This window comes from Xiphophorus maculatus, chromosome 13, assembly GCF_002775205.1.
Source record: "Xiphophorus maculatus strain JP 163 A chromosome 13, X_maculatus-5.0-male, whole genome shotgun sequence".
NCBI classification, from domain to species: domain Eukaryota; kingdom Metazoa; phylum Chordata; class Actinopteri; order Cyprinodontiformes; family Poeciliidae; genus Xiphophorus; species Xiphophorus maculatus.
This window is the reverse complement of record NC_036455.1, coordinates 16,792,557-16,864,645: the sequence shown is the minus strand read 5'-3', so window position 1 is coordinate 16,864,645 and position 72,089 is coordinate 16,792,557. Positions and strand designations below refer to the sequence as shown.

The 72,089-nt window shown below is 41.3% G+C and overlaps 1 protein-coding gene across 1 annotated transcript; it reads right to left on the bottom strand.

The window, feature by feature from the left end:
• Nucleotides 1-38,667: 38,667 nt before the first annotated feature.
• LOC102221674 (transcription factor SOX-4-like) lies at nt 38,668-43,448 on the bottom strand. Its single transcript, XM_005809102.2, has one exon. The coding sequence runs from the start codon at nt 42,947-42,949 to the stop codon at nt 41,849-41,851; it is 1,101 nt and encodes a 366-aa protein (XP_005809159.1). The 5' UTR covers nt 42,950-43,448; the 3' UTR covers nt 38,668-41,848.
• Between the last annotated feature and the right edge of the window lie 28,641 nt (nt 43,449-72,089).

The window sequence follows — 72,089 nt, the reverse complement described above, 5'->3', positions numbered from 1 at the left end:
TTACTAACTTACTTGATTACTGAAGTTTGAAGGATAAGATCCAACAACACTGTACTTGAATCTCTCACTGGTGGCTCCAGTACGTAAGGGGATATGTTTCTTCTTTAATATATTCAAAAGTTCAATAAAGAAACCGATGGGAGAAAAAGATCCAACAGCAAACATCCTCCTAAAATATTATAAAAATAATCAAAATCTCTGATCGTCCTGACAGAATCCCACATTTTAGGACTTTTTCGGCCTCATTTTAACTATAAATTCCCAGTTTGTGGTTCATGGCTTGTTGATAAACTGTTAAGAATTCCAACTCGTATATTTTACAAAGTAGACCACAACACCACAGGCAAAACAACAGTCAGTTACTGTATACAGCTTCATAAATCCAACGCAAGCTAGTTAGCAGTAAACATGCTAGCAGTGTAGCTCCTGGCAGTCCATTGAGAGTCTCATTTTCAGTTGTATGGTAAACTAAAAACAAACACTTGCTGGTTGTAGCTTCATATTTTATAGATAGAGGAGGAGAAGCATCAATATTGTAATCCAATATGCATTTTTACATAAAGATAGACTAGTTGATCATAAGCTAAGTATGTTTTTTTTCTAAATAAGTGTAATTAAACCAGGCTTGTGTTTAGTATAATCTGGCCCGCATTGGCATGATTCAGTCCCACCTGGCTAAAAACATTCATTTCAAGTCATACTTTCTTTCCACCTCATCCGTTTTCTCTCAAGAATTCCTCTCAAAGAGCAAAAAAAAAAAGAAAAAAAGAAAACTCAGACCACTAAACCAAAACAGCCCCGATAGAGGATCAGTCCTATCCAGATGAAATAATAATCCCAGCGTTTTCAAGTCAGCGGAGAGCATCCGCACTGGTAGAACTCAAACCCAGAGAAGGCCTGTTGTTGTTATTCTTTGATCAGACCAGCAGGAATAACAATCTATAATTCATAATGCTCAGTCTAGTCTGGGAACAGTAGGCACTCTACCTTTAATTATTGATCAAACAGAAGAGATTTAATGTCAATCACTGAAGCATAAGCAGAAGTGAGCAACGTATGAGAAATGGGAATCTCACAGGCTCCGCTATTGAGCTCTCTAATGAAAACAAAAAAAAAAGAAAAAAGAAACACTGCATGCACAACGCTGAGGTGGTTCTGGTCTGTAAACAGGATCTCGGGGCAAGCTTGGACAGAGAGAACTGTGATACTGATGGGATCTAAAACTGCAGCACTCCGCACTTCTATGAATGGGTCTACATTATTCAGCTTTCTGTGTAAATATGATTCCACGCACGATTGAAAAAGTTTTAAGTGCGCCCAGGGATTCGCAGTTAGCTCGAGCTAGCTTCTAAGGAAAACAAGTACAACTGACTAAGCATGCCATCCATCAAGCCTGGTGCAGAGTTAAAACCGGGTCTTTCTCTGTCTACTGGCAAAGCCCCAGGTCTGACGCCTGAAAGCTAGTTCTGGATCCCTGTTGGCCTTTTGCAGGGGCCAGAAAAAAAACAGTACTTTCATCAGGAGTTAGAGGCAAACTTGTGGATACCACCAGCCAACTGAAATGTTCGTAGTGTTTTGTTCAAAAGTTTTTAGTTTTGTCTACAAGTTGAACAAGTTCACCACAAAGGTAAAACATGGAGATTTAGAATCTCCTTCTTCTAAGATAAGGATAAGATACCTGACATTTGTGATTTAGTTCAAACTAAAAAAAACTTTATAGATCAAAAATGACAGTCAGTATAGCAAAATGTATTCAGAGACACAAAATATTGACTAAACTTGCATTTTTCAATAAGATTTGTGATATATCTGTTCACTGTTATGCTGAAAGTTATTGATCCATCTGGCAGGTTTAAGTTTTAATTGATCTTTTAATTTTAACAAATTGCTTCCAACTAGAAATAATGTTGACATTTTGGAGTGGCCTAACAAGTCCAGACTTTTAAGTCAAGTAAACCCTGAGTTAAAGATGAGGGTGATGGCAAGGAAACCTGCCATCCTCAAACACCTGCAGCCTCACCATCGAAGATGAACCATCAAAATATCAATGGAAGTGAACAAAAATACGGTCAAAAATTTCAAGAAATCTTAAGGAGTAACCACAATACAACTTTTTCCACTAGTTAATGAGAGGGGTACAACTCATTTTTAAATACCTGTTTTTGAATAAAATGTTTAAAAAAATTTTTTTCAATATCCATTTTACATTCATGATTTTTCCAGACACAGTATGACAAACTCCATAGTCAAATGAAAATTTGAAATCCTAATCTGTAGTGTTTTTAGAAAACCAGCTGTAATTTTGCCTATCTAAAAATATGCTTTTATGAAGGCCTAAAACTTAAGGGAATAATGTACATTTTGAAAAAAAGATCACTCACCTCTATGAGGCCTGTCAGTTGTGAATCGCTTGTGTGTTTTGGGATGAAAGGTGTAATAATGTGTCAACATGTCGTAAATTATATTTATGTAGACCATCTGGGGATGAACCTCAGACCTCTATACGCATACTTTCCGATAATGGTAATGCTTCTATTCCGAATCTTCAGAGTAAATCCCCATTTATGCAGAATGCATTATAGCAGGACACGGACTAAAATTAGCAATCAGTCGAGGTGGCATCTGCGAAGCATTGACCTTCACCCTGCTGCAGTTCAGCCAAGTTCGGATTTTTCAATATGTTTGTAGCAACTTGGCTAAGCTAAAGATCCAATCGGCCAAGTGTAGAGAGGCAATGTTGCAGCAGTATTATTATGCATCACTGGAAAACACTGAAACTGTATACAGTGAAGTGACAGAGGAATCCCTGATCTAATACCAGAAACATTTCATGGAAAACCCCAAGTTGTGAGATAGTGCAGCTGTATGGTGGTGGAGTGAAGACTCAAATGCAGAAACTGAGGCAGTAAAAAAGTGCCAATGAGCTTTTTTTTTTAAATATATGCTGTTAAAAAGCATTGGCAGCCACAGCAGATGCATCATAGGAGTTACTATCTTAAGCTCTTAACCGTCTTTTCATTTTGCATCCATGTTAAAGAATTTGCTCTTTGAGGTTTGGCGTTAACATCAATAGCACATGTGTCTGTCAAGTAAACACACACATTAACAGGTACAGGTCTGAGGCAACGTCGCTGATCATTAATACTTCAGATTAACAGCTACCTCCAACACATTAGGTCTTTTTCACACAACACTCAAGTAATGCTGATACACCTTTGCTGTTTTCTAGCGTCAGGTGTGAAATTACAAAGACAGAGCAGGGAGTTCAGAGCGACCTACTTCTGACAGACCTCCGAGGAGGTAGTCACAGTGTCAAACTGGCACGTATGTGTGAAAACTGGAGGTAGAACACCTTTGTAACAAATGTCGCTGTTGTCACTCAGCCCGTTCTGTGATGCCAGCTAAACAGAAGCAGATAGACAAGAAGGACTTCCCTTGTTCAGTCAACACATGAACAAGACTTCAGTAGTGCAAGAAGTTGAAACGGCTGGACATAGTTTACGCGATAGGATAGAAAAATGAGCTCAGTCACCTAGAGTGGCCTCAGAGCTTGTTGGGAGGATTGTATTTTCCTTCAGACCTTGGAAAGTTAAAGATTCCCAAAGGATGAGCTGAGGAATGTCACTGGGGAAAGGGATGTCTGTGCTTCCCCCATAGACTCCATGCCTGTTCCCTTCATGACCCCCGATTACGAGTTGAAGACTGTAATGTGTTTGAGCCGCCTCTCCATGGGAAAGAATGATGTTGATTGTTAAATCAAATATCATAAGAAAGAATTTGTGCTGAACACCTTAAAATAAGGAAAGTTCAGGTCACAGAACAAACTGCTGTCCACCAAAAGATAGACCAAAGGTTCCACTCAACTAACGACGTCTTTTAGAGGTTTTGGCGCTCCTTCTCCAGCCGACTCACTTAGCTGTCCCAAGTGACATTCTGAAAATAACACTTTCTATCTCTACACTTAAAGTCTAAATGTATAGTGCTTTGAAAAAGTAACCAAACCCCTTGAATTTCTAACAGCAAAAATTCCATTGTATTTTATTGGGACATTTTGGGATAGACCAAGAGAAATTAGCCCAAAATTGTGAAGTAGAATTTTGGGCTAACCTCTGGCTCACGACTTTGTAGTGTCACATTTTCCTGCAATTCTAGCTACAATTCTTTTGGTGTTAAGTCCGTCCACCTTTGTACCTCTAAAGTTGGAAACATTTGCCCATTCTCATGTGCCTATACTCCATAAACCTTGACCTCACTCAAGTTAGATTGGGAACATCTGTGGGCATCAATTGTCAAAGCCTTGCCCCGAGTTTAGAAATGTGAACATCTGGACTTTGTTAAAGCCATTCTTAAATATAGATATGCTTTGATCCAAACACTTAAACTGTGCCTACCTCTGGCCATGTTTAGGTTTGCTGTCCTGCTGGAAGATAAACCTCTGACCCAGTCCTGAGTCCAACAGGTTTCCTCCCAGTAGTCAACTCCAGTTAGTTCCAGGCATGTGTCTTCAGTGACCGTTTCACCTCTGCAATGGTTACTTCAGGGAGATGTGCTAGTATTAGACCACATACCAGAGTTTGACATTTAGGTCTGTTTTGACCAGCCGTGTGATATCCCCTACATGACTTCAGGCAAACAGCAAACGGGACTAATGGCTCTCTTTAACATAGCACCTTTTTTTTTTATACTTGCCATTCTTCCATAAAGGTCAGATTTGTGAAGGGCATCACTAAGAGTTGTCTTTAACACCTTGGACCATCTCTTGGATGCTTTTCTGATTATTTTACCTGTATTGTCAGATTAGACGGCCATGTCATAGTACGTTATGCCATTCCCATCCAATGTTAGGATAATACAGTCATATTCAATGAATTAGAATATTATTAAACAATCCATTTATTTCAGTAACTCCAGAAGTACTAGTTAGCATTAGCAATATTTGTTGTGATACTCATTGCACAATGATAAATCTTTCTCCCAGTTACAGAGGAAAGAAGTAATATCTGTTTTTTCCCATAATACATATTAATAGGAAACTACATTGAAGCAACAATAGTTGTCATGGCGTCGTTTGCAACTGTAGCCCAAAGAGTTGAGGTGGTATATATCTGAGATCGTACTAATGGTTCTGACACACAAAGTTGCAGCTGTATCAGAACTACTCGGAGATCCAAAACAGAAGTAGTGGATTAACGCCACACAAACTGCCGTTATTTCTGTTAATTAGCATTTTCTGCTTCTAGACAATGAAAAAAAAAACACAAAAACATTTAAGATTAGAATATAATGTCAGAAAATAAAAACTTTTAAGAAGGGCTTAATAAAAAGTATGTTTATTACCACATTCTAATTAATTGAATATGACTGTGGGTGCACCAGTTGTCAGTAAGATACAGTTGTTGAGCTTAAATCTGCTTTCAACCTTCTACCTGAACCGTCTGCTCTGTTCCTTGGTCTTCATGTTACCACTTAAGTTGAATTTCTTTTTTTTTTTTTAACCATTGCTTTCCATTAAACCTCTGAGGCCTCCACAGGACAGCTGGATTTGTACTGAGACTCAATATCCACCACTTCTGTTGTTATGGAAATCTGAGCAGTTCTTATACAGACACAACTTTGTGTTAGTAATGATCTCAAATATACAACCTCAACTATCCTGACTGCAGTTACAAATGTTACCAAGACAACTATTGTTGCCCCTATGCAGTTTTCTATTAATATGTATATATAAAAAAAACAGATATTACTTCTTTCTTTATTTACTGGATCAAGGTTTATCATTGTACGATAAGTATTACAGCAAATATGCTAATGCTAACCAGTACCCCTGTATCTGGAACGCCATCATACTGATTGTCTTTGCAAAAACTTCAAGTCCATTTTTTTGTGACACCGAGAACTTAAATGGGATTTTTATGGGTTGCTACGTTAAGTATTCAATTGTCCCTCTGTCAAAATTCATCTCATCTAAGCGTATTAATGATTCCTGCTTGTAACTTTGCAGTAAGACATCAGTCAGGAGCCTAACAAGGCAAAAAGGGATTCAGTCCGCCGAGTGAGAGAAATGTGCAGCTGGAACTCCCTGATTGCTCTGGGCCTGTAAGAGGCGTGCAGCTGCTCAAGCAATTGAAGGCAAACTCATGCACGCACATTAACCCACACGGTGCGAAGCCCCCACATGTTTGCAGCTTCCTGAACTTTCCTAACTATTGTTGTCTATAGAGGGAACGGCGAATCGCTTGCAGTTCCAATTAAGAAATAGTAATTTTCTCACACTCACGCCAAGTCTGACCCGCGTAAACCCTCTGGAGTTCCTGCAGTGTGAAGGGGGGCCCTTTTGGCCTTCCACTTAGTAAAGGAATGCAAAGAGGGAAAGAGAGAGAGCTGAAGAAAGCAAGTGGGACTTTCCCCAGGACTCCAGAGAAAGGGGGGAGAGAGGAAGCAGACAGTGGGAGCGACGGAATACAGGAACAAATACAGGAGGAGGGAAAATGGATGGGTTGTCTTGTGCATGGGTTTGCTTCTCTTTCCCACACTGGAAATGACCTAGTTATTACTGAACACTCTCTGAAGGTATGGAGGACCAAAAGTGGCGACATTTAAAAAAAATAAATAAATAAAAGCAGAAATATATATTATATTTTTCCTTATACATGCGTTTCTGTGAAGAGATGTTTTTTGTTTTTCTTTTTCATCAAGAAATTATATTTTTTGTTTTCCTTTTCCTTGTGCATTTGTTTTCGTCAAGAAATGTAAATATTTAGTTTTTTCCGTTTCATTATTCACGTGTTTGTCAAGAAATTTATGTATTTTGTTTTTATTTTCCACATACAGTGAACCCTCGTTTTTCGCGAGGGTTGCGTTCCAAAAAGAACCCGTGATAGGCGAAATCCGTGAAGGAGTTACCTTTATTTTTTTTACAATTATTATACAGCATAATTAAATACTCTACATTGAAACCAAAGAACAAAACCTGTTTTCAGGCCCAAGCATTTTTTTTTTTAACAAATAGAACGCTTTCTTACAAATCACTACAGTAAAATAATCATTTTAATCATCAATACGAAGAACAGTAGGACAAATTATGACTGTTCCTCTGACTGTGACGCTGCGGCCTGACTCCGCTCTCTAGTGGCTTTTTCTTCTGAAGCCTGTGGTGCAGGTGTGTTTTTTCGAGAGAAGAACATAGTTATTATCAGTAGTTGTTGTTGCTCTTTTTCTCTTCTGGGGAAAAACATTTACCAAAATTTGCCAAGCTGTTTTATGTATATTTAAATACCGTAACGTTATTGGCACCCAGGTAGAGAAGAAGCGCGGAGACTGTTTAGCCCAGGGTTGCCCAGAGTCAGTCCTGGAGGGCCGGCATCCTGCATGTTTTAGTTCTCTCCCTCTTTTAACGCACCTGGATCAAATAATGGCTCGTTAGAAGGCCTAAGAAGAACTTTGACATGCTGTTGTTGGTACCACCAGGGAGAGAACTAAAAAGTGCAGGATGCCGGCCCTCGAGGACCGACTTTGGGCACCCCTGGTTTAGCCAATCAGGACGCAGAACACAATGCACTGTGAAAAAAAACTGCACAAAAAAATCCACAAAGCAGCGAGTCCGTGAAAGGTGAACCGCGTTGTAGCGAGGATTCACTGTACATATGAAAAAGGAAATATAAATGCCTATGTACTTTGGAATTAATTTTTTTGCACTTATTAAAGGGGCACTACTGTGTGTTTTCTAGGCACATAGTGTTATTTTGTAGCATAATTAAGTATCTATGTTACCTCCAGTGGCTATAGAAATGCTTTATATATCAAATATGATTTTAAAAAGTTATTGAATGTCTTGAAATTGGGCCTTGTCTGTGTGTATAAGGAAAAGGAAAAAGAAAAGATATACATATCTTGATGAAAACACATGTAAGAAGGAAAAGGCAAAGCAATATATGTATAAATCTGCTTTTATTTAAAATTTTGGCAGCTTTGGTCCTCCATATGAAGGAGGCCTTACTTCATAAAGAAGGTAAACATAAAAAATCCCTGGGTGTGCTGTGGCGTAGGGTTAGCGCGACCCACGTTTGGAGTCCTTGAGTCCTCGACGGGGCCGTCGCAGGTTCGATTCCCGGACCCGGTGACATTTACCGCATGTCTTCCCTCCTCTCCTTCCTTCTTTCCTGTCAGCCTACTTTCATATAAGGGACACTAGAGCCCACAAAAAAAAACCCTGGAGGGGGAAAAAATAAATAAAAATTCCACAAGAAAATTTACCAAGGCTTCGTCCCATCAGTTTTTATAGAAAAAGTGAAGAATCTTCAACACGCTTTAAAAGATCAGACGCGTCTCCAGAGCCGACTGCAGTCACCGCTGGTGTTCCCACTGATCCCGCACACATTTCCCAATACTGCATCCCACATGCCTGGAAGTGGACTCGTGCGATAGGGATCGGCACAGTCTTGACTGTGACTCAGTTTTGTTGCATGTGCGTAAAATGCACAAGGGAAGTGTGTGTGGTCTCACTCGTGAGCCAGCTGTGGGTATTCAGGGCTCTCGAGTGTGTGTGCGTGTGTGTAATTGTAGACAGCAACCTCTCTGACATCCACAAACCTGCCGTGTCTTCTCAATCACACTCACTGTGATAAAAGTGGAGGGGAGGCAGAGGAGGGAAAAGAAACTCATTCACCGTATTAGAAGCACGCGTTTATGCTAGTTTCCAGAAACGAGTTCACCACTAAATATGTGTTTGCCTGCATAGTTCTGCGGCAGGTGTGTCTGCAGGTCGTTTTGGATGTGGCTTCGCACGCAGGTATGTTTGTGCGCCGATGTGCGCCTGCCAACACGCCTGTATCTAGTCTTGAGTCTGCAGCAAGGGTGGTCCGCACCTGTGGATTGAAATGCTAATAGACACAAAGTAGGAAGTTCTTGCCTGTTTGAAGTCATTTCTGTTAAATGAAAATTAAAGAATTTGTCTGCCATTAAAAAAACATAAATAGCAAAGAAAATGTTTGCAAGAAAAGGGAATTATAAAGGCCTGATTACTTTAGAATGTCATTTTTTGCACTTATTGAAGTACCATTATGTTTACCAGGCACATGGTGCCGTTTATAGCACAATCAAGCTAGCATTTGTAATGAAAAGGCTGTATATATGAAACATGATTTGAAAGAAATTTTAGATTTGGTTTGTAAGAATGGGGGAACTTTTGAAATGGCAAATTAAAACGATTTAAGACAGTTTTGATTTTTAGAAAATTCCTTCAAAGATTAAACGCACGAGCTGTTAACATACAGACATATCAATCATTTAACACGTCAACTTTAATCCGTTCTACTTTTTGTTCTAGCTGGTGTTCTGCATAAAGTAAATGTTAGCCAATCAATCTTTTTAAAATGGCCAATTTTGTCTTGATTTGTTCTTAGCACAAACAGTTAAACCTGGCATTTCCTCCCTAGTTTGACCGGACAGAAAGGTCCATTGTGCTGAAACGCTGTCCACTAGACACTATTGTCAGAGTGAATGAGCGGGCCACAGTCATAATCAGATTTCCAGAATTTATTTTCAGCACCTAAGCCACGTACCATGTATTTATTAGATAATGTGAAGTAGCTGTTCAGGATGCAACATGAGAAAACGAAAGCCGTGTGTAACAATGTTTTCCCCACTTAAGTGAATGACTCAGTGCTCTCTCTAGTACTCAGGCTCCATGTTGTGCCTGCTGCGACACATGCTCATTAGTTTTGTTGCCTTGCCCCGGCGCCTCGTCTCAGGACTGCGATGATGTCAGAAACAGAGATTTGACAAATATTACATTTCTACGGTTAGCCGTTTCCACAAGACTGCTACAAATTGGCCCCAGCGCTCATTACACCATATCCAGTTTCCTAAATGTTCATGACTCTCTGTCAAATTACTATCTCTTCCCTTTCTCTAAACAAGCTCCTGCTCCGGTCCCCAAAGCTTGACAAACATTTGGAAAGGGTATTCTTTAATTACCTCCGTCATACATTACTTACAGTGATGCCTGCTTGCTGGTTTTCTTCCCGATTTCTAATTTTTGGGAATTATCTTAATTGACTTTAAATCACCGAGGCACGTGTCAGCACTTCAAAAGTTGCTGATCAACTTTTTATGCAAAACATAGTAAAAAGCAAAAGCTTAAACTTTACCAGTTTTAGAATTATGATACCTAAATGGTTAAGTTTTACCAAATTTAAATAGAAATCCAAGCTAATCTCACATGTACAAAACTGCGTTATGGATTCCGGTAAACATTTCTTAGACAGAAATGAAGATTGCTGGAAAAGATTGTGAAGTTAGGTATACCCCTTAAAATAAGTATCCCAACATCTGTCGTTAAATTAGATTTTATTTACAATAATAAAAATGTGCAAGCAGTTTCTTCTTGGGATCAGCTTTCTGAGCAGACTCTGTGAAAATTAAAGAAAGATGCATTCATCTCTCTTTCCCTTTCCTTCTGTTCATCTGAGAAACCCTTTGAAATACTTGCTACCCCACCTCACCTGTAGTGGCGCTGTACATAGAGCCACTGAACAAAGTGACATTAAACTTCTGAAGAAGACATGAGCTCAACTTCCTTCTTCACAAAATGCAAACAAAAATGGAGTGGCATCAGACTTTAGCAGTTGTAGGATTTCGCCTTCATCTTTGGCTAAAGACCACAAGCTATTTCTCTCACTTGTGTTAAAGTCTCACATTGGTTTACCCAGAATGCAGTGAGTTATAGTTCACTTCCTGCTTTTGGAGGATTACGCATTCCAACCGCACCAGAGTTCACTTCAACTGAACCAATGTTTGGGTCTGTAGGAAGACCAGAGATTGCTGTTTTTGTCCGCATTAGGCATAGGGTTACCCAGCTGAAAAGGTTTCCCAGGAAGTCCTCTCCTTTTTCAGGAGACTCAGACGTTGGCAAACTTGATCCCTCAAAGATGTAACTGTTGAGGATTGGGGTATGTCCGTTTACCGAGAATTGTCATACCCACAGGGCCATGCAGAGGGGAAAACTATAAGCTGGAAACGGGAATCATTAATGTTACAGACAATGGAAACTCCAGTAGTGGGTGAAGTTGATATGAACTCAGTGATTCTCTTTTCAGGGCCTGAAAAAGTGAGGGGCCACAGTGTCCGCAATCCAATACTCAATGGTGGTGAAAACAGTCCAGGTTGGCAACAGAGCAGGCAGAGCCGATCCAGAATCCAATAAGCAATGACCAGGGGTCAGGTACAGTACATAAGGCGAGGTTCAGAGCCAAAGTCAAAATTACTCTCAGAGCAGACGAGGGGCAGGCAAAGGCAACAGTCAGGAGGCAGAAAATGGGTCAGAAACACCATCAGACAGGAGGGTGTGAGACAGAACATTGAAAGGCTGTGAAAAGGTTGACGACAGACGATCTCACACTGAGTGCAGAACAAGGGTTTATATAGGCAGCAGAACAGGTGGGAGCAATCACCAGCCAGCAGGAGCAGGAGGTGCTGAGCAGGGCAGCAGCATGAGACACTCCAGGAACAAGGAAATCTGAATGGCAGCTGCTACACTGCTCAGGAAGAAGACAGACTCCGTTTTCCTGAAGATGAATATGTCTTGGTGAAAAATGCGAATACCAACCGCAGAACAAAAGCTACTAGCAATGGTTACATTTTCCCAATGAGGAATTCTCCAGTGGGATGTAGAAAATGATTCAATTTCTTAACATGCCGTATTGGAACATGACACCATAGGGAGTGGGAAGTCAAACCTAACATTACTGGCGGGTAGCGTCTGGCTATAAGTGTAGTGAGTAACGGTGTTATAAACTTTATAAACTGGTTCCTTTAACAGCGAAAATGTGAAACCAAAAATAAAACGTACTGGCCTCCAGAAGACCACATCAGGTCAGCCTCAGCTGGCGCATGAGAGAGAGCAAGCGTGACACTGCAACCCACATCCCAGGCTGCCAAAAATCACATTTCCCCTCCACAGTATAGTTGCTTTACATTAAGTCTCGCGCAAGCGAGGTCGAGGTCCACCCACTTCACATTTCGTTACCATCAAAAGCACAAACTCCACACCAGCCGCACCAATAAAGCTGTATTCTCTTGTGTGCGCCTACTCTTCACATAAAAAAACAACTGTAAAAGTGGGTTCAATGCTTGGGTGAGGCTACAGGTGAAATGGACGACAAATAAAGTCATCTGAAGCGACTGCTTGCCTCAGAAACAGTAGGACCTGTGGTCAAAGATGCCAGCACCATGTATGATCTTGATGATTCTTTAGAGGCAACAAGTGAGAACGTTTTGTAAATATTATATACTAAGAACCACTAATGAATCAATCACTGGCCAATGAGTGTAATGTACAGTATTTTTCTTAGTCATTTCTTGGTACGTCTATTAGTGGAAAAACAGATTTTCATTAAACGAACCAAAACTTCAACTGGATTCAAAACTGCAAAACGTCATCAATGAACCTGAAGGTTTAAACCAAAGTTGTTGAATTAAAGCAAAGTTAACACTAACACTCATTCACTGGCAAATTTATCAATTGATTGTTTACACAAATGATGAAATATCGAATGACATGGCAGCTACATATTGAATTTAGGCATTTTGGCACCAGGCTTTCTGGTACAGACCATACTGCTGATCTTTTGGGATTTTCAACCATAATTCTGGTTTACAATGGTCTGAAAACAAAGAAGTACCCAGTGAGCAGCAGTTGTTTTGATGAAAATACTTAGTTGATGTCAGGGGTAAACATATCAGCCTGGCTTAGGTTGACAGGATGGCAACAGAACTCAAATAAACTTGCTATGACCAAAGTAGAAGATGGGCTACAGTAGCAGAAGACCGCACGAAATGTTACTCTTGAAAGTGAAGAACAGGAAACTGAGGCTCCAATTTTCAAAGGTTCACTAACATTGGAGAATAACAGATTGGAAAAATGTTGCCTTAACCCAGGGGTCGGCAACCCGCAGCTCTAGAGTCGCACGCGACTCTTTAGCGCTGCCCTACTGGCTCTCTAGAATTTTCTCAAAAATGTTTGAAAATGGAAAAAGATGGGGGTGGGAAATATATTTTTTGTTTTAACATGGTTTTTGTAGGAGGACAAACATGATACAATCATTCTTAATGTTTTCCAATGCTATAAAAATGTATAGAATAAATATTAAATTTCACCGGGCTATAAGCCGCATGGTTCAAAGAGTGGGGAGAAAGTAACGTCTTATAGTCTGAAAAATACGGTAATGTGGAAAGACATTTCCAGGGAAGGTGTTACATTAGCTGCCGCATCAAGATTAAAGTTACATCTTACAAGCTCGATGTTGAGACGCTGTCCAGTGATGTCTGTAAACAGAAGTTACATTACACACGTAAGAACACAATCCTGTCTTAGGCACATATATTTAGTAACAAAGTGGTTGTTTTTATAAATTGATTAGTGATTTTTGTTAGTATATATTTAGAATGACACCTAGCGATAGTATTGTGTTTTAGCGATATTATTGTGTTTTGTTGCTCAGGTCAGAGGATGGCTGCATGTCAAAAGAGAAGATGCTGCTGCTATTGTCTTACCATTGCACTGACTTGCTTGGCATTTGCAGAGAAATCAAACTTAAAGTGTATTAATTTTATTTTATATACTTTACCTTTTCAAAAGGCTACTGCTTTATATTATACCTGCAGGTTCCGTTTTGTTGTGTGTTCGATCCCACACTTAACGTGATCATTTACAAAGAGCGATCATCGTTATGCAAACTGCACATGGGAGCAGATTTTCCCGAGTTCCAAAATGAAAAAATGACCCTTTTCCTGTCGAATCTTCATAATAAAAATTACATCAAAAATCTGATTTCTTTATTGTATTTCTTTAATTTTATCAATGCAACGAAACATAAAACATTAATATTGTAACAGAAGGTGAACTTAAAGCATCATTGTACAACAGAGTCATGTGGTGCGTCATTCAGGACGCACTGCAGGGAAAATAAACATTTAATCATGAATGGTAATTATGTATACACTTAGTCGTTTTGATAATAGGCTAATATAAACACTTAAAGCCTGTTTTGCCTGTTTTATAAGCCTTATATAAGGCTTTAATTTTTTTGCGGCTCCAGACAGATTTGTTTTTCGTTTTGCTCCAATATGGCTCTTTCAACATTTTGGGCTGCCGACCCCTGGCTTAACCAAATGTGGTTTGGTCTGACTCAGAACGTAGACCAAACCAGAGAAGAAGTGTCAAATTATTTACTGATTGACGATATATAGTGGAATTATTTTATCTGATCCAGCAAAACAATCCAAAATCCAGAAGACTGGGTTGGTTAAAAAGGCTAGATTGAAAGGAAGGCGGTCAGAAAAACTCACAAAACCAGGAGCAGCAAGGAGAAGATAAAGGTCCAAAGACAGAAAAGCTTCAGGCAATGATGACGGAAAGATTAATCTGGACAGGAAGACTAGACTGCTGAGCTACAATGTCGATCTGGTCCTGGAATGAGGAGAGCATGAGCTTTATGATGTTTTCACACTTTATAGTCCAGTAGACTTCATTCAACTAGGGACCAAAATTGTCACATTTTTGTTGCATTTTGAGATGGTGCAGTTCGCTTTCACACTGCACTTTGTCAAACGGACCAATCTTTTCACCTACCTGTTCCAGTCCTTGACCTGGGTGGTGCGGCACCAAGAACCACTGAAGAAAACATAAAAATCTCTGAAGATACTGAACGTAGCTTCTTTCTTCATGAAATGCAAACAAAATGGATTGGTGTCAGATATTGGCGACTGCAGGATTCCTCTTATGTCTTTGGTAAAAGCCCACAAGCCATTTCTCCTGCTAGCACTAGAGTCTTGCATTTGTTTAGATTGTATTTACCCAGAATGCCCTGCACTATACCCCCCTTCCTGCTTTTGAGCAGACTGGAAGAGAACAGGTCAGACCAAATAAGATGATTCATGACATGAGGATATTGAGTCATGGTACCAACTGGCCCTCATTTTAAAATCCACAGACTGTTATTACTGACCATGTCAAACTTTTTCCATGGACCAAGGTGTACCATCTTCTGATGGGATGGCTAATTTCAGGAAAATAATGAAACTAATTTATGAAACATGGCAGGGCCACTGCTGTACACTAATGTCCTCCATCATCATCAGACTCCAATCCAAAAGAGCGTCCAGAGCACCTTCGTTAAGCAGTGGAAAGGGAGGTTTGCTTCATATGAGGCTGGAAAATCTGCAGCAGCTGACTGATGCTACTTTGGCAAAATGGACCAAAATCTCTCAGAAACTTTTCTGACACTTTGTTGAACTTATGTCATGAAGATTTGAGGCAATTCCAAAGTTAAAAACATGGCCGAACCCAGTGTACCCATTAAAGTTAGCTGTGATTCTGGTGTTCCAGTGTTTTTGAGTGATAACAGGAATACCAAGAAAGAGTTCAAATAAATTCTAATTTCACCATGTGTTCTGGTTTTTGACACTGATTTTCCCCGACTTTAAACATTTCCACTTCCAATACCCAAAGTCACGCGATACCCAAACGTCAGCGCAATAACGTGACTAAGTGGAATTGATCGGCGGTCTGGCTGTTTAAAACTAGGATTGCCTTTTCCCACCATGGAGCGTGAACAAATTTCTATACAACTTCAGTGTCGGCTATGGGTTCCTTTAAAAACGTTTGACTTCAGCTAATCAGAAACACTACTGCTGCACTGTAAGCAATACCTTGCAGTTTTGTTTTTTTAAAATATACACAACTTAATACCATAGCTATATTTCAAACTCCATTAAGACTGTGACATTTCTGTCTCTTTTTCTTTTCTTTTGCAGCCCATATGGATCAGTTTAAATACACTTTGGGTTGGCCCACTTTCAGAATGTCACAGGACATTTATCTTTATTCCCTTCTTCCTATCCTTACCTAACAGAGAAATGGCTTTGACAGATGTGCTCCATGCACACTCATCTACCTTCTGCACTTTACTGACATGGTTTTCTGGCTCGTGCATCGCTCTCTGCCTGCGCCTTACTGAGCTCTCCATCTGGAAAATATATCCTTTTGCGATGCAAAATGTATGGTTTTTGTTCTTCTTTTGTTTTCAACTCGTCTTCCACCAATTGGAATCGCAAGAGAAATGTGAGGCGGTTAGAGTCGACTGGCTCGTGTGTCGATGCCCAGTAGTGATAACTTAACGACCTGTGTTGGATACGGCGCAAGAGCTTGAAGGGAGATAAAGAAACATACAATATTCTCCATAAATACAAGTCTATTTCTGCTCCAGTCTCTGCTGGCAAGTAGTGACTCAACCAGCAGAAAGTTGTTGAAAGCTTTTTGTTGACACCACCTCTGGCTCACAGTTTGTTTTCTGCACCCAGCAGAAGCATGCATTTCTTGAAAGTACCTTCAGATACTCAAAGACATCAATGGAAAACCCAGAAATAGGAGGTTCGGTTTGTGTGATGATCAGATAATAGCACACAGTAAAAGGTACGGAAGCACAGAGGTGTTCTTTTTTTCTTTTTTTAAAAAAAAAAAATTAATTCCCAACTGTGATATTGTTTGTTTGTTTTTGGTACACACAAGTACAAAACTTCAAAAGTCTACATGCAGAATATATAGAAATCTATTTCTCTTTAATACTTGTACAACTCAGAAGATAAGCCAAGTTACAAAAATATCAAACAAAAAATACTAGCGGTATTTTCGCTGATGGAAAAAGTAATGTATATCTGGAACTGAAAGTCACCGTAAGACAACTTAGCTTGAAGTTGTTTCACAATTTGGATGCATTTTGTCACATTACAATGAGAAAAGTTTTTTTTTTTTTTATATTTTATGAGAAGTGTGTCGGTAGCTGCGTTTCCATTGACCATATAATTAATTGCATGTTGCAAAAAAAATTTGCTCAATGGAAACGGCAATAAAACGCTAAAATGTTTTGGCACTCATATGAGGTGGGGTTTTGTTGTTTTGTTTATTGACCCCATCAAAACTGGTTTATTTCGCAAAACTGCAATGGAAATGCTTTTTCGCACCACACAAGTCACGTGATCAACAACCGTTGTCGCCACTTCGCGAAGAAGACGACGACAGGAAGTAGTTGGAGTCTCAAGGCGTGGCGTGTTTTTAAAAAAATTTTTTATGACAACGCGTGAACAAACGTATTCACGTGTGATTTCAATTGCGTTTCTTATTTAATGGGAACGCCGCAATTATGAAATTGTGTTTTGTCGATCCATTATGCCTGATTGGATCGTTCTAACACATGAATTTGCTTTGGTCAATGCTACTGTAGCTCTTGTTGTATTTTTAGAGAGGTAAACATAAGAAAAGTCTCATGTTTTCTGGCCTCTACCAGGTTTTATTCCAGGTCCAACTTGCAGAAGTTCAAAGGGCGTACGTAATTATTTTTTGAGGACATGTAAACAAATAGCAGTTAGCTAGCATCTAAATGGATCTGCAGCAGCTCTACAGACTGCTGCATGCGAGTTATGTGGTTTGCTGGAGTCCCGGACTTTCCAGACTCATCTGTTGATGAATTTCTGCCGCTTTTCAAACGTGAGATCGAAGATTTGGATTTAGATTTCAATTAGACTTTAATAGCTGTCTTATATCTTGTATTTAGAATATATTTAATTTACGCAATGCTAAGTGTTTGATGTACTGATCTCTTAGAGGTGTTTGTTGTTTACCTTTCCGTTGATGTCCTGTAAAGCACTTTGGTTTGCCTTGTGCATTATGGATCTAGAAAACCCACTCATCACTCATTTCAGTCTAAAGAAATCAAGTGTTTCCACCTGTAACCTTGACATATCCCATAAAAATTTAAAATGTATATATATATATTTTTTAAATTCTTTGGACTTAAACGTCTGTAACAACCATCCAAGGCAGGCATGTCCAAAGTCCGGCCCGAGGGCCAATTACGGCCCGCGGTCAGATTTCATACGGCCCGCAGCTTCGGTCTTATAATGTATTATTTATGGCCCGCCTCCACTGTCAAACAGAATAAATAAATCATAAAACTTGAAACTGTAATTCCTCCTTTCACCAAATGGTGGCAGCACCACTTTAATACTATCAGTCTCTGCCTCCGTGCAGCGAACCGCTCTCCACTCATTTCTGCCATGGCCACTGCAAAGAAAACAAGTTTACAGTGAGGGCCGCCGCTTTCAAGAGAGATGGGAATTATAATACTTCTTCACTGAAAATCAAGCCAATTGTGCTTGTCTAATTTGTGAGACGGTTGCCTTGTTTAAGGATTTCAACGTAAAGAGACACTACCAGACTAAACATGCTAACACATACAACAAGCTAACAGGAAGTGACCGTGCTGAAAAACTAAAGCAGCTCCAAGCTGCACTGGCATCACAACAGCGATTCTTCACGCGGACCTGTGAGTCAAAAGAAAATACCCCCAAAGCAAGCTACGAAGTTAATGTTAATAGCTAAACATGGCAAACCTTTTACTGGAGGTACATTTATCAAAGACTGTGTTATGAAAATGGTGGAGAACATTTTGCCCTGAGAAGAAGCAAGAATTTGCGAATGTTTGCCTGGCATGTAACAGTGTGGCACTGAGAGTTGAGGACATGAAATTGAGTATTTTGAACGGCAACGTCTGTCACTATCAGCAGTGAAGAGCCAATCGAACATTTATGCACCTGGATTTATGGCACTTATTTTTATTAAACTCTTGAGTAAGATTTGGTTATTACTGTTGATGTTATGAACCTGTAGATGTGACAAACTATTACTTTCTGAAAGATATTGTAAATGACAAGAGCAAAATTCATTTGTTTTAAGATTTAATAATAATAGACAACTTTGCATTACTTATAACGCCTGTTTAAAATGTTCTTGAGGCAAAGATATTTTTAAACTCATGTAAATTTAAGGTATTTCATACAGTTTGTTCAATGTTATCTGACTCTCCAGATATGAATGAAAGGCAGAATTTGGGTTTTTAGAGTTGTTCTCATCTGCCTGAGTGGCTTATATTTGGTTATTTTGTCATTTGAAAAATAAAGATAATTGTGACAATGAAAATTGTTTTATAACGGTGTGTATTTGCATGAAACTTTTGTAGTTAAAAAATGTCCGAACAAACTATTGGCCCCCGGGCATCTTCACTTTATCAAATCTGGCCCTCTTTGCAAAAAGTTTGGACACCCCTGATCCAAGGTCTTTTGAGCATTAACAGACTCCTCCACGCTGGATTTTATTTTCCAGCTTTCCAGTACATATTAAACGGTACAGCTTCGAGAGCAGATGGAAAGCTTATGAAACAATTTAAAAGAAAAAAAAAAACAGTTTTAGAAACACGCTTTACAGCTGCCAACTAAACGCCTCATTGTGATATTTCTGCTCCGCAGGTTATACACTCCAGACGTTTTCTTCTTTTTTTTCCTTTAGCAGCTACATCCTTTTTGCAGCTCCGGCTTCCGCGAGAAATCACAAAACTCTGAAGAGTATCTGGGTCGAGTATCCAAAGTTTGCCGATGTTTGACCTCGACCGGCGTCTAGACGAGCGCGGAGACGGAGAACAGCAACCCGAGTTCACCATATATCAGACGCAGCGACCCCGCCTGCCTCCACTCCACTTATATAAGGATTACACAAGGATTTTTTTTATTTAAAGAAGAAAAAAAAACAGAGGAAAAGACAAATATAGCTCAAATATGTCTCTGAGTGTTTGATAAAGAGTTTGAAATACAGTACGTGGAAACAGATGGTTTGAAAGAAAGGCAGAAAGCAGTAAAAAAAGAATGGAGGAAGAAGGAGGGAGAGGAGTTTTGTTCAGGGAGGGGGGGGGGGACAATTAATCACCTCGCCGCAGCTTTAAGGTGCGAACTGTTTGGGCTGCTGCACATTTCCATTTTACACAAGTGCTCTGGCAGCGGCGCATCTGATGAAAGCCGCAGCCGTCAAGTTAATGCGGTGAATTATTTTAGTGCGAGAACAGAGAGAGGGAGTCGGGAGGCAGAGCAGACAGGGAGATGAAGAGGAGGAGGAGGAGGAGGAGGTGTGGGTTTGACTAAAACAGCAGAAGGACTGCTGGAGCTGCTTCCACACTTCAAGGGCTTCAGTGACAGGGAAGCTGCTCCACTCAGCACCGTCAGCAGTTTTCTGCTCATGCATGCAGCGCGCGTGCGTAGTGTGTTTGTGTGGGGGTGCGCGTGCGTGTGTATCCGTGGGGAATGAAAACTCCCCGTGTTGTTGTTCCATAAAGCAAGGACACTTTGCAACATTAGGTGCAAAGGACAAGCGCACATATGCTCTACACGCCGCGCACCTGCACGCGCAGGTGATTACGGCAGTGATTAAACTCGGAGCTTGTGGCGCTGGATTCGTCTCGAATCTCTCGCTTCTCCTTTAGCACCCTCAAATTTGGTGAAATATTTATGTTTGATTGCTTAATAATTCATGTCATTTCTGTAGAAAGGAGTGTGTTAATATTCATGACTTGCACTATCTGTTTTTAGGTTTCCTGAAAAAGCAATTTTGGGGCATGTCATTTATTGAAGAACTGCACGTCGGTGCGTCACGCGCGGCTTTACGCATTTCACCTGTTGCATCGCCGTATTGCTTTAAAACAAAGTACTAAAAAAATTTTTTAAAAACGGCTCCAAGTAAACATTTTGTCTGAAGAGGCAGGCTGGCTTAGATGAGTTAGCAAGTTTGTCCTTCAGAGTGACGACCTACTCATTTCAGAATCACACAATCAAGGAACTGAACTTCAGCTCCACTTTGCTCTCAAAATATTAAAACCTAACCATTTTTGTTCAAAATATACATTCACGTTTTTTTTTCTCAAGTTAAATCAGCAAAATTTCCTAAAACTTTAATTGTTTTAGGTCAATTAAAGTAAAAAGAAAATTGCTCCTCTTTGTAAATGCCACAATAATGACAGAAAGAATTACGTCACAGATTTATTTATCAATGTCTTAAATTGATAAATCAGCTGAAGCCGCGACGACAGTCGCTGTGCTTCCACTGACCACATAATTGTGCAATTTGACATTTCAAAATAAATGTACTTAATGGAAACAGTAATTAAAAAATAAAAAATTCTCGTTTTCGATAAAAGATTTTGCCACTGGAACGAGGCGGGGTTTTTTTTAACAGTATCAAAACTGGTTTAATGGAAACACAAGTCACATGATCAACACTGGCTCAAATCACGAGAACATATGGAATATGTGGGAATATTGAAGCAAGACCTAAAGACATCGGCCATCGCTTCCGTCAGACTGCCTCAGGGCAGCTGGAGCTACTATGTAGCTTTACCACTAACAGCGTGTCAAAGTGTGATTGAATGGCTGAATGACTGACTGTAGCGTGAAGTGCTTTGGACTCTCTGGACTTGATAAAGCTCTACACAAGTACAGGCCTTTCGCATCAGACAGGAAGCTAAAGCTTGGGCGCAGATTGGTCTTCAAAATGGACAGCAACCTTAATTATACAGCTAACGTTTTCACAAAGTGGCTTAAGGACAACAAAGCCAATGTTTTGGTCTCAATAGAGAATTTGTGAGAAGTGTGTTTTTACCTTGTCTGGGTCTCTGTTAAATCCCATAAAGTCACTGTGCAGAAAACCATAATTTCAGTGACGTTTGGGTCAGTGGGAAATAGAGAGAACTTGCCTACAGGGGACTGTTGAGGTTGATTTCTTGAATATTTTGCTTGTTCTCCCACTCTTCTTTTTCAGATCGTCTAATTTTAAAGACAGCTGTCCTGAGTGATGATTTATAACATTAAAGGGGGATAAAAGGTATCAGAATTGGAGGATTTTTGAACATGACTGGCCTGTAAGGTCTTGCCACAGCGCCTGATATGAAATGAAGATCGGACTTCGTCTAGGCTTTAAACTATTACAGCAGAGACCTAAAGCCAATTAAACGGGTAGCATCGTGTAAAAATCGCTTTTAGAGATTTACATCGTGTGGTAATTTTATTCTCTCATCATGCCTTCATTCTGTCATGCATGTCTGAGAAATCCTTTAATATCCCATGGCAACCATTCAGCCGTGTAAAACGCCTGGGTGGACCAAGCCCCACCTTTCTAGGTGCAGCTCCTCCTCACAGCTGCGGAAAGCCGCAATGAAACTGGGGAGTTTGTATTTTTATATTTGAGACATTCTGACCATTTCTAGATTTAAAAAAAAAATCACAACACCACCGTCCTCCATGACTCCCTCACTCAGCTCCTTCAGACTAGCCAGCAGCAATTAGCAAACACCTGATAGAGCTGCACATCAGTTAAGCTCACTATAGAAGCTACTAACGTTGTTAGAGGGTTAAAGGAGGAGCCATGTTGAGTTGACGTTCTGTAGGCGGAATTTCAGAAAGAGCACAAGTTTTTAAAGAGACAGAGGCCCAATTTTTAAGCCGTTAACTGACAAAGTCAAATTTCTTTCAAGTCATATTTGACATATGCAGCATTTTTATAACTGCAGTTAGCAGTTACTTAATCATGCCATAAAATGGCAATATGTGCCTGGAAAATACATAACAGTGCCCATTTAAAATTTTTATGAGTAAGAAAATAAATCAATTGGACTCGCACCTCTTTCTCCGCACCATAATTATCAAACAGAGCATCACTGGAATGTGCTCAAATTAAAAAGTATCACAGAAAACGCACTCATTAAATAAAAGTGTGTGTGTGAAGTGCAAACATTTGACGATTTGGAATGCTCATGTAGACACAAACACACCAGGAGGAGCTCCACAAAATGTCAAACTCGTCCTGACTGGAGCTAAACAACAGCAAAGGCACCATGAAAGAGCGTTTGTCTCATCCAGGAGGCGACGAGGACTGAAGAAAATAAAGATAAAGGAGAGACAGAACAAGTTGGAGTTATGGTGGCACCCTGCAGTAAAGAGCAGCCATCCCTGGCTGCCACATAGGACACCCATTCACTCTGAGACAGGGTGTCACGCCACATGATTTATGACGGGTAATTATGGTTATGGAGGTGACATCATATCCTCTCCTCTGGTTCCCGCGTGTTGCCGCGCTGCGTGTGTGTGCGCCCGCGCGCTCGCATGTGCGCTCCTGACTAATTAGTTCTGCTGTCTGGATCCAGCGGCGGCCGTCTTTGTTTTTTCTACAGAACGGAAGACAAGGCATGTCACAACAACGCATCTCGCAGTTCCTCCAGACGTGCCATTATGCACAGGAGCACGCGTTCACTCATGTGGACCCACAGGAGTTTGTCTCTCTTCGCACCAAACTGTACCAGTTTGCCCCAATACGATCCAAACTAATTTCAAGATTGTTCTCTTTTTTTTTTTTGTCAAACCAGATTTCAGCCAAAAGCAGAACGAAGAAAAAACACGAAACAGGAAACAGCAATCGTTGATGTTGCTTGACAGAGTTAACCATCAGTTTACCACGCTCTGAAATTGGCAGCACACAATTAGAAATCATTACTCTGCACCTAACAGCTGCTGACAGCCATGGGCACGACAAATGGGAAAATGAAAAGATTATAACACAATCTACCGCTCCTGCACACATGCTAATTCCCTCGCCAGCTCTAAATAAATCCTTTTTTTTCTGTATCTATATATCTACATGTCAATCTGTCAATTGATTATTGTTTTTTTTTAATCAAATTAATCACCCTATAGCAATGTGATTAATTACTATGCTTAACTTTATAATCATTGTAGAAGATTTTTAAACAAAATATCTCAGATTTCCAGGTTTTAATATTCAGGAAGGTTTAACAGAAGTCATTTTGTTTCACACATAATTCAGAAATGTTAACAATAAACTGGTTTTACTCCAGTGGAATGATAATTCAGCGCTACAAGTACATATTGACATTTACATACACCACCACTGTGGTTGATTAATTTAAACACTTGATCTGCTGATGATCTCTCAGAGTTGGTGCGCAAGTCGCTTTTTTTTTTTTTTTTTAAATCTGAACACCAAATTCTACAGCAAATCTACATGTTACGATTGTCAAAGTCAAGCTAGCATAACTGACCTGATTCCCTTTCCCTCACTATTTGTTTTTAACTAAAACCTTTTCCTGACCATGTTATCTAGCTGCGGTGTTGACAATTAGCATTGAAGCACTGCGTCCCTTTTTCTTTCATATATCACACATACATTTCAGATTTAGCGAGCTACGTTGACAGCTTGACAGCTAAAACCAACGGCAGTTATCATCGGCAAGTAGCTTTTGTGGCGTAACACTACAAGGTGTCCCTATATGTGTGTGTGTATATATACACACACCTACACAGACACACGTTAATGCGCATTTTCAACTATTTTCTTACAACCACCAACACTGCAGCACTTCCATGGTGTTTTGGGCTGCTTGGGATGTGCACAGGTCGCTCACTGCAGCTAATGTGCAGTGGTCCGGTGGGGCTCAGGAGAGTGCCCTTAATGAGCCAATTCAGAGGAAACAAAATAATCAAAACTGAAGGGGAAGCATATTAGACTGGCTGAGTCAGTTGCCATAATGAGTACAATTCTTTCTTTGTTTATTCTTTTTTTTTTCCCCTCCCCCGCCACTGAGTAGACCCATTTCTTTATTTACTCAAATGTACAGCCATATAGCTACAGGGGCTCAGTTTAGGTACGGGCTTCAAAAGTCCACAGCTGAACTCTAATCTGTGGTTAAAATCCAGCTGCAGGAATTGCACATCAGTTTTAAAGGGTGACTGTTTGTAGGTTTCATTACCTTTGGCCTGAGCATGAAATCTTAAAAAAATAAAAAAAATAAAAAAATCTTACTAGGGCCAGATTTATGCAGTGTCTTGCCAAAGGTATTCACATTCCTTTGAATTATTTACATCCAGACACAAACAGCAATGGATTTTTATTGGGATATTTTAAGACAAACTTACATAAATTAATGAATAATCGCAAGTGGGGGAAAAGCGACATTTTCAATTCTAAAAACCTTTTTTTGCTGCTAAATAGTTGAAATAGACATGTGAGCTCATCAACAAAGGTATTTATTGGTTTCAATCTGTTATTTCAGTTATGAAGCCATCAGATTGGTGAAAAGTTTATTATACCAATTCAGCTTTGAAGTGTTAAAGGAATCCCTGATCATTCATTGAGCTTCTTTCGACATGTGGATGCTGACATTAGCATCGAGGTGTTATTTTAGGTTTGAATAGCTTCACTGCTAGGCTAACTCCTTTTAGCACAACTTTCACACAATAGTCATTACCAGCGTAGCAACACCGCTACTTAGATCGTTTTTTGAAGCAAAAACTTTAAGCCCGGTGGGCCAAAAGAAGCGACTCCATCGTCCATTGCTGTGTCCTGCGGATGTCGCGTGTACGTCAGATCTAAGAGTCTACTGGAAACGCATGAATACAAAGGTTCTGGACAGAAAATTGAATATGTAAAAAAAAAAAAAAGGAAAATGGTTGTGTTAACAATCTTAACAGATTAAAATCTATGTAACTAATTAACCAAAATTAAAGTGTTAAAGTTCCAGCCCTAATTATTGCATCAAGCATGATTGTGAAGTGGGGGAAGAGGGGATGTTGGTTTTCAAAAATGGTTGGCAAACAAACGAAGTCTAAAACTCAGGCCCGTATTCGATGCTTTGAATAACTACCTGTTGCTCCAGTTACTGCAGGTTTGTTTGATTTCACAGCTAAAAGTGAGAGACGCAGAGGAACCCCTTCTGAACAGGAGAGAGGCTAAAACTTTTAGTTGAGTAAGATCAGCGTTACTTGAAAATGTGATTAGAAAAAAAGCGATCATGGGAGAAATCAACTCTTGCTAGAACATTTGATTTAAATACCTTAAATCAATGTAAAAGATTAGAAGTAACTTGTTATCACCCACATCTGCACTCCTCTAGAGTTACCATGAGCCTCTTGACTTTTTTTCTGCTAATGGTATCTTAGCCTGGTCCGTCAGTTTAGGTGGACAGCCATGTTGATTTGATTTTCGGACAATGTTACTGTTTTCTAACCTTTAAAACATTAGAAACTCCTCCATAACTTTCTACTTGACCTGTCTGCTATGTTCCCCAGCTTTCAGGATGCTGTTTGTTCCTTAATGTTACGAGTCTAAATTGTACATTCACTAATAAGGTGACCATTTCAAAGTTATGCACAACTTTATGTTGGTCTGGCGCATAACATTTGCATAAATACAATATAGTACCTTGCAGTTTGTAGATGTAACCTGTTGAGATTCTGCTATTTTTCAATAAATTGCTTGCAAATCTATTTAAAAATATGCCAAAATGATGAGCTTCAGAGAGTTTGTCGATTTTTAACTTATTTCCGCGTTCAGAGGAACACCAGAATGCTGACTACAGACAGAAACCGCACACACATAATCCCTCACAGATGGACAGCTAAACAGTGATCTTACTTGATTCTGCTCTGAAAGTCCACCATCATCCCCCAGACAGCGAGAGGACATCTCTTTTAAGCCCAGCAGAGGATTTTCATCCTGAAGAGTTTGCAGGTAGCTCAGAGCTTCAAAAGCAATTGTTAAGTTTAACAGTCAGGAGCATCTTCCCATTCTTCATTCCCGTCCGCCTTCTCACCCAGCTCGGCTGCGTTGCTGCCCAGCAGGGTGCCTGCTGGAAGGAAAGGATGAAGACATACTGTCATCAAATCTTCTGTGGTTGTGTGTTCATGAAAAAAATAAATAAATCTGAGACGGCACTGGTCCACTGAGAATAAACCAGAACATCTGTCCAGGAGTTGCAGCTGACTTCTAAGACTCCATCTGGTACAGCTACACCAAACACCACAGACCCCCGTGGAGCCGTCATCCCACCGCTGCACATCATTTTAGCATGTCCCAGCAAGAATGATAACATTTCAGAAATGCTAGCACACACAAATTTGTGGTAGTAAATTTGTGACGATTTAATGCCACAAACTGCTTGTTTTCTCAATTCATAAAGGCAGAACTTGTAGACAATGTAACTGCGTAAATAAAACACCACCAGTGCCAAATGGCACCCCGCACCCTTTAAGAAGGTTTATTGAAAATTAATAGTCAATTTTTTTAACCTTTTAAGGTCGACGCCCGCCCTGTGGCGGGCATGAGGTCATGTTTCTGTGTGTGTTTTTTGCTCCAATGTGATAATAAATTTTGTCAAAATGAAACAAACACTGTAAAATCACAAAGTTTAGGATGTTCTGAAAATAATGATACCAAACAAGGTAAGGTAAATAGTTTTTATGGTGAAAATATAAGGGTATATTCAAAATTAGACCAAAACGGCCATTTAGACCCAAGACTCCAAAGGGTTTTAAATGTCATTAAAAATACAATGCAAACTTATAATAACAACCGATTAGAGCCAAGAGTACGACTTAATTTACTCGCCATGCTAATGGCGGAGAAACAACTTAACCTTTAATGGAAAAACGTTTGCTGACTAGCGTTAGCTAGTACACTTCTCCAGCGAGGTGTGGGGTGCTCCTTCTTCTTCTTTTCTATTCGAGGTGCATACTGCCACCTACTGTACATGAGTGTGTAGCGACATTAACTCGTTAAGTGTTTTTTTTTGTTGTTGTTGTTTTGTTTTTTTAACTTTGCTCATGACAGGCTCTGCTGACAAGGCTGTAGCGGTAGCAGAGAGCCAGGGGAGATGAGCAGTTACACAAGATTATGATCAACAGCGCTAAGACCCGCCTCCTGGCTCTGATTGGTTGTTTCTAGTTCATGCTGAGAGAAGGAGAGGATCAGGGGATTTTTTTCCCCCCTGTTTCCTTCATATTATTATGAGGACATAATGACAGTTTCAACAAATATGTAAGAAAAAAAAAATATATATATATATATATGATACAACTGTAGGATATTGGTTTTCTGCTACTGACTTTTCATGGAAATGTTCTAGTGTTATTTGGGCTGGAACAGAAAATAAACACCTGTATTCAAAATGACATAATCTTTGCAGAGTTACACTGGGATTAAATGAGGCCACGCCTATAAATTAGCTCTGGCCGTCGACTCAAGCTGTGTTGCTGCTATGAAAGACTCTGCTGAATACATCAAGCATACCATAACAATTTGGTCGCATCATGCTGGATGATGCATTGTTTGTTTCCTGTGCTGAGCTCTGATTGGGTCTTCCTACCCCCTCCAACGCCTCTTTTGGGCTAGAAGCCCAGAGACCATCTCCTCATTTCCTGACATTTGGAAGACAGGATAAGGAGGTGGAGATGAGCTCATCACTCCATGACATGTAGAGCAGCAAGACCAGGAAGCGATGAGATCAGAGCCTGAATGCCAAACCCTAATACTATATTGGATAAGAAATATGCATTGAAGTATTTGCACAAATTACCTGACCAAAACCTTTATTTTTCTTTTTGGAAAATTTCATTTCAATTTTCCAAGCCACACCCTAGGAATGATTACCGCCAGACCTGTACAATCAGGAAATCCCTAATTAGGCATAAAATAACATAAAATAAATAGAAGACTTAAAAAAGCAGCACATCATGACCTACTTTGTGTTTTGGGGAAACCGAAAGGCTGAGTTTCCAGGGGTCACCAGAGGTCAGCCTGCCTTCCCACCCCCACATTAACGAAATGAAACAGAATTCAATTCTATCCAAGTTTATTTGTATCGCACATTTCAGCAACAAGGAAGTTTAACGTCACAAAAACAACGCAATCGACACAAAGGCGAAACAAGCAATAAACATTACATTTTGTCAAATGCCATCATCAAAATCATCAACACGTCAAATTGATGAGCTGCTTTTGCATACAAGTTTCTCCTATTTGTCCAACTCAAAAATATCTCACAGAAATATAGCTTAAACTTTTCAATATGGAGTTAAGCAACAGTGAAATAGAAAATGTTGAAATTCTGTCCCGGAACCATAAAAAGAAGGCTAAAAGAAGGTTGCCACGGTGCTGGATTGCATCTACGTATTTGCTTCCTCAAGTGGAAGTTGAAAGATCAGCAACTATTTTTACTTAGGTGCCATCAGGGGGTGTAGGCAGTGCTCCAATTAATTTGTTACGACTTAATCCCAAAACTGACGATGGGCAAAAGTTAATCAAATGCAAGACAAAACTTGGCCTCCACCAAGAACTCTCAGCATCTAGAGAAAATCTCATTAGTTCTACTCCTTGGGGATAACAAACAAAAAGAACTAAACTAAAGGAAATTAATTCTAAACATTAAACTTAAAATGTAAGTTGTCAGAAGAAAAGAAAAGGAGAAGTCAACATTCTGCAAAAGTTATTGGACAAGATTCTTCAGGGAGTCGTGAAGATCTGCTAAATATTTGCACCACCAACATAGCAGAAGCACTGGAGAAAAGGTGCAATTTATATGAATGCATCCCCTGAGAGCTAAAAGCTTTACTAAATTACACAGATATCCAGTAGTTGCTAAGAGGATGTGGCTACCGAGCTCAGCCTCCATGCAAAGAGTAACTTACTGTTTCCTGCAGGTGAAGAGGTTCTCTGGAGTTGTGAGAAATTGTTTGTACTGCGCATGCAATATTTGCAAATTTGCACAATTCTAATCATTTATACTTACAATTACATCATAAGACAAAGGAAAGTGACTGGAAACAAAGGCAAATCTGACATTTTATGTAGTAGGGCACATAAAATCTGAGCGTGCGGTGCGAGTACAAAAGCGTAGAGTGCGCAGAGGTTGAAAACTCCCTGCCAAGTCAAAAAGCTACAGCCCTTCAAACTGTATGTGGCCTCTAGAGCAGTGGACAGAGAGATTAATGGAATGGGTTTTCAAGCATTCCAGACTTAAAATATCAAATGAAATACTAGAGCTGCAAGCAGTTGTTAACGGGTTCCAAGCAGGACTGAGCAAGTCCACCCCTACACATACACTCTCCTCCCCTCGTCCTGTCAGCGCCAAGGCTTTTCACACGTCCACTGGGTTGGGAAGCATCAGACACAGAGGCGTAAAGAACACCACCACTGGACTCTAGAGCAGTGGAGACATGAATCTCCCTCTGACAACACAATAAATGAGTCTGGGTTTGGCACTACTTGCTTGACTGCATTGTTAAGTGCAAAGAGAACTATCATGTGGGGGGTGCATTTTTTCCAGAAGTTGCACTCTGGCCCTTGGTTCCACTGACAGGGAAGCTTTATGTAGCAGCCAACAAGAGAAAGCAAGACACTTTAGTCAATTTCATACCCCAAGCTGTTTGGGAACAGTTCAAGGATGGTCCCTTGTTGTTCGAACAAAGCTGACCACCGGTACACAAACTGAGAGCAATAAAGACATGGATGAACGAGTTTGGTGTAGAAGAACTTGACTTGAACTCAACCTGACTGAACAGCTTTGGGGCGATTTAGAGCAGGAGTCCTCAAGAGCTACAGCGGAAATGAACAAGTCTCTCAATAAGAAGAGACCTTCAGCAGACCTGAGTCAGTATGACTGGGCATCCGACTTGGCCTACTAAGGATTTAGATTGGGGATAACTGGCGGTTTAAATGTAGATGAGAAAATTCCACTAGAAGGAATGCTACTTAGACTCAGCGAGAACAGTGGGCGAAAACATATTTAAAAAATTGTGCAGACATCAGAAGACCTGTTAGAATGCTCTGTGAGAGAAACTCGAGTAAATTTGAATCAGACAATCATTTAAAATCCTGAAAAATAACAGAACAGGAAGAAACGGGCAGCGGCTCATTGACATTTAATTTGACCTGTTGCTAAACAAAACATTCTGCAGTTACAGATGGAATAAACAAGCCTCTGAATTCATAAGTAAACTGACTTTCTTTTTTCTTCTTTTTTTTTTAATGGAAAGTCCGCTGATAAGAATTCTGTCAACAAGTCACGCTCGTTCTGTTCCGTGTCCTGAATCCATGTTCTGCTCCCACTGTGTGCACACGCAGACGGACTAGGTGCTAAAACATGACAGCAGTCTGAGGAGATGATGCAATTGAGGCTGTGTCACACCAACAGTGACACATTTCCAATTAGATCATCTAAACTCACGCTGCATGTGGGTCGTCTGTCTCATTGACCCGTTTTTGCTTCTCGGGTTTATGAAAAGGTTTTCCACACGCATCGCTTCCGTGTCATATTTCGGAGGTAGACGATCCCTCGACTTTCAGCTGCCCTTAACACAACAATGTTTACAACGTGTTCTGTTCTCCCTAAACTGGGCTGCACACTCTGCCAAGCGGGGCTGTAGAAATGACGATCCGAGCCTCTGCTTTCAGGAGCTCGTTCCTATCTTTTCAAGCATACTACAGTACAACACCTACCACTTCTGACTCAGAAGTCCTCTCTGCTTTGCCAAACTGTTTTAGAACAATGAGTCCTCTATGTGCGGTACAGTGGGCCATGATGTCTGAATACACACTGAGGCCCGATTCTGGCTGTAGGAGGAGAGATACTGTCTCTCGTCTGTCCCACCGCATTCGTTAAGCACTAATCGTGAAGGCCTGCTGCTATTTTCCACTGTCTGTACTCACGACTTTAACACTCCATGCACCAGCCCAGATAAGCCATTAGGAACTTAATGTGCTCAGTGGGTGAAATGACGAATTAGACCTTGTGCCTTGGGATCTGTGTAAAGACAAATAAATGGGGGTGAAGGTTAAGAAGGTGAAGCTACATAAGGGGTAAGGGAAGTTCTTTTCTTCAGTTTATTCACCCTTTCCAGAAGTGAGTGCTGCTTAAGGTAACTGAAGAGGATATCTTTGTCAATCACCTAATTGGAGTGTTTGGAAAGCCTGCCTTTCAGTATCAGTATGACAATCCCCTGTTCAAAAAACCATCTGACTGTCTTACTTTGGCTGGTGTACAGCTTGGTTTTTGCATCGTACCTCACAAAAGGTACCCTTTGGACATCTTCACATTTAGTCCCATCACAACCACACAGTTCAGCGCATTTTTTATTGGAAGTTTAATAAGATGAACCCAAAAAATATTGAATACGTGAGCCGATGACAAAATATTACCGTCTGCAGCCATGAGGAAAGCTAATCGAGGGCTGAAAGCTACAGGGCCAGAGCAGGAGGAACATCTCCAAAGTTGGGTACCCAAAGAATGTGCTGCCGGTGTTCCGATGAGCTGTGTGTGATGAGCAGATGTTCCTACCACAGCGCCTCTGTGCTACCTTTCCAAAATGCTGGAACAACCTATTGGCGCTTGTGAATGTTCCAGTGAGGTCTGGATGCCCTAGTTGCCAAAGAGATTGATATAAATTACTTTCTCGATGTTATCGTTTCATGTAATCCAACCACCTCTCCATGACCCCACATTTACACTACATGCAATTCCCTTCCACTCTGTTGCACACTTCACCGGCGGAACTGCGCAGCAGAGACATGACTTCAAAACCAAAGTCAACATTTGCCGTGAGTTTTTATTGGTTTCGAACTCAGTGATTAAAAATTAGAATGGCATTCGTGGTAAGGATTGGGCTATATAAACTTCTGACTGCCACTGTAAATGTTTTCTGTAGAGGCATCAGGCCTTCGATGCCTGAGAATAAATAACAAAAAAAAGAAATTTATGAAGAGAAGCTTCATGTTGAAAGCAGAGGCAGATGTGATGTTTCCAGCATTCAGGCTGAAGCTGATTAATGATCCTGATTTATTTGCCATTGGATCCGATCGAAGGCAGATGCCAGATGTTAGGTGAATGTCACTGGACAGATTTTGTTTTTGAGTCTGCTCAGCGTCTAGATCTCTGAAAAAGTTAAACAAACCTTCACTTTGGCTCCCCAAACCACTAACTTCTGCACGGTCACTAAATCAACCCTCCCATTGATCACTAAGCCTTCACATGCAGGCAGAGTCGACACAGGGATTTATTTGAACTTGCCGTGTTATTGGCAGACTTGAAGATGTATATGGCTGAGGCTGGTGTTTGGAATGTGTGTCATGAAAGGCGGCCTCCCTAAAGCGCCCCCCCCATTAAAGACCTACGGTGCTGTGCTTGCAGCTGCCTTACATGTTATGATCAGTCGATTTTGTGTCAGTCAACAGTTTATCTGCTGATTGGAGTTTAATGGGGGCAGTACCCTGTTTATTCGGCCAGGGACCCCCTCAGGGCAGAGATGTCCAACAGTCTACCCCCCGTACAGCCAGACATCATTTAACCCAGCGCTGACTGCCCACTTTACATGACTCTGCCATAATCTGTCTCTGCCCATAGGACATTGGGGGGGTAAACCTAACAAACTGTCATTACCAAAAGTGCTCTAAAGGCACCACACGTATATATACACATACACACCCAAAACAGGATGACATTGTCCAGATCTCAAGCTGGCCTCAACCCAGAATCTTGCAGCACCTTTCCCCACATTCCAACAACCATCGTTGTATTTTATGTATAGTTGTGAGAGGGAGGGAAAAATAATACGTGGTTTTATTTGTTCACAAACTGAAATCTGCAATGTGCATTTGCGCCGAGCCGACCTTTAATTTAACAACCATAAATAAAACCCAGTCCACCAGCATGTGATTTAATCTTGGCTTAAACCCACCCAGGCAGCATAGAGTGTTCCGACAACGTCCTCTGAACGTTGCCCTGAACTTTTGGCGAACGTCGACTGCAAAAGTTCGATGAGCGGCAAAATGAGACGCCATTAAAAGTCGGGCGGGACTTTTAAATTTTTTTTTTTTTTTTTTTTAGCAAATTCAAGAAATTTGATCAAAGTTGATGGGACAGTGCTGCAGTTCTTTATTTCTGTTTGTGAACATTTTCAAAAGGGTTTTATTTTTCTCCCCTTTGCAATTAATTAATATTTTGTGTGGGTCTATCACATAAAATACCAATAAAATACACTGGTGTTTGTGGTTATAACATGACAAGATGAAAAAAAGCACAATGGGTATTTACAGTTGGGAAAGTGCACCGTGTCAGACCAAACTTCCAAGCTGGCATCATTTTTTGGCTGCAGTGAACCAACAGGCACCGTAACGTCCAATAATCTGACCTAACAACATTTTATTTATGTAACTCGGCAATGAAAACCAGAAACCTCTCCTCCGAGACAATATCTCTCTTTACCGAGTTGGAAGTAGCAGCAAATCGAATTTTTCGGATGTTAGCGCTTCTTTGGTGGAAAAAGTGGAAAACAGAGCCCAGATGAAAGTTGTGTAATCTGAGATTTACACGGGAAAAGAAACGGTACTTTCCCATCTGTTTGTGATCCCACATTAACTTTACATCCCACCTCCTCTGCTTTTCACTGAAAGCTGGCAGCGGATGGGACGACAGTTCAGCCTCACGCCTTCAGCTTGGTTGTTTGCCGCCTCTGACGTTCACTTGGATAAAACTGTGTCCACTTCGTTTCGTTCACCTGCAAAAAGGCAACAACAGGAAGTGGGATCAGTAGGAACACATTCCAACCAGTAAAGGAAAAGTGTGGATATTTGCTAAAACTCACATCCTACGATGATTTTGTCTTCCACCTCGCTGGCGGCATATTTCTGAAAACAAGTGCTTCAGTAGCAGTCCATTGGGACATTAAATGCACCTGTGGTGTTCAAAGGCTCCTTCATATGGATTTTATAGGTTTTTCAGTATAAAATTCTGTTATTCCTGTAATATCTCTACAGTGACTCGGTGAATCGGCTCAGCAGTGAGCGCTGATCCCCTCTCAGTTTGCTGTATGTTTATCTTACTGTACTGCAATATTATGACGACTTTAATGTCCTGCTGTGCTCTCCATATGGGGTGGAGAAACATATTGGGAAAAAATTGTTTGCTAATGTAACCCGCTTACTTATGACTTAATCTAAATACTGGAAAATAGCAGAGCAAGTGTCTTACAGTGGTTTATGTTTGAACAGTTCCTGTCATAATGATTATTTCCCTTTAAAATGGTTTCTTATATTTCACCTTTAATATGGTTTTTGGGGAAAGTTACATGACAGAACAACAAAAAGAAGCTGCAATATTAAGCTTCAATGTATTTTCATAGTCTTCACGATTTATTAAAGATTCTGAATCTTTAACAAAATTTTGCCCATTTTGCTTCTATTCATACTAACTGGGGAGTGTATGTGACCATACACTTTAAAGTCTTGCACAGATTCTCAACTGAATTTAGGTCTGGACTTTGACTGGGCCATTCGAACAGACACATATGCTTTGATCCAAACCATTCCATGTTACCTTTGGCTGTTCAGAGGCGATGTACTGCCGTACAGTGGCTCGTGAAAGTATTCAACATATTCATTCCACATATTTTATGGCCAGTTAAACACCAGCTCACATGATTAATAGTTGCCCCAGCAACAGATTCTGATAGGAGTTTCTCAGAAACCCTTTATCTGGAGTGGTATTCAATAAATTGGAAACTGCATTTAGATGAGGCTGCTTGTCAGGTTAAAAGTGCCTTTTAACAATAACAACCGTTAAGCAGGTATTAAATATACTTCTCATTAAGCCCACATTTCTCTATTAAAAATGTTTTTATTGGTGTGATGTAATTTCATTTCAAATGTCATGTTTTCATTAGCTGCAAGCAGAAAATCATCATAATTAACAGAAATGAAGGCTTGAAAACACCAGTCTGTGTGTATAATGTGTTTCTCTAAGTGAATACAGCTACTGAAATGAATGAACCTTTCAATAATATTATAATTTACCGAACAGGCCTGTACTGCGATTTTCATACTTAGCCATCTCTCTTTCACAAAGAATGTCATAAAAAAGAAACATACCCAATGGGGAGTGGTTTTTGGGATAGAAATGCCTTTAGGATTTCAGAGGAAAATGGGCAGACTTGTTCAAAACAGTAAAAATGCAGTGATCTCAGCAGAAGATCACACCAGGAACCACTCGTCAGCTAAGAACAGGGGAGTGCAGGCTAGAAATTACACAAACTCACCAAAATTAGGGCGAATTCACACCAGCCATGTTTAGTCCGCTTGCGTAGAAAGTCCGGTTCATTTGGATAGGTGTGTGAATACGCAAAGGAACAAAAGAGCTAAGTCTGGACTGAGTCTGGGTTCGGTTGAAGTGAACTTTGGCACGGTTCAAATACATATTGTAAGCCTCAGGCAGACAGAAGACCGCTCCAAAAGCAGGAAGCCAACTATAGCGCAGTGAATTCTGGGTAAACACAACCAAAACAAACGCATGAGTCTAGTGCTAGCGGGAGAAATGGCTCGTGGTCTTTTGCCACAGACAAAAGTGAAATCCTACAACTGCTGAAATCTGACACTATTCCATCTTTGCTTACATTTCATAAAAACGGAAGTTGCGCTCGGTGTCTTCTTCAGAGGTTTTCCTGTCGCTTCCTTCTGTGGTTCTTGTTGCAGCACCACTACAGGCGAGGAGGGGGGGGATCATGGTTTTTCAAACCACACCAGCTGAAAATGTAATGTCGCAAATTCGTTCCCAATTGAAATGAGTCTGCAGGGCTATCAGGTGTGAACACTCTCATGGACAATAAAAGGAATGTTTCTGGATCTGTATCTACGCTACCTCATAAAGGGTCGGTGTATTTAATAATGTTTCCAGTGAGTGGATAGCCACAAGGTGTGATTAAAAACAAAATCTCAAAGCACTGTCGGTAAAAAGTGAACTGACTTCAAATCAACTCTTTATTTTATTTTTGTTTTTTTTAGTTACTTAATTTATAGTAAACCTGTTATTTTCCTCTGGAGTGAGCACTCACAGGCGTGCGCGCGTGTTGTGTGGAGGCTGTTTTCCTTTTTGGCCTCTATTCCAAGCAGACACCTTGACTTGATCTTGTCAGACTCACTCAGGTTCAGCCAGGACATAAACAAACTGCAGTAATCAGGCATGAAGGTTAAGGGCACCGAGCGCTGATACGCGTGTCTTTATATGGGTCAGCGTGGCAGCGTGGCATCCGCGTCCCTTTATTTCCACCGACTCGCAGGTCTTTAGAAAACAGGGACACCTCACATGCTCTTTCAAGCCCGATGCGAGGCTTATGGCAGACAGGCGGCGGGGGCCGACTCGTCGTCTTCGGTGCCCGTGCCTCGTCTCGTTCTCATTACCAGGCCCGGGATGTCAGAGGGAAAAGTTGGAGAGGAGACGACCCCGGCCTCCTGACAGAGAGCGGAACGAGTGAGAGATGGAAATAATTACCAGCGTCTCCTGTGGAATAGGGCGTAAATTGATACACACTAAATACTGTACCTTAGGGGTCCCTCTCTGTGTCTTTCTCGTCAGACGCACGAGACAAATGAACGCATCCAGCAGGAATTAATTGGATTTGGGAGCAGTCTCCTGCACAATCCACCAGGATGGGCAAACATCCTCCCCTCTTTACCCTCTTCTGCCTCCCTTCCCTTCAGAACGCACACACACGCACACACACACACACATACACACACACACACCTCCTCTTCCTTTATTCCAGTCATGCCTTGCAGAAATGTCTACCACCCCCTCCCACTCATCAACCCATCCACCCCGCCCTGATGGATCAGTCTGTGTCCCTTTACCACACACACACCCACACACCCCCCCACACACCCCCCCACACACCAGTGTACACACACGTATACACGAGTGCCATGCTGCTCCCCAGTGGATTGCAACCTCTCTCTCTCTCTCTTGGATACAGCGTTTCCATGGCAGCCACGTTTTCTGCACGTGCGGAATCAGACGAGAGGACGAGATGGAAGAAAGAGGCCACTCCTATCGATTCACTGGCTGGCTATTGATTGGCAGTCTGCTGCGGCGGCTCGCTTACTAACGGCGAAGCGCTCCCGTGCATTCATATCTCACGCGCGCTTGGCAGAACGTAAACAAATGACATTATATGCGCACGAGTTAAAAAAAAAAAGAAAAGGAAAAAAAAAGGGGGACAATGTATATTTTCTTTCGATGGGCATCTTTTAGCTTTTATAAAGCTTACTGGAGGTATTTCTATTAGTGGGTGAAAAACATTAATAGTGTGAAAAACAGCAAATAGCTAGACAAATATCTAGCTAACTAGCTAGTTAGATAGCTGGCTAGTTACTGGCTAGTTAGATAGCCAGCTAGATATATAGATATTCAGTTGGAAAAATGAACTTGAATGCAGGCCCACAGCACCTCCACCTTACTTACCGGTGCATAAAAGGTGTTTTTGTTTTAATTTATTCTCTATTTCACAACCTTGACTGATGTCACAAGACTAAATATTAATCTCATCTGTCCAAAGCTCACACTTCTAGACAAATGTCCTGGTAGTAGGACAAACATTTTGGTGATATAGTGGAATGGTTGCTATGGAGACTTGGGAATCCCAAGATGCTACTTTTTGAACAAATGGTGTCCCGAGCTAGCCCTTGTTTTAGGGTCCTACAAAACGTGTTTTGCAATGAAAAGAAAACTTTTTCTTTTAGCTTCGTTTAGAAACTAAGAGAAAAATAAACGTGTTTTTTTTCCTACCAAAAGAGACCAAGATAGATTAAAAAACAGTCTGCATATAGAGCTTTTAATGCTAAGCTCAATCCACGGTGGTCCTAACATTATAATGAGCTTATAATGTGATGTGATGTACAGCTTTAGGTTACAACTCCATGTTTTGTTTTGGGGTTTTTGGTCAGAAAATTAGACATAAATAACTTAACACTCAAAATCAATTGAGTGTTCATGCTGTCCCCAGAGGATGACCACCCTGGGCGGAGGGCCATACTGCCCATATCAAAAGTGGCACCTTTTTTCTTTTTACAATTTTCAAATATTCAAGAAACAAAGTTTAAGGAAAACAACTTGAGGGGCATTGCACTTTCAGTTCCAGCTGATTTTATTTCCTTCTCGGAAGAAAAGAAAAATTTTAAAAAAAGACAATCTGTACAGAGGTCTGAGAGGCAGTGATTGACCCAAATGTTGGCTGGTTTTTGAGCAAAAGACATCAAACGATCTTGGCTGAAGTGGACAAAACATGATCAAACACAACATATTGCACAAATGGGAAAGAAAAAGAAAAAAAAAGGACAATAGAATTTTTTTTCCTTTCATTTTTTTTTCTTTTTTTCTTTTTTTTTTTAAAGGAAACTCCTGGACCACAATCATCTTCCACCAAAGATGGCCGTCCTAGTGCCTGTCGTTGATCATGATACATAAAAACACACAATCTTTGCTTATAGTACAGTCAGTTTACATAAATATCTTCATGTTATTCTTTTAAAAATCTTAAACACAACAGCTATAGCTACATATACCTGAATCTGAAATACAAATGCTATTTGCCATGCCATAATATAAAAAAAAACAAACAAACAAAAAAAAATAAACAAATAGCCTGCTATACGTAGCCAACAGGTACAGAAAAAGGTTAAATACTATTTTTTGATGCAATTTGCGCAATAACAGATGAAGCACTTCAAAAACATTTCCTCCTCCCTCCAAAGTCTAGGCAAAATTGGAATGAGTCCAGTGGTTCAAATAAAACTTATCTCCAAATATATATATATAAAAAAAACAAACCAAGCACACAGAGGTATTAGCTCTATCCAAACAGTGACTCTTTATCTGGGATCTTTCACTTTGAGACTTCAGGTTTGAGTGTGTTTTGAGTACGCGTGGACTGGAAAACACAGTCAGGAGGAGCCTCGGCGGCGCTTTGTTTACTCGGCTGGTGTAGCTGGAGTCACTGTGCCATTTAAGAAGCATGTGGGTAAATACTGTAAACACTGTGTGAGGTCAGATTGTGCCCCCTCTGCACGTCCAAACCACCAATGTAGATGCAAACGACAATGCTGCAGGGCTGCCCCCCCCTTTTATAGATTTTGTACAAAAATACAAGTAGAAAATCATGACACACTCAAAAATCTCTTTGAAAGTGAGAGGAGTCGGACACTGTTTTTTGTGTGTGTGTGTGTTTGTGTGTGGGTTTTTTTTGTTAAATAAGATACACTTCTTAGCCCTTCCGCCGCTGGATATACAGACAGGTGTGTGTGTGTGTGTGCACAAACACAAACGAGACCTGTACGAGAACAATACTTCTATGTATAAAAAAGTTTGGCCAGTATAAATACATCAATATATATAGTAATATATGTACGGAGCCGGGCTAAGGCATGAGCGGTATGTGGGTTGCTTGGTGCCCCCTGCTGGCCGGGGGTCCCCCCAAAAAAATACCACTATGTTATGAAATTTTAAAGGACAGCTTAAAAAATGTGCTTGTTGTAAAGGCAATACAAACATGACATCGATTTATGGTTTGTTGGAAATTTTTGGGACTTCTTTTTACTCTTTGCCCAGCTCTTATAAACAAATATGTGACATTTTATATTAAAATTAAATTACTTAATGAGTTTTCTACAACAGGTAAGACCCAGTGTTTATAAAACAAAAGAACAGAACTGTGTCTTTAAAAAACTCTTTGTTAAAACCAGTTTGAGAACAAATGCTGAGGGAAAAAAAAAGCATCAAGCATGGAAAATATGAAAGAGACCTGCTGTTGTAGTTGGTGGGCACATGACCTCAACAGGAAGCGAGCCCCCTATTAAATTCTGCCCGGGGCCCAATATAACCTTGGACCGGCTCTGTACATATTTGGAAAGAATATCTGACACAAGAACTACAAAGTTGAAGAACTAGGCAGAGAGAAAGCGCAGAACATTGGTCCTGAATTGTGCACTGAGTGTTTTTTTTGTTTGTTTTTTTTTTACGTTTCTGAAGTTTAAAGTCAGTCTTTGTTTTAAATCCTGCCGTTGAGAGAGAAGCTGGTGATAGTGAATTGTGTCCTATGCGCCCACAAAATGCGTAGTTGCGCAGCAAAGACAAACATTTTTTTGTCTCGTTTCACGCATTAAATAAGAAAATTCCTCCTCTTCCTGGAGAGCATGCGTGTTCACACTACAAATATTGAGTTTTGAGGAGAAGAAAAATGTCCAGAACGTGATGGTCAGTGTGGATTGGCTATATCTTAGAAAACACAACCAAACACAAGAGCTCTCCAAGTGTTCCAAAAAAAGAAAAAGAAAACGAAAGAAAAGAAAATTTCTTACGGTGACTCAAAAAGTTCAGTCTCAGTCCTCATCCTGCATGGAACGAGTTAAACATCTGCAGCTCCTCTGCTTACATTCACTCCTCCTCAATAGGGAGGGCCAAAAGTGCCACAATCCAATAAATAAATACATTTTCTAAATAAATATTATATACATGATAATTTTAAGAATGCCATGATAAATACATTAAATAATTAACATAAATATCTTTAAAGATGAATGTGACAACAAATCATTAAATGCACCCATAATTAAAAGCTCTCAATAATTAAAACTTAAATACATGGTTTTTAAATGTTACACGTTTATGGCACTGCAATAATTTAAACTGTGACTATAACTCGCCAGCTGAAATTTGATTGTTTACCTTGCACAACAGCTCAACTGCCGACCAATCATTTTGCCTGAAGCAGTGTTAGCCCCGCCTACTGACTGTTGGGCGAGGCTGACACATAAAGGTAAATTCTCCATCTACTACAGCACAGGATTGTGAAATGATTACAAACACCTGAACTATATGTGGTTTTAGAAAACCGATTTTAATCCTTTGATACATTTAATCACATTTAAATGATTTTACTGAAACAACTTAATATGTCACAGATGCACTTACCTACTTATTTAACGTATCTATTTTTACTGTTTAAAATGATCACGTATATAGATTTTTATTTACCAACTTCCTTATGTATTGAATTGTGGCACGTTTGACATTCCATACCTCCTCCTCTCCAAATGCAAACTAAGCATTTCCTCCAGTCAAGCGCCACTGAGCGCTGTCCAAGTCTGAGCGCCGCATACCTGGGCTTCACCGCGCACGCAGGCCACCTCTTTTTCTTTCCTTTATTCACTCTTATTTATTCAAAAGTGGAAAAAATGGCGGAAATCTTCTTATCTTGTCTTGTAGAGGGATAGAAGAGTTCATACGTGGGAGGGAAGAGGGGGGCTGATTCAGTAGGTGAACACCAGGTTGGAGATGGTGGACTCCAGCCACTCTCCCGAGATCATCTCGGTGACCTCCGGAGTGCAGTAGTCGGAGAAGTCGAAGTGGGATCCCGCCCCGCACTCCCCGAAGCCCCAGTCCAAGTCCCGGTCCAGCTCCGCGTCGGAGAAGCCCATCCCGCCCAGAGAGGTGCTCTCGAAGCCGGGGCTTGGGTTCAGGTCGAGCCGCTCGTCTTCGAACTCCTCGTCCGACGACGCGGAGGAGACGGAGGAGGACGAGTGCGAGGCGGACGGCGTCGGGGAGGAGGCGCGTGCGTACCTGAGGCGCGCGGTGGAGCCGGGGCTGTGCTCCTCGTACAGGCTGAGCGGGTCGCTGGACTCCGCCGAGCTGCTCAGGGTGGGACTGGCCGGGACGCCCACGGAGGGAGGCCCGCTCTCCATGCTGCCCGTCCCGCCGAACACGTGGGAGCGCCTCGCCTCCCCCGAACCCGAGCGCTTCTCCGGGATCTGCCTGGCCCCGGACGCCGACCTGGATTTAAACGCCGCGGAGGCGTACTCTTGCACCGCAGCGCTCTTGCTGCTCCCCTGTTTCAGCGTCCTGCTCGCGGATTTGGACGCGGGGCTCCTCTTACCACCGCCGCCGGCTTTGGCGCCGCGCTCCCCGCTCTTCTCCCCGCGATCCGCCTGCTTGCCCGCCGCGCTCCCGGACTTGACCTTCTTCCTGGGTCTGTACTTGTAGTCCGGGTAGTCGGCCATGTGTTTCAGCCGCAGCCTCTCCGCCTCGCGGATGAACGGGATCTTGTCCGTGTCCTTCAGCAGCTTCCAGCGCTTCCCAAGCCGCTTGGAGATCTCGGCGTTGTGCATGTCCGGAGACTGCTCCATGATCTTCCTCCTCTCGATCTGCGACCACACCATGAACGCGTTCATGGGTCTCTTGATGTGGCCGGTCGGAGTTTTGCACCACGCCAGGTCGCTGCGCTCCCGGGAGGAGGGGGAGCCCTCCGGGGCCGGAGAAGCGTCCATCTCCAGGTCCATGTCTCCCGTGTCCGTGGAGTCCCCGCCGGGGGAGTGAGCGTGGGTGCTCTCTGTGTGGCTCATGTGCTGCACCATTTCCTCCTCCAGTCTGGAAGCGCTCAGTCAGTGACAAAGTTTATGCGCCAAGAAGAGAAGTGGGGGGGAAATCTCCTCAGCTATGAGTTGGAAGCAAATCTTAAGAAATAAAAGTTCATCCAAGTTTCTTCTGTCTTTCTTTTGAGTTCGCTCCGTTTTGCCTGAAGAGACTTCCGAGTGTCGGAACTTTTGCCGGCGCGCCTCCCGGATCAGCTCTCAACTGCCCGTGCGGCTGAAAATTCTCCCTGCGAGGCTCAACAGTCGCCGTTGCGAGTCTCCTATGTGAGCCCGGCTGTCTACAGCGCAGCTTGTCTGTGCGGTTGAGGAACCATGTGGTTGAATGGAGCAGCTGCGCTTTCTCATAGTCTCCCTGTTTCCCGTGCGCACTGTGATATTACTGTAAACACAACAACGCCGACCTCATCGTTTTATACCCTCCTTTCGAGGCGCGGGAGCCAATCGGCGCCTGTCTCCATCCTGGTTTTTCACTCAAACCACTCCCACTCGACTCCCATTGGCTGAATAATAATAATAAAAAATAAAAAAAAACCCCGGCTAATAATAATAATAATGTGCAATGAGGATCCGTGTGTCTGACCTCATTCCTGTCAGACTCCACTGGAAGAATAGAACCAAGTCAGACTGTGAGCGTCTCGATCTATATGTTCCTGTTCTCTAGAGGAACACTGTACAGAGGAAAACAGCAGCAACAACAAAAACACAGGCTGTTAGAAACATGTCAGAGAAATGAATGTGTTTTCATTTAGAAACTTTATTAAAATGCACTGATTGAGCAGTGGCAGCTATGTTCAAACAGATGTTCAGCTGATGGGTCAGTGGTTGTGTGTTGACCTTTTGGTTCCGACTCCAGCAAGAGTTTATTGAGGCAGCAGCTCAGGGCGGTGAAGTTTGAAGGGGCGACGATAAATAGTTTGAAAATATATGTATTTTAATGAATGTAGGAACCTAAAATCTATAAGCGGGCTCTAGATTTTATTCAAGTCAGATGTAATAACGTAATTTTTGTGCATTTCTTTAACATCAAGGTCTGGTATAGTTATTTAGGCCCTGGCCATACCTCAGGGGTCCAACAAATTAACTTCTCTTCTGCCTTTGCTGTACCATCCCAACGAATAGCAGCGGCTACTAGTTAGCCACCAATTAAGAACCATTATGGAGTTGCCCTCTACTTTTTACAGAAATTTTACTCAAATAAGTCAGTGATGTTCTATTATACTTCACACTAACATATATTGGACATAGGGAACGTTGATGCAAAGTAATCAACATGCGTTTTAAATTTTTCGATCCAGAATCATCTTTCCCATTTGCCTTCGGAACCTACAAGCTCCCACTGATCCGTATCCGATGCGCCTGATTAACACGGACCCACCGCTATCAAAGGGAGGAAGGAACTCTTAAGGGTTTGCAAGAAAAACACTTTCATCATTTGTAATTTGTGTTAACAGAGTCAAGTTTTATTGGTAGCTTAGTAATTTCTGCTGCTTTTCTCTGAGCTGTATCGTTACTACGGCTGTTTGTAAGCTAAAAGTCATGTTAGCTAACTCGACTGTAAGCTAACAGTCACGTAACCTTACAATTGTTTCTCTTCCCCAACTTTCCCTAAGTACTTATAATGGTAATGGGCTTATCTGGAAGTGGGGCCCCAGACGATGATCCCTAGTTGGGGCCTCTAATGGCTCTAAGGAGAAACAGCCACCTCTCTGCTGTGTCCTGTTTGGGAGTAGAATCAAGATTATCTTCATATTTTCTTTCATGAAGTAACCGGATTTGACCTCCATCTTAAAGACAGGCAAAAGACAAAACACTTTTTTTTTATTAAGATATAAAACATTACTGAAATAATAACAAACCTTTAAGAATCCATTCTAACCAGGTGCATGTGGAACCTTTTCCCTGACAGCAGCAGCTCAGATGTGAAGATCCTTGGCTACAACTCCCTCGGGGTGCTGGTCTGACATTAGCATTAGCGCTGCCGCTAACTAGTCAAACCTGGATTCACATTCCTGTCCGACACGGAGGAGTTCTCAGATACAACTCTTGGGACAGCTTTTAGGTTTAACTGAGTTCATATAGTCATATATAACCCTCATGACCTCCTTTACAGCTCACAACGAAAAACACAACAATATCTTCAGTGACTTTCTTCAACAACAAAGAAAAGTGTTTTGGCAGGACCATAATAATACATTTTAACCTGTAAAAAAAAAGTTTTTAGGCAGAAATGCTTGATTAAAATGAAAGAATTGTTATTCTTAATACATCTTATGCACCAATATCCCTTATATATATATATATATATATATATATATATATATATATATATATATATATATATATATATATATATATATATATATATATATATCTAACATCCTTGTCCTCCTCTATACTTGGAACCACATTAGCTTCATGTGGATGAAGGCCGGCCAGCTAAAATTAGATTGTGTGTCATGCGTGGTGGCCGAGAAAATGCTGAGAAAACACAAAGGAGGAGGCCACAACATGTTGCGTCAGTCAGGCTTGCCGTAGTATTTCAGTACGGGGCGAGCCCACCCAAACGTCGAGCCGCCCGTTGTGTTATTTGACAAACTGTTACGACACCGCCGCGCGCAGTGACATCACAGATGGCAGCTTAGGCGGGGCTTTAGAGGGATAGAGTGGCTGTGGGTTGCTTTTATTTACTCTCTACATGTCGGTACATTGTGGTGAACCAGATATATGGAAAGTAATTATTACATTTAATCTTAAAAAAAAAACAAACAAAAAAAACCTTCAATCCTGCTGCAGCTTCCAGCCCATCTCTTTATGTTAACATGCCAGTGTCATGTGAGATCATATTACAGCCTGAGTCGCTAGATGTCAGGCTAGAGCCAAATGGAGCAGGCATTAACTGTGTCTGTGTGTGTGGGTGTGTGTGCGTGTGCGCGTGCGTGTGATTATGTGCCAACATGTCCGTCTTGTGATCGGCTGCTTCTCTGCAAGTCTTGCTCTGATTCTGCAACATCACTGACTGCCAGAGTTTCCGAGGTTTACAACACCCGCCTGGTAGTCGGTGAAAACTACAATGAATGCGCAAAAAAAGAGACACAAAAGAACTCTTAAAAAATGCACAATCAACCCTGTGATCACATAAATCAAACACAGTATTAATAATGAACTTCTTCCCCCCTGCTATATATCTGTGGCTTGCCCCAATTACAAGCATGCACCTGCTCCTGGATTAGCTTGTTATCTCTATTAGTCTTCTTCAGACAGGCGCGCGCATGGCGGCGTGCCTGCGCGAGGGTTTGTTTAAACAGGTGTACTGGGTGTACCTGTAATCTTATCTGATGTGTGAGAAGCAGCTGTCAGGTAGCTTTCCACCAGCAGACGCACTGCTGGTGCTGCTGCGGAGCCCCGGCTCCCTGCGGCCCTCGTTGGGCCTGAGCCGCGTGTTTACCTCAAACTACGCCTGCCTCCCTCCTTTGTCTCGGCTCTGTTGATGCCTAAAGGGACGGTGTCACTACGATGGGAGGCCGGCGTGAACAGAGCGGACCAGCAGGAAGTGGGGAGCTGAAGAGGTGACGGCGATATGGGGCACTTCCATTTTCAAATTGCATTGCGACTGTGGCAAATTTGGAAATCGGTACATTCAAAGCGGAATTGTGGATTTTCTTTAAGTGACGGTCTGTCATAAACATAAGAAGTTATCTATCTTACACCCTTGGTGTCTGCATTTATAATAAATCCAGATTATTTGGTCTCTAGGGCTAAAGACAATTATTAGTCCAAGGCGGCCATGAACCGAGTGAACTTTTTTAATGAACAGCACGCAGAGGCGTGCTGTTCATTAAAAAACACACAAACAACTGATAACCATTTACATGGTAAATAGAGGTAGGAGGCATTGCATCACCAAGTATCTTCCTGTCTGAAACAAGTTCTAAGTGCGAAACATTTAAATTGTTCCGCACAGAGTACAGCTCTGACACCAGACATCCATCAGAGATTTACTTGGACAGGAAATGCTTTGCATGTTCAGTTTTTAGTAAATGTTTCACACAGGAAGGTATTTTGCGAAGCACCACCTCCAACATGAATTTCCAGTGTAAATATTAGGCGTCGGTTTAAATAACCCAATTCAACGGTGATGATGGGAGGCAGAAAGTTTGCTTAATCTGCTGTTACTTTAAAAGAAGCTGTGCGTCACTTTGGTGTTGCACTTCCTGGTCAGTCTTCAGAACTAACTAATCTGGATTTATTTAAACAAATGACTGCATGTTGTTTATTCCTTTTTAAGATAACTTTCCTTAAAACTCTCCAAACATTGTTAACTCTACTCTACAATTTCTATGCATGTGAAAAGAAAGGAATCATTTGCTGGTTTAAGATGTTTAATATGCAGCGTTTTTTTTTTTTTTAAATAAAACAAATATGAATGCCTAATATGTGATTGACCCTCAAGAAACCTGACTGTTTAATGAGAAAGCAGCATGTGCCTCTTCACAAGGGGAGTAGTGGGGGCCGTAGTTTATTATAAGTCGGGTCTTTACAATCGTGCTGGGAGCAGAGAGAAACCCCCCCCCCCAGAAACGGGCGAGGGAGTCATCCCAGCGTGTCGTAAAACACGAGTTATGAGATTAGGAGTCCGGAGAGTGAGGGAGAAAAAGAGTCCGTGTGTCGGTGAACGGAGGTTCCCGTCACCATGGACTCGCCCTTCTTCAACCGCCTCGAGAGTGACGCGCCGCTCTGACCCGGCCGCTCGTTGTCCCGAGGGGTTGCGCACAACGAGGCCCTTTGTGCCTCTCGTGTGCGCCGGGCCTTAACTGACTTGGAGCGCTTCCAAGAGTTTGAAAACCAATGTGGGAAGTTCCCTACACCCTGCAGTTAAACAGAAAAACTGACGACTAAGCAATGATTTGCATACACATACACACACACACACACACACACACACACAGACACACTCATGCGCATGCACACTTTTATCGCCGTGCCTGTGACTCATCCGCAGGCAGTCTGTCCCCTCTGTGTTTTGTGTGAATGTGGCAGACAGTACAGGTGGCCATCTCTCCATGTCACCCACCTACTGCTGTCCCAGCCCTTATACAACAGCACCAGTAATTGGAGCTATTTTTAAGCCGCAAACGAGACATACAGTAATACTTCCCCATGCTTCTCTTATCACAAAAAAAGGGGATCAAGACATTAGGGAACTGACTTTCTTCCTTCTTTAGCAACTTTTCCAAATAAAAGTAACCCTAAACTTCAATATGATCTACTATTCCACAAATGTTTTCAGTTTAGTCCCGTTGAAGGAACTTTTAAAACTTTGTTTTGCTTTAGTTTTGCCATTTCTCTCACTCCAAAGAGTTTGAACACAGTTTTCAGCTTTCTTCAGTCTTTTCCTTCCTCTTTCTAGGACTCGGTCCTTTCTTCTCCTCCTGAAACAAAAGAGAAACATTGCGATAAGACACACAGAGAAACAAATCAAATCAACACATCTGAGGTAAACTGAAAGATGACGGGCAGCGAGCGGCGAAAGAAAGGGTACAAATGATGAACCGCAAAGAGTTTCGTCGGAGAAGTCCTCGCTCGTATTCCGCAAGAACTCGGAACAGAAAATGGGGACGACAGCGTCGCGTGGAGTCCGATACGGGCAAGAGGATGAGGTGTGGTCATCCTCTTGCCCCAGGAATTCCTCCCCATACCACCACCCCCCACCCCAAAATTGAATTCCAACAGATTCTGACGCAGCAGGTCACACGGTTGCCATGTCACGCCGAAGCACACGAACGCCTAAAAACACAAAGTTGCGGGGCTGTTGCACACCGTCACTGAAGTACAGGAGTACCACCGCAGGACCCTGAGATGCTGCAGAGACAAATCAAGAGCACAGACAGACACACACACTCCAGTCAGACAGCCTCGCAGCAGCTGCACTCTGAAACATTGTTCAGTTTTTTTTTCTTCTTTTTACGGGCATTGTCTAAAAGCCAGAGAAGGGAGACGACGGAGCAGGGACTGGAAGCGCAAAGTCTTTACGTTGTACGGAGGACGCCGGAGGAGACATTGGACGTTCAGCCTTTTTTGGGGGGGCACGGGACATCTGCCGAATGGGGACACCGTATGGAGAGACACGGCGAAGGACGTATATCGTATGAGACGAAAGAGCGAACGCCACACTTCTCTTCGTCCTGGAGTTTGGGATTTTGGTCGCCGGGTTTTGTCTTTCTTTGCAAAAAAAAAAAAAGCACACAAAAAAAAAAACGGCGACGGCTGCAACCGTACAGAATCTGGGGGAGAAGCATAATGGATTCGTGACGATTAGGTTAGATTCTGAATGTGGATGGAAGGCGGTAGGAGAGCAGTGCATTGAAGGTGTGTGTGTTGGAAGAAGAGGGGGTACGATGGAATCACATGAAGGTTTTACCAGAAAACCTCTCGCAGCGACGACTTTAATGCCGATCTCCTCTTAACCTGCTCCGTCTCTACCGTCACTCTGCCTCTCCATCTCATTCATTTGCATCTGCAGCACACATGCAAATAACATATACTGGCTAAGCTTCTCAAAAGTAAACATACAACCCTCCCCTGACACCCCCTTCGCCCTTGTGGATGGCGCATCCTCCTGCAGGGCACGTCGGGTCAGTCGGCGCCGGTTCTTGTCCTCCGGTAGCCTGGAGAAAGTCGTCCGCGGCGAGGGCGCGAAGGCGGAGATGGCTCTGATGCTCTCTGCGGCTCCAGACAGGCTCCAGACGCACTGACCTACATCCGCCTCAGTCAGACGGAGAGAGACGGAGAGATGGAGAGAGAGAGAGAGACTGAGAAAGGAGGAGAGAGATGAGGTGGTGGGTTGGGGAGGGAGGCAGGAGAGGATGGGTGGGAATGATGAGGAGATGGCTGAGCAGGCAAACTGGTTGGGAGGCTTGGTTGCACATTTATTGAACCGACAAAAAAAAAAGGAAGGCAGTATCTGAGGAGGAGGAAGAGGATTAAATAGAAATTTTTTTTATAACCGATTCTCTTTTTTTTGATCGCATTTCGTCCTCACCTTTTTTTTCTTTTTTTTTTTGCTAATCTGTATCCTCGCCTCACTTCTACCCTCTGCTCCTGGCTCATCCTGCCTTCGTCTGTCAGTTCGGTTTGATTTCCATCATGCGCCATCCGAAACGTCTCTCACTGTGGGAGGATTAGTTCGTCTCTGGCTGCCTGCTTATCAGTCTGCTCTGGCTTTCGGCTATGTGGGGGGGGGGGATGAGATGAGGCGGAGGAGTAGCAGGAGAGGGAGGAGAGAAGGTGTGTGTTTGTGGAGGAAAGGTTTCGGCGTGTCTCGCGGCGCAGTTGTGTCTGCGGACGCGCTGTGCTGCAGTCTTCTACCACAGTTTAGGGTTCCTACCAAAGCATAGGCTTTGCTGCTTGCAATGTCCTTGATTGCATTGGCCAACTGCTTTCCTCGTGCTCCCAAAAGCCTGCGCCGGATCATTTCTCCCAAGTGCCTGAATTGACACTTAACACGGATCAATACTAATAGAGAAACAAATACATCAGGCTAATGTTCCCGTGGCTCCTCGGAGACCTTGTGCGGTATCGGAACACTGTCTCTAAAGAAACATGATGTATTCGTCCTGAGGTGAACATGTATTGCTTCTGTGAGGGTTGGAGAACAAAGACACTACATCACAAGCTACAAAACAGCCCAGCAGGGTCTGTCTGTCTTTTTAATGCCACTGACTCAATAAGACGCCGTCTGAAGACGTTCTGGGCATTTAAAGCACTGGTCTAGATTGTCTTCTGAAACTTTCTGTTCCTTATAGCAGGTTTCCAGTTCATCTACTATAAAGACTAAGTCCACTCATGCATAGTAGGAAAATGGGTTTCTTTCAGACAGATTTAATCTGTCAGAAATGTATGGAATTGAATTTAAATTTGTATGATTACGCTAGATTGATCTAATTATGTACTTGCCTTCCACTTTATGAGGTACACCTTGTTATTCTTGGGTCTGTCCCCCTGGAATTGCGTTGCCTTCCTACACAAGTTCAGATGGTTCTCATCCTTGGCCAAGAGGAAGTTTTTGCCACTCTCCAAACTTGGTGAGCCTGCATTGTCTCAGTTCCTTGTTCTCAGTGGACAGGACTGTGACCTGGTCGGATCTCCTGCTGGTTTAGTCCATCTCCTTCAAGGACAAACGGTTGTAGTAATTAGTTATTTGAACTACCATTGTATTCACTGTCTTGTTACTCTTTTTACTTTTCTCTTTTAGCGGCAACAATGCCAAAGTCACTTAAATCTCCTTCCCCTATCTTTCTGATCCTCAATGTGTACCGGCAAAAATGGACGGTGAGAGCGTATTTCTGAATATGAATCTGAACTTTATTACCTTGTAAATTGCTTTGCTGCGACAATTGTCGTAAATTGCTTTTACTTGAATAAACTGAAAGAAACTAAACGGCTAACCCTTTTTCTTTTCAGAATTCACCAATATTAATGAAGCATAACAGACACAGTGGGAAGCTTGTTGAGATACCTTGAGTTTTCTGTGTTTCATTTTGATAATGGCACAGGACTACAATTGAGTTACAGATATTTGGACTAAGCTAAGCTAAGTTAGCCACTCTGAAATTCAGCACACAGATTGTCTAAGATCATGAAACCCCCAAGGTTTCAAAATATTTTAACACAGAAAATCCAGTTTAATAGTTAGGACGTTTTGTTTCCAAATTCTATCATTTTATTCTATAATTTAATTCTATAATTTTATTGATTTTAGTACCTCGTGCTCCACATAAATCAGGGGTGTCCAAACTTTTTGCAATGAGGGCCAGATTTGATAAAGTGAAGATGCCCGGGGGCCAATAGTTTGTTTGGACATTTTTTAACTACAAAAGTTTCATGCAAATACACACCGTTATAAAACAATTTTCATTGTCACAATTATCTTTATTTTTCAAATGACAAAATAACCAAATATAAGCCACTCAGGCAGATGAGAATAACTCTAAAAACCCAAATTCTGCCTTTCATTCATATCTGGAGAGTCAGATAACATTTAACAAACTGTATGAAATACCTTAAATTTACATGAGTTTAAAAATATCTTTGCCTCAAGAACATTTTAAACAGGAGTAATAAGTAATGCAAAGTTGTCTATTATTATTAAATCTTAAAACAAGTGAATTTTGCTCGTCATTTACAATATATTTCAGAAAGTAATAGTTTGTCACATCTACAGGTTCATAACATCAACAGTAATAACCAAATCTTACTCAAGAGTTTAATAAAAATAAGTGCCATAAATCCAGGTGCATAAATGTTCGATTCGCTTTTCACTGCTGATAGTGACAGATGTTGCCGTTCAAAACACTCAGTTTCATGTCCTCAACTCTCAGTGCCACACTGTTACTGCCGGGCAAACATTTTTCTCAAATTCTTGCTTCTTCTCAGGGCAAAATGTTCTCCACCATTTTCATAACACAGTTTTGATAAATGTACCTCCAGTAAAAGGTTTGCCATGTTTAGCAATTAACATGGCCACTTCGTAGCTTGCTTTGGTGGTATTTTCTTTTGACTCACAGGCCCGCGCGAAGAATCGCTGTTGTGATGCCAGTCCAGCTTGGAGCTGCTTCACTTTTTCAGCACGGTCACTTCCTGTTAGCTTGTTGTATGTGTTAGCATGTTTAGTCTGGTAGTGTCTCTTTACGTTGAAATCCTTAAACAAGGCAACCGTCTCATTACAAATTAGACAAGCACAATTGGCTTGATTTTCAGTGAAGAAGTATTATAATTCCCATCTCTCTTGAAAGCGGCAGCCCTCACTGTAAACTTTCCTCGTTTTCTTTGCAGTGGCCATGGCAGAAATGAGTGGAGAGGGGTTCGCTGCACGGAGGCAGAGACTGATAGTATTAAAGTGGTGCTGCCACCATTTGGTGAAAGGAGGAATTACAGTTTCAAGTTTTATGATTTATTTATTCTGTTTGACAGTGGAGGCGGGCCATAAATAATACATTATAAGACCGAAGCTGCGGGCCGTATGAAATCTGACCGCGGGCCGTAATTGGCCCTCGGGCCGGACTTTGGACATGCCTGACATAAATGGAATGTAGTGTGTAATTCTGTGCTGTGAAAAACATGATAAAAGATTTTAAAAAAACATCAAATCAGCTTAAACTGAAAATAAAGCAAGTAAAGACTAATTCCTTCATTCAAAATACGAATGAGTTGTTTTCTTGTGTTTGTTGACAGTCAGAAAGCTTTTTATCTACAGCTTGACTAATTTCCATTAGTATTGGCAACATACCGACGAGTGCAACCAGCGTAAGAGGAAAATGAAAGTAACAGAAGCTCTCATATTGCCCTCAGTGGCTCAAGGCCACACTTTGCCAGAACTTAATTGTTGGTCTTGGAGGAAGCAGATGACAGAACAATAAGCACAGGTGCAAAAAGTGCTAATCAGGACTTGAAGGTGCCGAGGTTTCAGCACCACAGGATTCTTCACTAAGTGGAAAAGTAAGGGAGCAGCAATAAACATCGACGCATTTTGATTCACACGTTTACATTTTTCCTATAGGTAGTGATTATAAAAATAAATCTAAAATGTGGATGTCAAGTCTAAAGATCAGTGCATGTGTGGAGGATAGTGATACTGGTCTGGACCTCCTTTCTTCCCAGTGCTGTTGAGGAGGAAACTTATCAGGTCCAGATGCAAAGAAAAGTGGGTCACCACACTGAACATGTGCCAGACCCTATACCTCCCCCTTTAAGTGGAGAGACCCGATGCTTATACTAGCCTGTGTATTTACACTTGCCAAGTCGGACCACCTCCCACCCCCACCTCACCCCCACACAATCCCAAAATAGCAGAGAGCAGACTCAGAAGGAGCGTAAGTTTATTTGCCTCCATCTGGTTTTTATCTTAAATCTGTCCTTACATCCCAGACTGCATGCTTAGCTCTCCTACAGTCAATCTTACGCTTGTACTGTATCTATAAGGGAAGTTCGCTCCGCCTTTCAAGACTTTTCTTTCTTTCTTGAGGTCTAATCTGAAATCCTAACGGTTAAACATTTAAAACTATCAGTCTGTCGCAAATTATAACCATCTGCAGGCGAGGAGGTTCGAGCCTCAGATCTTTTCCACGGGGGAGCTTAGAGGCAAACGCAGACTTGAATGAATTTTACTTTGATTTTATGTGATATGAAGTGGATGGGACACGGATGCACGACTTTCAAAATACTTAACAATTAGAAGATGGAAAATTGTGGCTATGCATATGCATTCTGCTCCCTTCACCGCAGGTTCCCTAGTATAAATGCAGCTGCATTGTGAAGGACTCTGAGGTTTGTTAAAGAACATTAGTGCATTAACAGTACTACGAACACAAAGGAACACAATAGGCAGATCAGAGAGAAAGTTGGTAAGAAGTTTTAAAGCAGGATTATGTTTGAATCTGTTTGTTCATTCACTGAAGCAGTTAATTGGACAAAGGCATGGTAGTGCTCCTAACCTAACATTTTGCACATTTTTGTACTTTCATTTGGGTTTATACTAACCTAAAAACAGCCAAAGCGCTTAAAAGAAACAAAAGTCAACCATTTTGTGGCACTAAGTTATTGTTTTTTGGTGTCTGGAAAACAAACTGTTTTTTTTTAAAAAAAACCCTCCTGATTGTTAAGTCGCACTGGAGAGGCACTGCGCCGTTACCTAGCAACCCCAGCTGAACTCCAGCGTGTTTGGTCACCCGTATGTGCTGTATAATGGCTGCTAGAAAAGACAAGAGTTTTGTTGTTGACTAACCATTGAGAAACGTCTTGCTGCATTCTTGTTGGTTGTGCAGGAGGCTCTGCTTCTGCTTTTCAAAGATGTACTGTTGTATAATTGCGCATCTGTTTGTAGCCATCTTCATGTGCGAACGTAACCGTTGGGTTTGGGTTAGAATGACATTATTCATTAATGGTTTTGTGCAAAATATTTAATGAATATGTTTTGTATGGCCCACAGACCGATGCTAACCTGTTCAAAGAAGCACAATAGGTCACCTATAATCACACAACACAGCTAATAGAACCATGGCAACTCTGGACGAGATGAAAATATCTACATTCAAAGAGTTGAAAGGATGATGGACAAGTCCATAAATGATGCCCATTTATGTCTATAAATGGGCATCATAAATTTGTCCATCATAAATGGACAAATTTTAGATTTTAGAAAATATAACTGAAAAGACTTGAAAACAGCAACTTAGAGATGCTCTAAAATGTAACCTGATCTAGCTGGAAGAGGAACGCCTAAAAGACCGTGAAGCTGTTATTGCACCAAAGGTTGGTGTTCAAAAGTTTTTACACAGTCAAATGTTAAAAATTGTTCCTTCCACTTTAAAGCTATGCAATATCTTGTGTTTGTTTATTTATTAGAATCCAAATAAAATACATTGATGTTTGTAGCTGTAATATATAAAAGCTGGAAAACCTAAAGTGGGGAAAATAAGGAGCGGTACAAGTCTTTCTAGAGAAATGCTAGGTTGTCTTTAGTGAGGCAACGAGTTGTTAACCTCAGTTTCCCATCAGAATTGCTCAAAGCTTGGGGCAAACGGCTATTTATAAGCAGATATGTATTTTAGGCCAGGGTAGCTCTCTCAAAGGCCTCATAGAGTTTTCAAAGTGCTGGCCCAAAGTGACCTCCTTCTAAGAGAGAGAGAAAAAAAAACAGACAGCATGCAACCCGGTCAAAATCCGTGACACACTTTTTTTCCCCCTTTCATCCTGTTGCCTTCAGCTCCCCCCCCCCCCTCGATTTAACACTTTAAATGTAGTGACAAACAATGCTTCCGAAAGCAGAATTAGACAAAACAAACAAACAAAAAAAACCAGCGATATCTAGACAAATCCAGTCCATGTGAACACTCGGGAGCAGACAAGCGGACCCCAACGGGCCGGCCGCGGCCGCTTTGAATGATTAGAGTGGACAGCGAGTGTCAGGCCATGGGGCAAATCAGCTGTGCTGTGATGCATGAGCCGCCGGCCGTCTGAGGAGGCCCCTGTGTCTGCGCCCATGTCCTACACATGGGCCAGTCTCTCGCTGGGCCCAAGGTGGATTGCACTGGTCAGTTTTCAAACAGTTGGCCACAATTCAAGCCGGAAACGTGGCAGCAGCTCCCCAAACAGGGTACTCTGACTTGGGCTGTTGTTTACTCCATGTTGATGTATTTGTGTGTTTTTTTAATATAATGAGTAGGGCTGGAAAAATGTGTCACGATACAAGATGAGTACAACATGAAACTGCTACTGCGCTTGTTGCTAGGTAACCACAGAGTGAGTGAGTTTGATGCCTCCAACCTTGCTTAGCTAGCTGTAAGAGGTTGAGAGGCTGCAGCCTTTCCTCTGCCTACATCCCCCAAAATGCCATGCGGTTATTGATTGGAGTTCAGTGAAATGATCAACACTCCATCAGGCGTATTCCCTATTACTATTGATCACGCATCGATTGTGATAGATATCATTATTGTTGTATTGCCCAGCCCTAATGACGACACAACGGCAGTTTGCAGAACTTTTGTCCAATTTTCCCAAAACCGAAGTGATGTAACTGTGTCATGACCTTTGGCATGGCCGCTCCAAAACATCGCCTTTGTTGCCTTTGTGCCACTTTGTAGCTGATTTGGATTCAAGCTTTGGGTTATTGTCCATTTGGAAGACCTGTGGTGCAAAAGCATTAACTTCCTTTCTTTATTGTGTGATCTGATTTTCAAAAACAACCAGTCTCTCCTGCCACTAAACACTCCCACAGCAAGACGATGCCACCCCACGGTTACGTTTGTAAACTCGCCTCTTTCCCCTCTACATCTAAGATGACAAACTCTTGCATTTTATTCTAATGAGAACACAGGAAATTTCTTCAAAACATAACGTACTTGTTCTGGTGTGTATTTGCCAACTTGAGTCCAAAACCTTTGAGTTGGTTTTGGATTCATAGCCTCTTTCTTAACTGTACCCAATAAGAAACCAGAGTTGTGCAGGTCAACAAATCTGATCCTGATACCCGAGTAATAAAAACACCTCAACTCACTCTCTCATTATTCTTTCATTTCACATTCAGAAATATGCCGTGCAGTCCACTGTTTTTGAAAAGAAAATGTTTTTCCATACTTAATTTGCTGTATGTGTCACTGGATCCAAGAGGTTACAATAGGAGTTGTCATAAAAGAGGCTGCAACACTTAAAGATGCATCTAAACAGCCATCAAACTCTGTGCCAAACAGCACAATCTCTGAATAGAATCTGGAGGTCACTCAAGATTCACAGCTTTAATGCTGACTGCTCACAAATACTCCACACAACCGAGCTGGGACAAAAAAAATCCTTTAATCTGACGTGTCAGATGGTTTATATCTGTCTATCACTGTCATAAATAAACTTCAAGCAATAAAATCAAGAAAGCACTGTAAGCACTAGTTCATATTGACCCAGTCTGACTGAGGAAAAGGAAATAATAATAATAATAATAATATCGTAATGATCCAAAGTTCTCAGGGGATTCCACAAATAGAAACTTTCCAGAGGGAAGGAGGAGGAAGAGGAGGAGGAGGAGACAGGGTGAGGAGGGTTCAGGCAAGAAAAAAGGCTCGTCTGTGTTTGTCACCCACGTAGTGTATGTGCGTGTTCATTTCTTTGCAGCTGTACTTTACACTTGCTGAATGCTTCCAAGCATCAGACTCTTCTCTGTGGGGTTTTTGTTGCTTATAGCCCAGGCAGTCTTATCTAACTAGGCCTCCTGAGACAGCCGGAGACAGAGTGTGGATGGTGTGAAGCTGGAAAGCAGGAGAACTTGTGAGCGTAGCGGAAGAGCTAAAAGTCATATGAACCGCCAAGTTCCTCATGTCTATTTTAATGAGTCATACGGTTTACGTTAGCCTTAAAATGCTGTTTTATATTTCGTTTTTAAAGTTCTGAGCAAGTTTACTGCAACCAAGCACACACGAATTTCCAAATAAGTTATTTGTTCCCTTTTGCAAGCTGCTAAAAGCTAGCAGTTTGCTAACGTGCTAGGCTAACTTTAGCTTGTTTCTTTTACTTTTCTGATGCGACTCCTTGGTAATTCGACTTGTAGCATATTTCAGTGCGCTTCTGGCTAACCGTTTGTTTCATAAACGTAGCTCTTTACCTTGTAGCAGTTTTAGCAGATGTTCCCCTTCACCAACAGCACAAACAGGGAGCTGCAGCAGAAAGTACACTTAAAAAAATTTAAAATTTAAAAAAAATGCTTCAGTTAACACAATAAGCGCAGATTTATCCACAGTCTGTAGCACAGCTTGGCAAGCTCTACTAAAAGAAAATGTGATTTTTACACACAAATTAGGCAAACAGCTTTCTTTGAGTGCAGCTGACATAAAGTCACAGACAGGACTTAAAAAAAAAAAAAAATTTTTTAAATGGCCAAATCTGTCAAAAATGCAAAATTGTTCCAAACTAACAGCTAGTTAAGTTGCCACCTTGGAAGACTGTTTTGCTACCTCTGTAAAAAGCTTTGAATTAAAAAGAGTTATAATTAATTAAAATTATGAGACTACAAAAAAAAAAAAAAAAAAAAGGAGATCATTTAGAAGCATTTATGTTGTTCAGACCTTTAGACAACTTATAAAGCATGAAAAAGTGTTTTTGGGATGACAGCTAAAGGGATTACTGTATTGATTTTGAGTAATTAATTATGTAGCTTTTAACTTGTTAAAAGGTTTAACAAGTTTAAGGTTTATCACATTTTTTCTTTTTTTACACACAAAAGTCCCGAGACGAACCTTTGTATTCTGTTTCTGGTTGGCCCGTAAATCCGCCGCACAAGCGACATCTGCAAACAGCAATGGACGACGAAGCCAGTTCTCTTGCGCCAAAGCGGGTTAATATTTGCTTCAGAGAATTATTTGATGGGACGATGGAAAATATTACTGTTGTGTGCGAGTTGTGATAAAAGGAGTTAGCCTATCAGTGAAGCTTTTCTAGCCTAAAATAGCATCCGAATGCTAAAGATGCATCTAAACAAACGTCCACAATGCTAATATCAACCCCCATGTTTCTGACCAAGTATTTTTTTCGAATCAGTTCCATTAATAATCAGGGATTCTTGAAACACTTTCCACAAAGCTGATGGCTGAATAGCCGACATAACAGGTTAAAAACAATAAATATTGTTGTTGAGCTTATATGTCTATTTATTCAATAATTTAGCAGCAAAACGGGTTTTTGAATTGAAAGAGTTGCTTATGTGTCGATAAACAGTTTGTGATTAAAATGTGATTAATTATTCTATGTGTGTGTGTGAGCGCCATCACATGTGGACAACTCCAAATATCCGCACCGTGTGCCCACCTCCCTGTGCTGAGCTGATCATTTATGCTAATACCACACTACTGTGCCACAGTGTTGCCCCGGCATCACATTACTGGAGCGTGATGTTCCCTGCTCCGGGGCCAAAACTCCCTGTCTCCCATTCTCCTTATGTGTGTGTGTATGTGTGTGTATGTGTGTGTTTCCTTCAAATCTGTTTGCAAACTGCTGAGCACAAGCCAGGGAGTGGGTTCACACTGGATTAGCTCTGAGTTGGCTAAACACCAGATAGCAGCGATAACGATGTTTGGTGTGTGTGGGTGTGTGTGTGTGTGTGTGTGTGTGTGTGCAGAGCAGGAGAAGGAGAGCCCGGGCAGCTGATATCAGCAGGAATAAAGGAAAACACTGATAAGGCTTTCTCGGCATCTGCAAACAGCAAATGCTAACGACGGTTAGATGCTAACGAACTGCAAGCGCGTTTGCTGACCTTTTACGACAAAATATTGTTTAGAGTAAAAACAACGGAGATAACGGAAGACGCGGTTCCTTCAGCTGGAAATAGACCAGCTTTCCCATATTCTCTTCCTCCCACCAGCTAAAAGCCAGACCGTGTGGGAGGACACTGTCATCTTCACTTTCCCTCCTCTCTTCTTGTGCTTCTCTACTCCCCAGCATTAAACTCATAAAGATTGGGCTCCATCCCTTCATTTCGTGGGAGGAGAAGGTGAATCCGTGAAGGGTTTCGCCGATTGATGTCTGCTTAGCTCACAGAGGGTTGCGTAAAAACGCTCGCCGGCGCGCAATTTATGCAGAGCGCTGCGCGAATCTCTGGCTTTGTTTCACGGGCCTCCATTGATGCGGCTTGTTTTACCTGGGAAATGGCGCGCTAATCCCCCTGACAAGCACCAACAGGGAGAGGAGGTGAGAGGTGTGGGGGCGAGAGGGTTGGACCTCCTGTCTGTCACCTAAAGCGAAGACAAACACAGCTGCCTCACAGGCGAGCCAGGAAGAGCCAGGGGAAGAGGGAAAAAGAAGGGAATGCCAAGAGATCTCCTGTAAAGCCTTTTACCAGGAAGGGAAATGTAGAACAGAACTAAAGAGGATCCAAACATCCTTACTGACACATGAATCGTGGTACGGGATTTATGGCACTATACTTTTTATAAAAAACAAACAAAAATAAAATCCCCAGTAGAGCATCACTAAGGGGATTGGCAGCCTCTACCTACCAATTTGGAAATCTGCTCATGGTATAGAAAAGCAGCTAGATGCTCTGTCTGCAGTGAAAACAGAACCGGTGTCCTGAAGAATGTTTTGGCTGGAACGAAACGCCGTTTTTAGAACTAGAGCTAGCATTTCAAAAAGTGTACTTAGGGTCAACTTTGTAAGATAATTCTGGATCAGTCAAATGCCTGCAGTGGGTAAGGTAGTGAAATCATCTAGCTCAGTGGTCCCCAACATTTTTAGTAGCGCGGACCGGTCAAGACTTCGCAAATTTGCTGTGGACCAGGGGTGGGGGTTCGGGCACCGACACCGATGGTGTTGCTGCTGTTTCTAAATCATTCTGCTGCTTGTGGGCTCAATGTTGGAGCTCAAGACGTACCCGACAGAATCCGGTTAAAGGATTTTCAAAATAAAAGATCCTCCAGACTCAATACATAAAACGGAAGTATTTAATTATTTCTTGCGCGGCCCGGTACCAATTGGTCCACGGACCGGTACTGGTCCACGGCCCGGGGGTTGGAGACCACTGATCTAGCTAACTCATGAGCTTGCTTGGCTAGCGCTAATTACTAATTAGCGTTTGTAAATCTTTCTGTCACAGTTCTTCTCTGTTTGCTAGTTTTTTTTGCCAATTCCTGTCCAGTCTGAAGTAGGACTTTGGTGGAAGTTAAAAAGGAAACAAAGCATTTCTTGAAAAAATGATAAAGGAGAATTTCATCTCCAATATGAATTAGTCATATAAGTCTAGACATTTACCTGATAATATACAGATTGAAGGCTGCACAGCTGCATTGTTCTACTCTGGCTTCTGCTCACGGTCAAAAATTTTGAAAGCTAGCTTCACTGGTTACAGTAAACTGCTGTGGAATGGGTGTGTCCAAGGTGTACCGTACTCCACACCAATTGCTACTGAACATATTCATCAGCGACCACAGAACCATAAATGGATTAATGGAGGTAGTAAATGGATGGATCAATTAAAACTTTTCTTTTGAAGCCAGAACTTTATCCAAACGTGATTTCCTGCCATTCCAACACAGGCTAACTAGCTTAAAAAAACAACAACTATAAAGATGTGGCAAACAGTAAAAAACCCCCAAACATTCCTCTATTACTGGATTCTAAAGCTACATCTGACTCGAGCCACAAAACCAGTTTTCAGCTAGCTCATATCTTGCTTGCTTCTTTTTTGTGGAGTAGATTGCTAATATGCTAAGCTAACTAGCTTGGGTTTTTCTCCCCCCATTCTCATGTGACTGCTCAATAAGTTAGCTCCTAACATTTTCGATGCGCTTCTGGCTAACTATTTGTTTCAAAAAGTTAGCTCTTTACCTTGAACTGAATCCATTGTTTCCCCAATTTTGTTTCAGCTGCAGTCTACATTGATGTCTGAGCGTAGACTAAAGTAAACGGAGCTCCTGGATTGGCTGCTTTGCAAATGCCAGTCAATAGCGTATCACCCAGCAGTGCAACTTGCTAAAAGAAGGAAAAACAAAAAAAAAGAAAAAGAAAGCAAGAGTTTAGGGTACAGGTGTCCAATTTAAAGCTTCCTAATAAAATCAAAGGGCCACATAAATTGAACTTTAAGATCATAGTTGCACGCTTAGATATTATTTTATCAGTCAAATCAAATTAGTTTTCATTTGTACCGGATCAAATGACACCAATGTGAGAAGATGTTAAAACAATGTTTATATTTTAAGACGTTCTAAATGAAAGCAAAGAGAAAACTAGAATATGTCTTCGGTTTGTTAATAGGTAGTTTTATCAATCCCTTCTGCCACAATTGGCCATTTGAGGAAATGTATGATCTTGATGTGGCCCAAAATGAAAATAAATTTGACATGCAAGACAAATGAAGGGCAATCTGGAAGGAAGCCTGTTTGAAACTAAGTAACCAGAGCAGCAAGAGCTACAAAGTTTAGATTAGCCCATATATATATATATATATATATATATATATATATATATATATATATATATCTTCTTTTTATGGAAAACATCATGAATACTTTGGCAAGGCAGTAATTCCCAGTTTGTACCCTTGAGTTAAATCCCAAAAGCGTGATGCGGACTCTCCCAATTATTCATATGGGTCATTATAAAATAAAGATTAATTCAAACTCGTCATTAGAACGCTGAGGCGCAGTGACACTAATCAGAAAAAGAAAGTTTTTAATCTGTGATAAAGACAGCAGCACTGGCTTTCAAGGGTAACTGAAGGCATTCTGTATGTCTTTGTCACCTTCAACCACACACACACACACACACACACACACACACACACACACACACACACACACACACACACACACACACACACACACACACACACACACACACACATACCCCCATGCACGCAGATGTAGCAAACACTCATCTTTATGTGAGAGGGTGGAAAGAAAGACCTCGAGTCTGTACCAAATCCCTAAAAGCTGTCATTGACTTCAAACGCAGTGGCCTCTTCCCAGTGAGTGTTTCTCCTTGTGACAGTGTTCTCTGTCTTTATCTTTCCGTAGGGCTCCCTGTTTGATTCGGCCTCTAAAGTCCACAGCGCTGCTCTCTGATGCTAATCCAAAACAAACATACTAAAAAGCATGCCAGTCGTTTCTTTTTTGTTGTTGTTTTTTTTGTAAACGCAAACAAATGTTGAGATGGGAAGTCTAACGAAGTTTCTCGCACCAGCCGAGCCGATTTAAAGCGCAAAGTTGAATATTGACACGGCGCGAGGAGAAGCCTGTGCGCAAAGTGCAGTTTGCGTCGCTCCGCGATCCCGTGCAGTGATCGCTTACCAAGTTTAAACAGCGCATCAATTTTCATGAACGCGTGTGTAATTTACGAGTGGCGTGGGGACCGCGCGCGTCTATCAGCGTCAGGGTGACATGTGTGGGGCGATAATCTATTCCGTGACCCAAATTTATGTGTTGAAAGGAAGAAGGCTCCCGAAACCCCAACCCATCCCTATAGCAACCCGCCCCCCTTAAACCCTCCCAGAAAAAAAAAAGCCCTCCCATCCGATTTCACAGCTCCTCACTGTCAGCGCCGTACGCGCGTCTGCGAAGGGAGCGGGACTGATAAAAGAGCCGCGTTATCCATCTTATCCAGAGGAGATGGTTTTTTGTTGTTGTTGTTTTTTTTTTATATAAAAAAAACTCTGATATTAATAAATGCATGAGAGCCAACAGAGAAAGTGAACATTCTGCAGCTTTGACAAAATAAGAAAAATAGAAAAAGAACGGAGGTGTTTGGGTGGGGTTGTGGGGAGGAGGGGTGGAGGTAAGAAACGCTCCTTGTTGGCATTTCTCTCAGACGCCGCGTGCGCCAGGAGCTACGTTGTCAATGATAGACGTGTTATCCATGGTCAGCTCCTCTATCTATTATTCACAGCCCTGTGAGAAATACTGGTGGCGAGATCAACGGCGAGTCACTTATGATATATCCCGGAGCAACCGCGTGCTATTCATGTGCAAAAAAAAAAAAAAAAGCTTAATAACTGCGGCTGCAGATGGCAGGAGAAGCGCGGGAGGGGCTGCAAAGTTGGCAAAAGCTTTTGGAGGCACGAGGCTTTGATTTGATTTGATTCAGCGCCAATACGGATTCAACACAAACCGGTTTAAGAAAGAGGAAGGGAGGGGGGGTGGGGGGAGGAGGTCTGTTTTGGTGTATAATTCAATAACAGGTAATGCTGGGGTATTATGCACTGAAGCTGTTTAATAAAGTAGAGTTGTATTTGTCCTTTAGGGTGAGGATCTATTTGATTTTATTTTTTTTATCATCCAGATTAATGTACAGCTGACTTTAAAGACAACAAACAACTTCAGGAGCTTACAGCTTTATTGAAAATTCACGACATAAGCGTCCGCGCCGTGGTGGCAGATTGAGGAGTCATGAATGAAATGTTAATAAATTCATGGGAGGAGGAGGGGAAGTTGCTTAGTGCTGATCTGTAATACGACAAAACCACCTTGACTTTGATCCGCGCCATGTGTCATAAGCCCGGGTGGCATTTCAAATGCAAATTCTCCGTTGTGTGCGTGGGCTTATTAGATAATATGTTAACACAATGGGCTGTGTGAGTGGACGGGGAATGCTAGCTGAGAAACATACCTGTTTTTTGGGGGGGGGGGGTTTCGTATTGAACATTCAATCATATCACATAAAAGCGTTGGGTTATTCACTTTAGTGCAAACTCTGACTTTATCTGGCTGGGGCAAAAGTTGGGAGGTTTTAAAGCAGCATTGGGTAGAAAACTGAGATTGTTTGTTGGATCAATGTGATCATTCTTCACAGACTGCTGTTAAAAAGGTAACCAATGACAGTTATATGGCAGAGACTTTAGCGGGGTAATTTTGATTACATAGATTTTGACAGGTTCAAAAATTAACACAATTAATCCCATTTTTTCCATTTTTTTCATACAAAAGTCACCAGCCGGAACCTTTATATTCACTCGTTTCTGGCACACCTGTAAATCTGATGGACAAGCAACATCTATAGACAGCTCCAGATGGCAAAGCCGCATCTCTTGACCCACTGGCTTTCAATTTCTTCTTTAAAAAACGATCTAATTGGATGTTGGAAAAGATTATTGTTGTGTTCAAGTTGTACTGAAAGGAGCTAGGCTATCAGCAAAGCGACTGTTTGACCTATCTCTTACGGCTTTAATGGTAGGCAAAGCTGTAGGAGAACATGTTTAGCTGCTGAAAATGCGAAACATGTTCAAACACATGGCAGCAGCACAGACCAACGCTAACGTTAGCATCCACTGTTCACACTTCGAAAAAAGTATTTTTTTCAAAGGAGGTCCATGAATGGCCGAAGGTTCCTGAATCACCTGAACGCTGAGCAGCTTTAATAGCACTTTGCATCAATCTGAGGGTTGAATAACTTAAATAACAGATTAAAAACAATACATATCTTTGTTGTTGAGCTCACATGTCTATGTGGGCAAGACGAAACTCTGGAAAAGGACAGGAGAGACACCAGTGACTCCACTCTCTATCCAATCAGTGACCAACACTCTTTTGACGTCACGTTTTCAGCCCGACTTGGCACACTTTGAACCCCGGTGAAGTAGGTTCTAAAGACCAGGCCGTTACACTGCCGTCATTATAAGTAGAAAGTTTGTATGACCGAGTCAAGACCAGCCAAACCTGGCTTAGTACGTGCCAGTTGGAAAAGATGGCGACGTATCCATCTCCTACAGAGATTACAACTGAGATAAAGGTTCAAGGAATGAGATGTTCTCTTGTCTTTTTCAATTTCTTTTTTTAAGTTGTCACAAATTTATACCTCACAAAATCCCGGATTATTAATTAGGGCTTTGAAGAAATATTAAGGAAAAAATAATAATTAAAGCATTACACTGAAAAACACCTCAGTCACATGTATTTTGGTGGCAGATGCGTAACAGCAATTATCGCCCTGGTATTTTCTATTAAAACACCCACATTGGCAGCAGTAGGATGCCAATGTGTGAATCAAATATGTTTGATTTAGAGGTATCCCATTCTTTGGATAAAAGTACCCAGAGCTGTAGTCCAGCAGTCTAAGCCTCGATACAGCAGATCCAAGGAGCATTTTGAGGTGCAATTGGACCTCAGAGGTTTGTCAAATATTGAATTATTCCACCACAGAAGAAAACTGCTCAAACTAAAGCTTGGATCTTTCACAATCTTTCATTGTAAGATGTTGATACTGCAAAGAGAGATGGCTTTATTTTTTTTTTTGAAAATCTTTACTTGGGGCACTAATTAATTAAAGATCAAATTATATTTTTATAAAATGCTTGCGTTTGACTGTTACAAGACATACTAATGTTGGTTTTGTCTTCCTCTGGCTTTGTGTGCTGTGGATGTTTTTTTTAAAGCTGCATTTTTAAATCTGGTTCTATGGAGATGCATTCCGCTTTGAGTGTTGTCCTGGCAGGCAGGGAATATTTAACAAGCCAAATAGCCTTCCATCTAGTCCTTTTTTTTCTTCTTTTTTTTGCTTTTTAGGTACTTGGCTGCTGTCTGTTGCTATGCAACTACATCATCCAAATTGTCAGGTTCAGGGCCACATACCCCTCCTTTCCCTTCCTTATTCATGGAGAGAGAGAGAAAAAGCAGCAGAGAAGAATCCACTTTGTAGATGTTGCACAAAGCAGAACCACCCTCAGGATTTCTCATTTAAATAAATTCATTTATTTTAATACTTGAGCTTTTATCAAACATTAGATTTTACACTTTTTTTCTTAGTTTTTAAGTGGCTCACCTGGGTTCAGCACGTTTAGTTTACTCTGCATTTATGCATTCAAACCTCTGCTTTAGTTTCCTGTGTTGCTTTCTTTAGCAATCATCGTCCCTACTTGTCTTTGTTGTAGACACACACACACACACACACACACCTCTGTTTCTACCCGTTTTCATAGTGTATGTCTGTGAGGCAGACTGTCTCCGTAATTGGGTTATTCGTCTCCTCACCGGTCTGATGCACTGAGACACAGTCGTGGACACACACACACATACCCACACACATGTACACACACTTTCATGTTTTTGTACAAATTGTTGCTGAGGCAGGAGAGGTGCAGCCGTGCGTGTGTTTTATTCAGGCCCTGTAAGGGAATGGGAGGACTTGCGTTTTTATTGGATTCACACACCACCTATATGTGAGACAACATGAACATTTACAGAAGGGCTCTGAGTGTATTCCAGTCTGATAAACTCTCATAAAACGAGGACACGAAGCTCTGCCAAGCAAATAAAAACAGCATATCTGATACAATATCATGACTATCTGGTGCAAACATTTTCCCAATGAAGCCACCTTCGGCTGCGTTACAGCCGCATGATTTCTTTCAAAGTATGTCTCTAACAGCTTTAAACGTCTAGGGGCTGAAAGTTTGAGGCAATCCTTCATTGCAAAACTCACAATTTGTCAAATTTTTTGACAAAAGTTTTGACCAATTTCAAAATTGGTCAAAACTCAAAATTTCTCACATTTTGAGTTTTTGTCAAATTTGTCAAATTTTGAGCTTTGGACAGCTAATTTTAAGTCTTGCAGGAGGTTTTTAATTTGACTATGTCTGGGCTGTCTTAACACTGATAGGTCAGTTCCAGCAGCAGAAAGCTTACAGAAATCGCTCATATCTGTGGCGACTGTTTTAGAAAGTTGAACTAGAATCAAAGAAGTTACAGTTACCATCCTCTGACTTAAGGTCAGCTTAAGTAATATTATTTTTTGAATTAGAGTTATGTTTTTAGTTCTTTATTTTTACTACTTTTGTCAGTTTTACATTTTTTCAGTAATCAAAACAGATTTTGTTTTTGTTTTCATGTCAAGGCGTCAACATTTAACCTACCTACATGAAGACATCTCAGACAAATCGCTACCGATAGTTATTAAAGCCATGTGATTTATGTCGGCGCTCTTATTTTGAAATGTAACTGGAAGTTCAGTGTTAGGAGAGTCAGAAGTAGGGACGCTGCTAATGTGGTACTGGCTAACACAATATGCCTGCCATTATTATATCTAAGTCCTTCGTCAGGGTTTCTGCATGTTTCACCAACTCAAATTTAAATTTTAAGACCATTATAAATTCAATTTAAGACCTGTATCACAACAGAAATGTACAAAGAAAATCACATATTTTACATTAGTTAAGAACAGAAATTAGCCAGGTGTGAAAATCAATGTCATCCAGCCAACCAATGATAAATTTGTAAAAAAAACAAAAAAAAAACTAAATAGCTAACTAGCTAGCGAGGGTATATTAGCAATTGCTAATCCAGCGCCTAAAATGACATAGGCAGTGAATGTCTCTGCATGTGACTCAAACTTCTGCATGACAGAAAACTCCCACGGGAAAAAAAAAAAAACTACATTGAAAAGAAACTAAATAGTCCTGCTACAACAAAATTTAAGACCTGTAATTAACACGTTTAAAGCCGAAATACTTTAAAAAATAATAATAATAATTTAAGATGATTAAATAATAATCAGTTAATAAGTTTCAAAAGCAAGTTTGTGGAACCAGACAAATAATTGAAAGTCCGATGAGAAGTAAGCTAACGATATTTAAAGTAAATAAACGAAAAAAGTCAACGCGGACGTTAATTTCTTCCAATCACATGTGGTCTTTGAGAAACGCCAACAATGACATGATTGCCCAATTGTGTCACGCTTCATTTAGTTCATCCAATCAGATGTGGTCCTTGAGAAACTTTTTCTGGTGGAAACATCCACCTCGACATAGCAACCAGAAATAAACCAGTTTAAGTTTCTCAGGATTTCGTGGAGAATTGGCCTGGATTCAGCTCTATTCATCTCCGCAAAAAAAAAAAAAAAAAAAGTTTTCGCAACAATACAATGCTAGTTGTCATGTTAAATTCTCCCATTGGAATCTCTAAAGCTCATCCATAAGACTTTTTTGGGCTGATCCTTTGTTTGATGTTGATTGTCTCTGGGTACGATGTGTCGAAATGGGAAATAGTTCAAGGCATATGAATACGTCTTCAATGCATTTTATGGACGGATGTGCATGTAGTCAAGATGTAATAGTGAAAAGGTACAGCTTCTTAAGGTTTGGGAAACAGGCCATGCAAGGCTCCATCTGTCCTTCTTCTCCACTTTGTGTCGCTCTTCCACCAATTTTCTTCCCAGTGAGGTGACCCTGTTTTAATGTGAGCTGAAAAGGTCACTCCGGTCCTGTCCACTGGATCAGAAAGGCCCTCCTAGGCCTGTATGCATGGCTGCGCTCAAGTGTAATACCTCCGGACACCAGAGACGTTCCATGTTTACACCACTGACAAGTCTTCTCTAACACACACACACACACGCACACACACACACACACACACACACACACACACACACACACACACACACACACACACACACACACACACACACACACACACACACACACACACACACACACAAGTTAAAAAAGAAGGAAGGAAGAGGCGAAAGCAGGCCTGAGCAGGTGTCACCATGTGGGCGTCTACCTTCTTTAAATCATCCTGAGTCAGTAAACTATATTCTTACCTGATGAGAGAAAGAAAAACAAACTAAACAGAGCAAGGCAGTTGAAGAAAGATCTGACAAATAAACCGATAAATAAGATGCGGAAGATAAAGAAATCCCAGCAAGAACGTGATGAATAGTGGCATACTGGAACAGGGAGGTGGCCATGTTCAACCCATTAGGCATGTATGATGTTTCCAACAACTACAGCAGATTTGGAAGCTGTTTTACATTCGTACCAGCAGGACGCTCCGCTCTTGATCTGAGGAAGCGGTGCCGGCGGCGCGGACGCCCGCGGGTTTCCGCTACTCTCACATTTGAGGCGTGTTTACATGGATTTGCTGTTCGCCGCCGCGTCAACATTTTCCATTATGCATCACAAGTCCGGCCACGAAATCCTGGACTGCCTGCTTGGATTCCCCACGCCGGCGTGTTGCGGCAGAATGCACGTCACGTCTGAGTCCTGTGGCGTTCATGGTGGCTGTACGGTGCGCCGGGGGCATTAGTATGTATTAGCTGGCAGATGGGCGGCAGTGCTCCCCTGTTGTTCTCTGTAATGATGAGCCATGTTTCTGTTTATCAGAGAGGACACACTCAACTCTCCCTTCATCTACTTTGGTCTCCGTCACCCGGTCTCTCTCTCTTTTCCCCTCTGTCTTTATCTCTCAACTACACCACTCAAACCGCGACTGTCTTGACAAGCATTGTCCCAAGGGAACCCGTCCATCTTTACCTTCAAACACAATTACTGTACACGTGTCTGCATGCGGAACGTTTCGGTTGCGTGACAGCCTTGTATGGCGCACTCAAGGGGAAAGCCAGGGCTGCGCCAACAACATGATGTGGTGCGTTAATTATCACATGCTCTTGATATGTAGTGCCAATATCTGTCCCCTAAGGTAGGTGGCAAAGTCTGTACAGTTGTGCTACACAGATGGTTGACTTGTTAGAAGAATTACAATGAAGACAGCTATGAAAGGTTTGCTGGATTAACTATGACATTCTTGAGCTGAATCTTCAGGCAACACCATCAAAACAGTTGGTGACAATTATTAACTTTTAAGTAAATGTAACTTATTTTCTCCATCTTTTACACTATTCCAAACATAGAAGGTACAGGTTCATTACCTGTGTCAAGGTGTGCCAGTCACTTAAAGGCACATACGACTATGTTGTGCTATAGTCAAGAAACCGTTACCTTCAGTTGTAATGAAAATGTTGCGTATATCAAAAATAACTTCAAACACTTTGCATCATAACCATCTGTGATGCCTTGAAATTGGGCCTCTGTCTCTTTAAGAACCTCCTACTCTTTCCGACACGTCCCCTTCAGCACATCATCACAAAGTATTCGCCTTTAAAATATAAGCTGTTATTTAAAGATGAAAATTATGCATTAGAGCCATGCTAGGAAAAAAAATCATGAGAATAAAGTCTTAACATTATGAGAAAAAAGTATAAATTATACAAGAATAAAGTCAAAGTATCATGAGAATAAAGTTGTATTACGAAAACAAAGTCATGATACTATTCTCAAAATATTTTGACTTTCTCATAATATTGTGACTTTAGTTTTGTAATCTTATTTTTTTATTTATATTTTCTTACTTTGACCCTAATACTCCATCATCAAAAGTGGCATCTTTGGATTTGCATAAAAAAATAATTGCATGTTTACATCTAAAGGGCCAAATGCGGCTTATAAACCATCAAATGCCCAAGTCTACCTTAGAGGGAGGAGTCAAAGCAAATCAAAACTCATTTAAATTTTTATTATTTTGGGAGTCAGTTGCATTGTATTTCCATGTATACGGCCTACATACACCAGATCCCAAATCTTATTTGAGCTCTTAGGGTATTCACTCACCTTATGGACAATATTGATTACTGCCATTAACAAATCCTTTAGAGGGATGGTTCCAAAACTTTTTAGCTTTTAGCAGAAATTGCAGTGTAAAAAACATGTGACCCTTAACTATTGAGTGAAAATACAAATGATATTAGTACATTTGTAATAGTTGTACACAAATACAAGCATACTACTACTATGTGCAATGATAGTTCCACATAGCCCCGTGCAGGTCGTCGTTTCGCATTATCGCTTTGGCGTTCAGCATCATGTAAGACTCAGGCCACAGGTTATGTGCGCATTCAGTGCAGCTCAAAGAATCATGATAATCAATCAATCAATCAATCAATCAATCAATCAATCAATCAATCAATCAATCAATCAATCAATCAATCAATCAATCAATCAATCACATTTTATGACTGATAGAGTTTCATTCAGTTTTAGTTTCAAATTGATAAAACTCTTTTACCAGAGGATTCATACATTTTCCTTGACACCCAATATTTGACGACATGTATCTAGGAAATGTAAGAGAACTACTTAAGAGGACTGATAGTAATTTCAGATAACCTCATTGCAAAAAACCCACCCTGTCCTTTTAAGAACGCCTAAAGAACCTGCTCGTTTCGTTTTCCAACCTCCAGTGGTCACCAAACACAGCAGTGGTAGTAGGAAAGACTATTTCAGAGCAACTGCCAAGGAGCGGTGACATTGATCTAGAGGCTTGTGGTGGCC

Bases quoted from the DNA above. Each gene is read 5' to 3' on its own strand.
- LOC102221674 (XM_005809102.2), bottom strand. From the start codon at position 42,949: ATGGTGCAGCACATGAGCCACACAGAGAGCACCCACGCTCACTCCCCC.